This window comes from Furipterus horrens, unplaced genomic scaffold, assembly GCF_987537825.1.
Source record: "Furipterus horrens unplaced genomic scaffold, mFurHor1.1.pri manual_scaffold_5, whole genome shotgun sequence".
NCBI classification, from domain to species: Eukaryota; Metazoa; Chordata; class Mammalia; order Chiroptera; family Furipteridae; genus Furipterus; species Furipterus horrens.
Window position 1 is genome coordinate 160,319,805 of NW_028327175.1, and position 72,089 is coordinate 160,391,893.

General features: G+C 40.1%; 2 protein-coding genes and 1 pseudogene across 2 annotated transcripts in view; all 3 read right to left on the minus strand.

Annotated features, from left to right (window-relative positions):
• Positions 1–484: 484 nt before the first annotated feature.
• On the minus strand, positions 485–43,069 carry PPA1 (inorganic pyrophosphatase 1). Its single transcript, XM_090279458.1, has 11 exons — positions 42,891–43,069; positions 40,356–40,414; positions 28,385–28,438; positions 27,418–27,537; positions 25,458–25,544; positions 24,542–24,668; positions 5,990–6,117; positions 5,650–5,735; positions 2,844–2,913; positions 1,786–1,828; positions 485–828 (listed from the first exon to the last, which is right to left on the minus strand). The coding sequence occupies exons 1-11, from the start codon at positions 42,952–42,954 to the stop codon at positions 797–799; spliced, it is 870 nt and encodes a 289-aa protein (XP_090135584.1). The 5' UTR covers positions 42,955–43,069; the 3' UTR covers positions 485–796.
• On the minus strand, positions 13,873–15,159 carry LOC150010225 (insulin-like growth factor 2 mRNA-binding protein 3 pseudogene; annotated as a pseudogene).
• Positions 43,070–61,503: 18,434 nt separating the features above from the next.
• Positions 61,504–72,089, minus strand: part of NPFFR1 (neuropeptide FF receptor 1) — a 17,821-nt gene continuing 7,235 nt past the window's right edge. Inside the window, 7 exon segments of the mRNA XM_090279459.1 lie at positions 61,504–61,670; positions 61,673–62,032; positions 62,035–62,117; positions 62,119–62,188; positions 62,191–62,253; positions 62,256–62,308; positions 67,502–67,509. Of these exon segments, the coding sequence (XP_090135585.1) occupies positions 61,504–61,670; positions 61,673–62,032; positions 62,035–62,117; positions 62,119–62,188; positions 62,191–62,253; positions 62,256–62,308; positions 67,502–67,509 (804 nt within the window).

The window sequence follows — 72,089 nt, forward strand, 5'->3', positions numbered from 1 at the left end:
TTCACTTTTACAAATGAAGGGAACTGAAGTTGGATGGTTGGTAATTGACCTAAGATTACAGAGCTAATAAGTAGATGGGCTAAGATTAAAAATTCAAGTCTGTATAGGTCCACACTCCAAGCTATTCTGGCTGATAACTCAGAAAATAATGTAAATGACTTAAGTGTTCAACTAGTTGCTTAGAGAAGTAAAAAAAGTAACTATACAATTTCAAGAGGTGAGCAAGTTTGTGTTTTCTGCTGATATGATAAAAATTAAAAAGCTTTTGCTTTACAGTGGGATACTAAGAATTAGGTAAGAGCCCAGTATCAAGACTATTGTAAAAATAAGAAATTTCACTCTCAGATTCCTAAATATAAAGTCAGACTTATTCTATTAATTATAAAATTAAATCGTAAGATCATTGATAGAAAACAAACACCAACAGCACCCACACCAGCTTGGTAATGTCTAGTTTCAGATTAAAATAAAAATACAAGCCAAGTTTCAGCAAAATAATTTTATTTCCTAACACATAGTAAACATATACGTACATTCAATACCTTGCACATTTATCACAAATGACTTCCAAATTCCAATAACTGCTTTGATATTTAAGCATGTACTAAAAGTTAGTCAAAATATGAAAAATGCTTTTATATGAATAACACACTAAATATATTGGATTGGTCACAGAAGAATTTGCTTTGCTAGATTAGTTCAATAACTTTAAAGCTTTGAAAAGCCACTACTTTTGCATCTAATACTTCCAGATGAATAGGATGCAGCAATATCCTCTTGTATTCAAGAAATTTCCTTAGTTTTTCTGGTGATGGAACCACTTATCCACTATATTCAGAGAGAAGAAAACCAAATTAGAATCCTCGTTAAGAATCCAAATACACCCAACATACAGTATTCCCTCACGTATCGCGGGTATTACGTTCTAGACCCCCCCGCAATAGGTGAAAATCTGCGAAGTAGGAACCTTACATTTATTTTAGTATTTATATATATTTTAAGGCTTTATAGACCCTTCCCACACACTTATAAACCGTTCCCAGTCCCTTATTAACCTTTCCCACTCCTTTATTAACTTTTTCCACACTTTTATAAACACTACTTATGTTCTTAAACATATTCTACACTCTTAAACCTACATAACTTTAACAACATACGTATACAGTACCACGAAATCCCGCGATATAGCAAAAAATCTGTGATAAATAATTAAATATATTTTTTAAAAATCCCACGATACAGTGAGGCCACGATAAGTGAACCACGATATAGAGAGGGACTATTGTATAACAAAGAATAAAATACTTGCTTTAATGTGTCCTATTATGGATGACCTTAAAACAAACTTCCATACATGCAAAGTTTCACTATGGCAAAAACAGGTAATTTATCACAATGTTTTGTTTTGTGCTTCCTTACTCTTGGAACTAATCATATAAACCTGTGATTCTCACCAAAAGAAACTTACACAGCAAATTCTAAATCTATACGGCCAGATGGGTACCCAGAGCCCAACCTTCTCCAATGTCCGTGAAGCATCTACCCAGAACCTAGAGAACAGCGGAGCGTGGTCTGGGAATGGGCTGACTGGGGTTGGCGCCAAAGGTGATGTGTACAGCTATCTTTCTTCCCACATACAGAATGGAAACCCTCAAATGTTTCTTTCCCTCTTCCTTCTATCTCTGTATCGATATAGTATGAATATGGTACGTATTATCTATAGATATAATATTCTCACACACACAAAAAATGTTTAATGTAATCTTAGAAGACTATTGAACTTACCATCTGTTGGTATTGTGCAGGCAGAGTCACACGGTGGTGGTGACTAAAATAAATTATTAAAATATATTAGTCTAATCCTATTTTTTAAAAAGCTAAGAAAGTATACTGACACAAACATTAAAATGAATCTGAACAGAAGATGACTATCCTAATTTTTAGGTTCTAAAAATAATAATTCACAGGGCCTTGGCCAGATGGCACAGTTGGTTGGAACATGGTCCCGTTGTAGGATCAATTCCTGGTCAGGGCACATGCCTAAGTTGCAGGTTCAATCCCTGGTCAGGGCACATATAGGAGGCAAGAGATCAATGTTTCTCTCTCTCTCAAATCAATAAACATATCCCTGGGTGAGGATTTTTTTAAATAATAAAAATAATAATATATAGGAACAATGCAAGGTTTGCTCTGCTGTTAAGAAATGCTAACAAATTCAAGCTGCTTTTAACAACAATGAGAATAAAAATAAATGTACTTTGAGATAAAGGAAAAAACATTTACACACATATAATGATTTCATATATACTATATATATATATAAAATGTAGGCAGAGTGTTCTCACTGAAAAGTTATGAATGCTACCAATAGCTTTTCTCTTCTAATTTCTCTTATTCATTTCAACTTGGTCGGGATTCATATATAAAGATAAATCTACATGTATTGGCTTCAACATTAAATGATTATTGTTTTTTCTATTCAACTACAAAGCAGTAAAAAGTCAGACCTTGTTTTCTTTTGTTTTTCTTATTTAATATTAAAAATGAGAATAAATTAAGATGGTCTAGTTCAGTATTCTAGTTAATCCAAATCAGAGAAAAATAGTACAAAAAATTATTTATTTGATAGATAATTTACTACCTGATATGAAAGTCTTTTCTAGGATTATGAACCATTCCTGCAACAGTCTGCTTACATGTGTTCATGGTTTGTAATTTTAAGACCTCACATAGTAATGCGTATACAGGAGGTACTCAAATATTTGTTGAAAGAAGTACTTTCAACTTAGCACCACATTTTTTAGCCACCAGGTATGTTGTTTTTCAAGGAAAATTTTACGTACAGAATCCACAAAAGATTTGGCAGCATCAGGATCACACTTGAAGGGGCTCTCAGACACTGTGGTATTCACGCTATTTAGTAAAACAAAAGTAGTCATGAGTTGCAGTAACAAAAACTTCTCTCTTAAGAGTTAAAAAAACAAGTTGAAGATGGTAGACAAGATGAGATTTTTACCTTGTTTCAACTGAGATTCAAGTAAGAACCTCACATTTACTCAAAGTGCAGGATACAAAACCAATATACATAAGTCTGTTGCATTTCTATACATTAAATAACAAACTATCAGAAAGAGAAATTAAGAAAATAATCCCATTTACAACTATATCAAAAAGAATAAAATACCTTGGAATAACTTTAACCAAGAAAGTAAAAGATCTATAGAGTGAAAACTATAAAACATTAATAAAAATTTGAAAAAACTGTAATATTTTCCAAAATATATATTATTTATATAGATTATAAAATAATATAATAATGTCCACTAAAATAAATGGAAATATACTCCATGCTTATGAATTAGAAGAATTAATGTTGTTAAAATGTCCATACTGCCCAAAGCAATATAGACTGAATGCAATCTCTATCAAAATTCCAATGGCATTTTTCACAAAAATAGAACAAATAATCCTAAAATTTGTATGGAACCACAAAAGGCCCCAAATACCCAAAGAAATCTTGAGATAGAAGGACAAAGCTGGAGGCATCACATTCTCTGATTTCAAACTCTATTACAAAGCTATAATAATTAGAACAGTATGGCAATGTCATTAAAACAGACATAAATCAATGGAACCGAATAGAGAGCCCAGAAATAAAACCCACACATATATGGTCAATTAATTTATGACAGAGGGGCCAAGAATATACAATGGGGAAGGGACAGTGTCTTCACTATCTTGTACCATACACAAAAATTAACTCAAAATAGATTCAAGACTTAAATGTAAGACCTGAAACCATAAAACTCCTAGAAGAAAACACAGATGTTAAGCTCCTTGACATTATTAATCTTAGTGATAAGTTTCTGGATCTTACACCCAAAGCAAAGGCAACAAAAGCAAAAATAAACAAATGGGACCACATCAAACTATGAAGCTTCTGCACAGCAAAGGAAATAATCAAAAATTAAAGTCAACCTACGGAATGGGAGAAAATATCTGCAAATCATACTAATATGTGGTTAATATCCAAAATATATAAAGAATTCATACCAATTGAATAGGAAAAAAATCCCAACAACCAATCTGACTCATCAGGGAAATGCAAATCAAAACCACAGTGAGATATCTCACACCTGTTAAAATTACTATTATCAAAAAGACAAGCAATACAAAATGTTGGCAAGGATGTAGAGAAAAGGGAACCCCCGTGCACTGTTGGTGGGAAATGCACACAGCCACTATGGAAAATAGTATGGAGATTCCCCCAAAAACTGAAAATAGAAGTACCATATAATCCAGAATTCCACTTCTGGGTATTTACCCAATGAAAATAAAAACACTAATTCAAAAACATATATGCACCCCCCTGTTCACTGTAGCATTATTTATAATAGCCAAGACATAAAACAACCTAAGTGTCCACTGTTGAATGAAGGGCTAAAGAAAATATACATATACACAATGCAATATTATTCAACTATAAAAAAAAGAATGAAATCTTGCCATTTGCAACAACATGAATGGAACTTGAGGGCATTATGTTAAGTTAAATAAGTCAGACAGGAAAAGATAAATACTATGTGATCTCACTTACACAGCTGACCCTTGAACAACACGAGGCTTAGGGGCACTGACTCCCCCATATAGTCAAAAATCTGCTCCCCCAAAACCTAATAGCCTACTGTTGACCAGAAGCCTTACTAATAACAAAGTTTATTAACAGATATTTTGTATGTTATATGCATTATATACTATATTCTTATAATGAAGTAAGCTAGAGAAAAGAATGTTATTAAATCATAGGAGAAAATAACATTTACAGTACTGTATGTATTTACTAAAAAAAATCCACATGTAAGTGGACCTACGCAGTTCAAACCCATATTGTTCAAGGGTCAATCGTACATATATACTCATTTTGTAATCAGTAATCTTGCTGAATTCTAGGGTTTTCTGGGTATACAAACATATAATCTGCCACAATATGCTCCCCTTTCTCCAACATTCCTAAATCAAAACACATCATCTCTTCATTGACTACTATTGCCAGAAAAATATTAGCTAAGTGATGATAGTGGCCATTCTCTTATAAATCTTTGAATACCCAAGAAGTATACTGTCTGAACATGGGTTGGGGGCCAGACAGACCTGGATACGAGTCCTAACTCTGAAACACTTACTGTGGATGACTTTGGTTAAGTTTAATATGCCTACATCTCTGTTACATGGTTGGTAAACATTTAATGCTCAATAAATAGCAGCTATTATTAGAGGCAGTACATTTTGTGTGCACGGTAGACACTGGTTTAGCTGTGATGCACTTTACAGATTTACATCAGAGAATACTAACCCTGGCACCCAACCTTATTTTACCCATTACATTCTGCCACCCTGATGCTAGACTTTCACAAATACCCTCACAAAACTCTGATCTCACTGTCCTCCTGAAAGTTTTAGTTTTTCCTTGTTCAGAGCATCTTATGGGCACTTTTCAAGTGTATATATACCTTCCCACTTGAGCACTGAATGACAAACTGATGTTCTCTTTTCTAAGTCAAAGGAACAGTACAGTGTGTTATAGTTATTAAAACCTTAGGAGCAAGCTGGTCTGCTTTGTGTGTTAAACATGCAAAGAGTCAATCTTACCAACTGATTCCTTTTCCATCGGTTTTCTTTGTCACTAGTGCTCTCCAAAAGTCATGAGTGCTTTTAATAATATCAATTGCAAAGTCCTATAATTTGAAAAGATATGCATTACAAGTAGAAAAGTATTCTTAGGATAATTTTCCCAAAGCCTGATAACTTTGTCTCTTTTGAATCATTTCCATGGGTCAAAAATGGAAAACATTAAAATGAATAAATCAACATCAAGACTGTCATGTCTTTAGAAAGTTTTTAAATGATCATGTAGTCTTTAAATGTCAACAGGTTGAATTATAAATCTCAATACAAGTAGATCTAAAGCTACAGTTCTGAAAGATATTACCTTATTTTTAAATTCTGCATTGAAAGAAAACTGGTTCTCTGGTTTTCCATCAGGAACCTTGTACCTTCTAAACCAGTCCACAGTAGCCTCTAGGTAGCCAGGTTTCAGCCGCTTGACATCATTAATATCTTAGATGAGAATAAGCAGATAGCAAGATGCATATGTAATTATTTATATGACAAAAATATCAAGTATATACTTACTTTGAAAGAGCTATGGGATGATTATGAAAAAAAGTTTAAGATACTTTTAGAGATAACCACCTTGTTGAGAAGGGGACACATATACACATTAAAAGGAAATCATCTAGTGTCTTAGAATAGCTCCAACATTAAGTAGTGAGAGAACAATCAGTACAATATAACTTCTCTTAGATAAGAAGAGGGAGAAATGATTGGGGCTGTGTAATGAAAGAACAGTTTAGCAAGTGTGGATAATTTCTATGAAGAGAGATATTTAAAAAAGACAGATTGAGGCTATTTTCACAAAATTACACCAAAATTACATACTAAAAGAAAAGAAAAATGGATTACACTGGTAGCCATTGATGCATTACATGTTAAATGTGACTAGACTATTCTAACTACAGTATTGGTATTCTATATCACAATGCTTTAGTTGTGGCCAACAGCAAACTCCTCAGTTTAAAAAATTTTTTAAAGTTTCTGGGTCGACTTCCGGCCAAGATGGAGGCTTAGACGACACGCTAGGTCTCCCTCTACAACTAGAGAGGAATACAACTACTTCAAAACAAAGGATAACTAGAAATTCCAGAAAATAAAACTACACGGAAGCCCAACATATGAAGTTATAAACCAGCGGTGCCATTTGGGCAGGTAAGAGTTAAAGAGGGCAGCGCTGTTTGCGATCGCACCTGGGACAGCTGCGAAAAATCCCGGCTGCAGTCAAGCCCCTGGCGGTGCGCGACCCCAGCGCTGGGGAAAGCAGCCACCGCATCGCCTTGAACAGTGAGGCCCAGGGGGGCGGGAGGACGGATCCCGGTCTCCTAGCTGAATAACTGTGTGAATCCATCTTGGACCCCCGCCCCCAAAGAAAGCACCACAGGGCTGCGAAATAGGTCGCAGACAGGCGCCGGTCGCTGAATTGTGACGCGTACACAGGCACTGCCCCCTACGGCCGGCCCAAGAAAACAAAACACATCTGTCAAAATGAGGCCGACAACTATAGAAATCCCGGTGGCGCAGCTCACCAGGCAACAGATAGAGAACCTGACAGATGAACAGATAAGAAACCTGTCAGAGGCTCAGTTCTGGGCCATTGTTATCAGGTGGCTTACAGAATTCACAAAAGAGCAGGAAAAAGATAAGAAAGAAGCGAAAAACATTCATAACGAAAGGAACAAAACCACATACGAGACAGATGGTGAGGAAAAAAAATCCAGAGTTCATTTCAACAAACTGGAATATGGAGAAGGAACAAGCAGTCAACCAATGCAGAGAGAGGAAATGGGAAGCAACAATGAGAGGATCAGAAACCTCTGGGACAGCTATAAAAGGCCCAACATAAGAATCATTGGTTTGCCAGAGAATGAGGAAGATGAACTAGAACTTGAAAAATTGAGTGAAAATATAATAAAGGAGAACTTCCCAGACTTGGGGAAGGGAATAGACTTGCAGGTCCAGGAAGCAAGGAGAGTTCCCAAGAGACTGGACCCAGGGAGAACCACTCCAAGACACATTATAATCAAAATGTCAAAAATTAAAGATAAAGAGAGAATCTTAAAAGCAGCAAGAGAGAAGAAAAGAATTATGTACAAAGGGGTCCCAATTAGACTATCAGCTGACTTCTCAAGGGAGACCCTACAGGCAAGAAGGGACTGGCAAGAAATATTCAAAGTAATGAAAATCCAAAACCTACAACCACGAATACTCTATCCAGCGAAATTGTCATTCAGAATAGAAGGACAGAGAAAGTGTTTCCAGGACAAAATAAAACTGAAAGAGTTCATTAGATCCAAACCACTGTTATATGAGATGTTAAAGGGACTGGTTTAAAAAACAGAAGCTAGGGAGATGAAACAAAGGCAAACTAAACAGGCAACGAGAGTGGAAAAGGAACTGTGGGTACGGGAAGCATATTGGGGGGAGGTCAACAGGGAGGGGGAGTGGGGAGAGGGAGGGAGATGATATAGGAATTGGGGATCATGGTAGGAGGGAATGGAATAGACGGAGAGAGGTTGGGAGGAACTGTATGCACAACTAATGGACATAATCTAAAAGTGGGGGACAACTGGAGGGAGGGGGGCCACCGGGTGGAGGGGAGCAGAGGGAAGGGAAATTGGCACAAATGTAATATTTTAATCAATAAAACACATTAAATCTGAAAAATAAATAAATAAATAAATAAATAAATAAATAAATAAAAGTTTCTGTACAGCCACCCACAATGGCCAGCATCAGTCAACTTCAAATGACCAAGCTGCCACCCAATGCAAGCAAATAGAAGATACAAGTGCTAAAAAAATTAATTAGGAAAAGTATTTTGGGGGGGAGGCATGTGTTTAACAACAGAAGCTTACTGATATTTGTATAAAATAATTTAGTTTAAGTCCAATTTATAACATAAATAGGCAAAGAATATAATGTAGTTTGTTTCACAGTACCACTGAAAGTATGGAAAGTTTACAAAGTGAACTGGGAATTGTTCAAACAGTGATAAATTTCTTTATTTAAAAAATTTTAATTTATTGATTTGAGACAGAGAGTGGAAGGGAGAGAGTGAGTGAGAATGGCATTGATTTGTTGTTCCACTTATTTATGCATTCATTGGCTGCTTCTTATATGTGCCCTGACTGGATATCGAACCCACAAACTTAGCATATCGGGATGACACTCTAACAAACTGAGCTACCTGGACAAGAACTTATAATTCACAGAAATTTCAAGGAACTTATAATTCACATAAAATGTGTCATCTAATACAGAGCTAACTTAAAAATCCAGAAATCAAAAATTCCAACAAATTTTCCAACCAATTCTATTCTTCAGGCACAGAGTGAGTATCCAATGACTTAATTTAATAATGGCACTAATGGAATTAGCGTGAGATCCCACAAGTTAAAGGGATCAGCCCCAAAAGACTTAGCCCATTTCTGGCAGTTCCCAGGCCACCCCTGCCTCTGAAAAACCACTATACCTCAGGGTATACCTCAGGGTTTCCTACAACTCTCTCCCTCAGATTTCACAATTTGCTAGAATGACTCACAGAGCTGAAGAAAACACTTTAGTTATGTTAACTAGTTTATTATAAAGAATACAACTCAGGATCAGCCAAACTGAAGAGAGGCATAGGCGTGGAGCTTCCATGGCCTCGCGCGGGGTGGTGGTGGTGGTTGGTGTGTGTGTGTGTGTGTGTGTGTTGGGGGGTGGTGGTGGTTGGGTGTGTATGTGTGTGTGTGTGTGTGTGTGTGTGTGTGTGTGTGTGTTGGGGTGGTGGTGGTTGGGGTGTGTGTGTGTGTGTGTGTGTGTGTGTTGGGGGGTGGTGGTGGTTGGGGGTGTGTGTGTGTGTGTGTGTGTGTTGGGGGGGTTTCCCATCCTACCAGCACTTTAATCCTACCAACTCAGAAGGGCTCCAGTTTTTAAAGAGCTCAATATATAGCCTCTCCCCCCAAAGTAGGTGGGTGGGATAGAAAATTCCCACACTCTAATCACGTGGTCTTTCTGCTGACCAGTCCCAGTCAGAGGCTAGCGAGGGGCCCCACCCTAAGTCACCTTATTATCATAAACTCAGGTTTGAAGAAAGGGGCTCATTCTGAACAACCAAAGACACTAATCACTCAGGAAATTCTAAGGGTTTTAGGAATTCTTTGCTAGAACTGGAGACAAAGATCAAATATATTTTTGTATGATACCATAGCAAGAAAAAATGTAAGAGCTGATTAACTCTCTGACTGTGAACCAGACATTGAAAGCTGTGCTGGATCCAAATTAAGGAAACCTGATTACCACACCCAGAAAAAAAGGCAGGGAGAAAGGAACTCCTTTTGTAATGGCCATACAGTGTTCCATTGCCTGGACAGATCGTAATTATTTCCATCTAACTGTTGATGGCTATTTAAACTCTTTACAGGTTTTTGCTACGATAAAAAATGCCCAATGAATATCCTTGTACATATATATTTGTATATATTTATAAGGAATTACATGGACTAGATACTTAGAAGTACAGTTGGTGGGTCAAAGTGATATTGATCATACCACTTTTCTATAAATGTTCTAAAAAAATCAATCTTATTTGGGATATTTGAAAAATATTTCTTGTATAGAACTTGTGCAGAAAGTGGAAGTGGCAGTTCATCTCTTCATATGGTGCTTTTTACTTTACAAAGCCTGTTCACCTATCGTCGCTCATTTGATTACCCTCACAAAATCATGGATTTACAGAAATTATGAATTTAATCAAAGTTAATATATGGCTAATAAGTCAAAGAATCCACATCTTAGCACCTGATCCAATACTCTTTCCAACAAGAAGACAAATCTTTCTTATTTATCTTAACAAGACAAATCTTAACAAGATAAAAAATCCATTCTTGGCACTACATGGTAATGACAGAGTAACAGTGCTATGAGATTTGACACGTCTGCGATTAAGAAAATCCAATGCCTAGGAAAAGAAAGGCCCACTGCCAGAATATTTGAAATCAGGCACAAATTGTACATGTGGCTGTAGGCTAGTTGCTGTAATCTCATTAAGCATCTATAATCTTCAACACTCATCTCTTGTAATGCATGTAAAGATGTTGACTCTTGCATTAAAAATTTCAAATTTTAATTTGGTTACCAGAATTAAGTGCCTTAATCATACCTAAGAATCCAACAGATGAGTTGGACCATACCAGATAAATGACAACGTTGTCCTCTGCAGTTCTGAGGCACAGAAATCATATGATTTCCTGGAGGAGCACTTATATCTTTTACATAAACACAATATTAATTAATGAGTCTGATAAGTTGTTAAGGGTGAATGTGGCCTCAAAGCTCATCAAGGCCCCAGTATACCAGCTGCTTTGCACTGGTTGAGGCTTTGCAGCCTACAAAACATCCTGTTTTCTACCATGGGTATGAAATACAGGACTCACTGGCAAGGGAATATGAAGACTTCTGTCACCAGTCTAAGTTGTTCCATCTTTGGAGAGTTACAGGAGAGAGTACTTTCAAAGACATTAGCACTAAGCATGCTCAGCTTAATGTCTCATGGCAGAACCCCAACAAGACAAAACTTCACAGTCTGGAAACAGTCTCATAGATACAGAAAACAAACAGAGGGCTGCCACATGGGAGGGGGGTTGGAAGGATGGATGAAAAAGATGAAGGTATTAAGAAATACAAATTGGTAGTTACAAAATAGTCATGTGGATGTAAAGTACAGCACAGGGAATATAGTCAATGATATTGTAATAGCTATGTGTGATGTCAGGGGCTACTAGAATTATTGGGGGGATCAACTTTGTAAATTAAATAATTGACAACTATGCTGTACCTGAAACTAATATAAAATAATATTGAATGTCAACTGTAACTGAAAAAATTAAATAAAAACAACAAAACTTCACAACCTTCTGGACAGTGACTTAAAGTGTTCTTCCCAATGACTGATGTGTAGCCATCAGATCTGTAACATCTATGGAATTGTTTTAGAAATTACACCCAAACATACTTGGCTCACACAGCTTTAGGCCTTCTCAATAGCACCTCACATCCTATTACCCATTCTCTAGTTGCCTTTTTTCCCTAATAAACTTAATTTTAGAAGTTTTATTTTTATTTTTTGCATCTAATGATGTCAAACTTTATTCTGCATCAAGGTATTTGGAAAATGAAGCTGTATTCAGGACACATTACAGAAGTGGAACGATCCATATGCAGTGAGTACAAACTCAGTTATGAATTGTTTCCTAGCTATTACCAGATACTCCATTGTTTTCAATCCTTAATTGGAAACAAAATAGGATTTGCCGCACTAAAAGGCTAGAGATGAAATACGGCAGAATTTAAACCAGCAGATATAAATGTAGCACCTATCTGCATTTTTTTAAAACCACCAAATATGAAAAAATCAAATACTGAGGAAGAACACTGGCCTTAAGTACATCTCACCCGAAATCCAACCAAAAAGCCAGTCCATGATTTTTTTAAAGCAATTCATTGTGTCAAAAAAATATATATATATGAATGCTAGATAATTCATTAACAAAAAGAGTACTTTTAGGCTAAAACTACAAAATAAACTGATTGTCTAAAAGCATTTAGGAAAACATTTCATCTTATTTTTAAAATGTCAGAAACGCTAATCTTCAGAAAAACTTAGTCTACAAATATTCATTTTGAAATACAAATGAGCCAAATGATTTTTTTAAAGGATTATTATATATGCCCTTCAGATCAGTGTAATATGACCGTGATCACTTTATGAACATAAGCAGCACAGAAACAATTCCTGGCACTGGAAAGCACCCACACTCACATAACTGTGCATACTGGGCTTTACCATCAAATGACAGAATGGGCGATGAGTTCAGTATCAATGGTTAAATGTTTTATCACAGTCATTCAAATTATATTCCAAAAATTACTTTCTTGTATTTTTGATTTTCAAATAACTAGTTGCAGTAGATACAGAAATACCACTGCATTTTATGTAATATTTTAGATGGCCTTTCATTTTTCTTGATTTATCATTGTTTAAAAATCTTCATAATAGCTTAGTGAAGCTCATGACAGTGTTTGGCACATGGAGCTATAGCCTTTTACTGCCTATAAACATTGTCACACCGTCTGCTTGCCCCACTGGGGCTTTCACAAAAACAGTTCTTTGGGGGTCTACTCAACGCATAGATGAACTGGTCTGAGGTGGATTGCTAAGCTTAAGTGTCTATACAACAAGCTGACAGACACTTGCCAGTTTCAAGTCCACAGGGCTGCACCTCTTCATTGACACACTTTCTTTAGGTAGTGATAGTCAAAGACACAAAGCATTTATGTATTTCATCACGTAATCAAACAAAAAAACTTGAAGTCTCCTGAAGCCATTTAAACTAGCCATTCCAAAACCTCTTGCAAGCACTTTGCTGTTAGTACCATCAAAAAAGTTCCCTACCATAAACAAAAAAATAAATGGTATTGCTGTTCTTGAAATATAGGCACTGTTTCATACCACTGAACATTTATTTGGTTTTCCAACTAATAAGTATATCAAAAGCCTCAAAAAACCTGAAATCACTTTTCCAGCTTTACTGTTACCAGCCAGAAGTAAAATTTTTGTTTTCTGCCTGTTAGTTAATTAAAATATAAGTTTTTTTTAAAGGTTGGACTTTTGTCTTTATAAAGTATATGAAATTTTCAAAAAACTAAAAATTCACTTTCACTGCATTACTGAATACCTGAGGCAGTTGAGTAAAAATGCACATTTAATACCCCTGCCAACACCATTTGGCACTTCCCTTAGGTTCTCCTTAGAATTAGATAAAAATAAAACTGAGAACAATTTTTCTATGCTAATAACTTTAACATTTACATTCTTGCAATAATTCTATTTTTGTCCAATTTTAACTATTGGACATAGGAGCAATCAATTTTTATTTATTTGATGAATTTAGTGAATGCGTCATTAAGCCAGTTTCTAGTATTATGGGAGGGGTATTAAAAAAATTAGTAAATCTGTTACACTGAGAATACAACAAAAGGGAAGTGCAGAGCTCCTCTCTTCCCCTCCCCATCTTTTCAAAGCTGGGTGCTATATATTTCAGAGCATAAACTCTGATAGAGACAGAGGTTCGAAAGTTGCCTGGTCCTCAGAAACAAATGGCTAGGTAAAAACCTGTGCATGTGACTCTGCACATGGGTTCAGCACCTGTCTACTGGTTAAGCAATCTGTCTTTGGCTTGGCATCTGCCTCTGCTGGGCTGTTTCCTGAGCCTTCACCTCTGTCTTGACTGAGGTGGTCAATGCGCAGAGCTTTATGCTGTTGGTGCTGCTTTACCTGAGTCCAAATTTTTCTCTGGACAACCTGGCAAGCCTAGAAATGACCAGTTATTTTGACCACTATTCTCATCAGGCATCTGGTCACGAGCAACAACTTCTGCGCTTGACAGATTCTGGAACTCATTCACTGTTCTGCCTCTTTTTTCAATAACTCTGCCAGCAGCAAAGGATGGCACTCTGCTATGAGCTTCGAGTTACACCTCTTCTTTAGGGCTAACAAAGCCTGCTTCTTTAATGTTTCCATAAATTCTTCCCCGAGCCTTGAACTGGAGGCCCAGTGATAATCGCCAGCCTCACTTTAGCACCTGGTGCTTCAGCTGGAGCAATCTTAATAGAAGCTCCTGCAAAGTGAACTATTGGCCTTGCGGCCCCTGCTTGCTGATAACAGCACACTGACAAATAAGGCTGGGAGGTAAGCAGATGAATGTCTCTTTCTGACTGCCCAAACTTTGGGTAGGGAGGAGTCACAGCTGAACGGGGCCCCAAGGTGGGAGCTGGCATTCCTGAACCATGTGGGAACAGACCCAAGGCATTCAGATTTAGTCCAGGAATTAAACATGCCTGAAAATTCATAGAAGCAATATCATGTTCATAACACTTCCTGATTTTCTTCATTATCTCTTCCTCAGCTTTGGCATGTTTCAACATTGTCTTTAGCTGCAATGGTGCAGATTATACGGCGTAAAATCCTGCAGTGGATATCACGATTTTAGTGTGTGTCTTGTTCAATTTTTTAAGATTTCTTCTTTATCAATAAGATGGCCTAGAGAATTATTTTGGGCTAAAATCTTCAAGGGAATCTTTTCTGTGAATTTCTTTTCTTGAGCTTCCTTACATATAAGCTCCAGAATAGACTTATAAGCCACAGAGGTGCCTTCAAGGGTACAAAAGACAGTAATTCAGCAGCACCTGCATTTTCTTTACAACGAACATCAATTTTAGACTGTTTGGTGATGTTCTGAACGGTGGCACTTTCCTTTCCTATAATGGAGCCTATGAATTGGGGGTAACCAGTAGATGTAAAGTCACAGTTTTTGCTTGGACACTGATCTGGGAGGCTCCTGCCTCAATGTGCCCCTCTGTCCAAACCCGTGGTGGCCTCTGGGCTGCTACAAGGATTTTGCTGGGCAGAGTGCTATTTAAATACCATTCAGATCTGTAGGCCATTTTCAATGTGAAGTTTTCCAATTGGAATCCATTCAATGTCTAAATCTCGTCTCGCTTGGTCCCTACGGGAATAGGTTCCACTTAACAACTACAATTTCCAAGTCAGTGTTCACTTGCTCACAGCTTTGCACTGCTCCATACTGTCCAGTTATCCAGCACCTTGAAGTGAAGCCAAGTCTTCCTGTGTTGTCTTTTATATTTGGAACAGAAAGTACACCACTATCACCAATATTCAGTGCGATCCACTCTTCATTCTAGATACAGGGGACCTCGCACTCTGTGAAGAACTGCTATAATTTTACTCAAAAGAGGTGCAGCTGAATGCAGAAAAGCAACATTCCTTTTGCATTCCTTGAGACCTTGGTAATGAGGAGCTAAGCCTGGTCTGAACCTAACTCAATAATGACCCTTTTGAAAGGGTCCCTGCCCATCTCCACGCCCATCAGAGCTGGGCCAGCCTTCCATGCATCAAATTGCTCCCTCGGCCTGCTCCCATTTGGTCACTGCAAGCCCCAGCACAGTTTTAGATTTACTGAAAAATTACGAAGATACCAGAAAGTTCCTACATACCCTGTACCTAGTTTCCCTTATTAATAGTATCTTATATAAAGATATTTGTCACAATTAATGAATCAACAATGATATATTATTATTGACTCAAGTTTATTTTTTATTCCAGAATCCCGCATTCCATTCTGTCATCATGTCTCCTTAGGCTCCTCTTGGATACGAGTTCTCAAGCTTGTTTTTGAAGACCTTGACTGTTTTGAGGGGTGCTGGGATTTATCTATTGGGATTTGTCTTATTTTTTTCTCAAGATTAGACTAGGGTTAGGGGTTTTTTTGGGAAGGAAGGCCACAGAGCTAAAATGCCACTCAAAACATGTCATTTTAAGTGTTCTTAAGATGACTCATCACTACTGATGTTGACCTCGATAACTGGCTGAGTAGTGTTTGTTAGGTTTCAGCTTGAAGTTATTCTTTCCAGCTCCCCTTCCACACTGGACCACTGAAGGAAGTCACTGTGCACAGCCCATACTTCAGGAATGGAGAGTATGCTCCACCTACTCCAGGACAGAAGTATTTACATAAATTATCTGAAATTCTTCTGCATGGGAGAGTTGTCTATTCTTCCCCATTTGTTTATTTATGCAATCATGTATTTATGTCTGTATGAACTCATGAATATTTATTTTATACTTTGGATTATAATTCAATACTACTTCCTTTTATTGCTCAAATTGTTTCAGCTTGGCTACAGGAAGCACGCTCAACTGCGTGTTCCTTTGTCATCATATATTTTATAAAGCACTTCTTTACTTTCTAGCACTGCAAGAGAGCCCTGACTCATTTTATATATTCCCTGACCCAGCCCTATAACCAGCTATTTCTTCAAGGCACCTTGGTTCATTTTATTGAAAAATGATATAGAAACCAAGATCTGGGTGCTAGGTGAGCCCATTGCTTCTGAAAGGGTCTTTTAGGCTCTCTCAGCTAACAGAACAAAGAAACAGATGTATGTATCCTAATCTAGTACATACACATATCTAAAAATATTTCTGTATGTGTATTCACATGTATCTCTATTAAGTCAAACAGTTCTTACTGATGTCTCCAACTCCAATCCACTACCACATGTACCATTCTAGCTCCCTCCTTTGCTTATCTACATCCTCCCACTCCCACAGGGAGAAACCTTGCTCCCACCATCTATCATCCATTTACTTAATTCTTCAATCTTAGTCGATATATACAGTGGTTTCAGAACTGTTAACCTGTACTCCACTGAGAAATAACTTTACCAACTAGGGTACAGTGCTTAAGGACAGTTCCTTTTGCCTTTACTCTTACCATCTCTGCTTATTTCCAAAATTACCTGGTCAGAACCTTTTCTCCTACCCTTCAGTGAGGTTATTTCACACATTTGTCAGTGTGCATTTCACCCAGGAAATAACTTCATAAATTATCTTTTTAATTTGCATATATTCAGGCTCACTCAATGTTCTGTGTATAAGTTATCTATTCCTATTGCAAATTATCACAAACTTAGTGGTCCCCCAAAAAACCCCACAAAATATTTTTATCTTATAGTTCTGTGGGTCACAAATTCCACATGATCTCATCAGCCTAAAAGCAAGGTGTCTGCAGGCCTGTGTCCTGTGCTTTCTAAAGGCTCTAAGGGACAAAGTGTTTCCTTGTCTTTTCCCATTTTATAGGCTACCCACATTTGGCATGTCTGCCCCACTTCCCCAATCCAACATCTTTAAAGCCAGCAATGTTGCCTTTCTCTGACCCTTCTTCTGCTATCACGTCTCCCTCTGTCCACAGCTGGAAAGGTTCTCATGTGATTAGACTGGGCCCATCTGGATAATCCAGGATACCCTCCCCATCTCAAGGTCCTAACCTTAATATTAAAGTCCATCTACCATGTAAAGAGAATATTCACAGGTTCTGGGGATTATGGGTTAGACCTCTTTGAAAGGGGAGACAGTATTTTGACACTATAAAATTCTATGGGTTTTGATAAATGCAGAGTATCATGTATCCACCATTACAGTGTCATACAGAATAATTTCACTACTTGTGGGCAGAATACTGCCTACTCCGGGCAAGATGTCCACATCCTAATTTCCAGAAGCTGTGAATATGTTATGTGACATGGCAAGGAAAATGAAGATTGCAGATGGGATTATGGTTACTAATCATCTGATTTTGAAATTAGGAGATTATCCTGGGTTATTTGGGTAAACCCAATGTAATCATGAAGGTCCTTATAAAGTGGAAGAGGAAGGCAGAAAAGCAAGGTCAGAGATGTGACAAGGACTCACCCTGCCATTGCTGGCTGTGGAGACTGACAGGTGACATGAAATAAGGGATGTGGGCAGCCTTTAGAAGCTACAAAAGGATTTTCCTTTAGAGCCTCTAGAAGGGATGCAATCCTGCTGACACATTCATTTGAACCCTGTGAGACCCTATTAAGACTTGAAAGAGAAAACTAATTCAATAACTAGAGAAAATAAGATTAGGTCAGTAACTAGAGGCAAGGTTAATATAAAAATAATCGAGATAAATTAGACTAAGAGTTACAGGGTGTAAACATATTTTTTCAAAAGGACTTTAGATAATCAACTTACACCACTAACCCACACATTTAGTCAACTGATTTTTAACAGTGGTAGCAAGACAATTCAATAGGACAAAGAACAGTCTTTTGAACAAATAGGGCTGGGACAATTGCATAGCTAGCTACATGCACAAGAATGACTCTGAACTACTACTTCACACCATATACAAAAATTAACTGAAAATAGATCAAATACCTAAATATAAGGGCTAAATTGATAAAACTGTTAGAAGGAAACATAAGTATAAATAGTTGTGACCTTAGACTTGGCAACGGTTTCTTAGATAGGACACCAAAAAGCAACAAAATTTTTTAGATAAATTAGACTTCATCAAAATGAAAAACCTGAGTACTTCAAAGAACACCATTAAGAAAATGAAAGGACAAATCATATATCTAATAAAGGTCTAGTATCCAGAATGTATAAAGATCTCTTATAATTCAATAATAAAAAGATATACCCTCTAAGAATGATTATAATAAAAAAGATTAATAATAAGTGTTGGCAAGGAAATAGAAAAATTGAAACCCTTATGCACTGTGGCAGGACTATAAAATGGTACAGTTGGCTATGAAAAAAAGTTTGGCAGTTCCTCAAAAGCTTAAACATAAGAGTTAACATATGACTCAGCAACTCCACTCCTAGGTATATACACTCATGAGGATTAAAACCATATGTCCATCCAAAAACTTGTACAGGATTGTTCATAACAGCAGCATTATTCCCATTATTCCTAATAGCCAAAAACAATCCAAATGTCCATCAAGAGATGAATGGATAAACAAAATGTGGTATATATCCATACAACAGAGCAGTCTTTAGTGATAAAAAAGAATGAGTACTAATATATGCTACAACATGGTGAACCAGGGAACATTACGAAACCAGATGTAAAAGGCCATATATTTTATGATTCCACATATGTGAAATATTCAGAATAGGAAAATTTATAGAGACAGAAAGCCGATTAGTGTTTGTCACAGTCCAGGAGAAGGAAAAAATAGGGAGTTATTTCTTAAAGGCACAAACTTCCCTTCTAGAATGATGAAAATGTTCTGGAACTAGATAGTGGTGATGGTTACACAACAATATGAATGTACTAAATGCCACCAAATTGTATACTTCAAAAAAGTTAAAATGAATTTTGTGTTAGTCTTACTGCGGAAAGAGGGGACTGAAGTACTGAAAATGTAACAATATAGACGAACCTGAAAACATTATGCTAAGTGAAAGAAGCCAGACATATCATCATATGAACCCATTTATGTGAAATGTTCAGAACAGGCAAATCCAAAGAGACAGACAATAGATTAGTGGATGCCAGGGACTGAAGGAAGTGGAAATAGGGCATGGCTGCTAATGGATTTGGGGTTTCCTGTTGGAGTGGTGAAAATGTTTTGGAATTAATAGTGGTGATGGTTGTACACCCTAGTAAATTTATTAAAAACTATAGGATTGAATGCCTTAAAATGGTGACTTTTGGATTCAAGTAAAGATGGCAGAGTAGTTAAAGGCAGTATTTGCATCTTCCCATGACCACATCATAATAACAACTATAGATTGCATTGTAGCTCATGCTGAGTGGCCCCAGGCAGGGCACAGTCTGTGGCTGACCTTGGTCTGTACCTCCCAAGAGGCCTCAGAGCCAGCATACCCCTATGGCCAGCTTCAGACCTCACCAGAGCACCACCCAACTACCTACACAAGCAACACGCTCAAGGGGTGGACTCAGCAGGCACCAGAGCCCCTCTGAAGCAAGTTCTGCTCTGTGGGGTCAGCCCTTGCATAGCAGCTCCTTCACTGTAGTTGCAGCCTGTCCTTGTAGCCTATTACCCTGAGGGGAGCAGTGTTCAATTTATCCCATTGATGCAACAACAGCAATCAAGGCTCAAATATAGCAGGAAGGTACTACAGCCCACATGGGAGCTCAGCTGGAACACCTGGCTCAGGTGATTTGAAGGCTGTGCCACTGGGCCCTACAGGAACCCTACTATATAAGCCCACCCTACCAAGACTAGAAGACAGAAAATCTATCTAATACACAGAAACAAACACAGAGCGGCAGACAAAATAGGGAGACAAAGAAACATGTCCCATGCTCAGAGAACTTCAACAACAAGAAAAAAAAAAAATGACATAGAAACCATAAAAAAGAACCAGTCAGAAATGAAGAATATCTGAAAATAAAGAAAACACTAGAAGGAGACTTCCAGCCAGGACGGAGCCCTAGATAGGCACACTGTATCTCCCTCCACAACTAAGAAGGAATACAACTACCTCAAAACTAGAGACAACCAGAATTTCCAGAAAATCAAGTTGCATGGAAGTCCAACAAACAAAGATATAAAAAAGAAATACTCATCCAGACAGCTAGGAGGGGCAGAGCTCGGGGGGAGAGGATGCAGTGTGGTGGTAGCAGCTGTAGCGGCAGCAGCAGGCCAGTAGAAACTGCAGTCAAACATTTAAAAAAGTCGAGAGGGACACCTAGGGAGCACTCCCAGCACCAGACCAGACTGCACAGCTCAGACGGTTCCAGCACTGGGGACAATAAAGCCTCATTGTTTCTGACTGTGCAAACCAGTGGGGATTGGGGCGGAGGCAGAAACTGCTGGTCTCTCAGTAGAGTCCACTTGTTAAAAAGGCCCCCATGGTTCTAGAACATCTGCAGATCCACCCACTCTGGGAACAATGGCCTGGGCAACAGATAGAGTGACACCAGTCCCATACAGAAGTGGGCGAAGTGCCTGGAAAAGGGGCAAGTGACAAGCAAGAGGCATTGCTCCCTCTCAGACCTCTCCCCCCCAACAGCGCCACAACGTGGTGAAACAGGTTGCCCTGTACTGATGAATACCTAAGGCTCTACACCTTATAACGTAACAGGTACAATAGCTCTACCTAACACACAGAAGCAAACAAACAAGGGAGCCTGGCAAGATGAGGAAACAGAGAAGTATGGCCCACAAGAGGGAATGGATCCAGGTTCCAGTGGGAGAACTAAGCAAGGAGGAGATAGCCAACCTAACAGATGAAGAGTTCAAAACACTGGTGATAAAGATGCTCATAGACTTGACAGATATGCTTAAGTATGGCAAATGCATACGGGAAGAAGTGAAGACTATGATAAATGAAAGGAAGGAAAATCCACACAAAACCAATGGTGAAGGGAAGCAAATTGGGGTTCAAATCAATGTTTTGGAATATAAAGAAGAAAAAAACAGTCAACCAGTACAAAATGAGGAAACAAGAATTGAAAAAAATGAGGAGAAGCTTAGGAACCTCTGGGACAACTTTTAACATGCCAACATCCAAATCATAGGGGTGCCATAAGAAGAGGAAGAACAAGAAATCAAAAGCTTACGTGAAAAAATAATGAAGGAAAACTTCCCACACTTGGCGAAAGAAACAGACATACAAGTCCAGGAGGTACAGAGAGTCCCAAACAAGCTAGACCCAAAGAGGACCACACCAACACACATCATCATTAAAATGCCAAAGATGAAAGATAAAGAGAGAATCTTAAAAGCAGCAAGAGAAAAACAGAGAGTTACCTACAAAGAGGTGCCTATAAGACTCTCAGCTGATTTCTCAAAAGAAACTTTGAAGGCAAGAAGGGACTGGCAAGAAGTATTGAAAGTGATAAAAAGCAGGGACCTACAGCCTAGATTACTCTATCCAGCAAAGCTATCCTTTAGAATGGAAGGGCAGATAAAATGCTTCCCAGACAAGGTAAAAGCTAAAGGAGTTCATCATCACCAAGCCATTATTATATGAAATGTTAAAGGGACTTATTTAAGAAAAAGAGGATCAACACTATGAACATTAAAATGACAACAAACTCACAGCCATCAACAACTGAATCTAAAAAACAAAAACAAAAACAAATGAAGCAAACAACCAGAACAGGAACAGAATTATAGGTATGGAGATCATTTGGAGGGTTATCAGCTGCGAGGGAAAAGTGGGGAGAAATGGGGAAATGGTGCAGGGTTTAAGAAGCATAATTGGTTGGTACAAAATAAGACAGGGGGATGTTAAGAATAGTAGAGTGTTGTAACAATATAATCAATAAAATATACTTAAAAAAAATAGAATAGTATAGGAAAGGGTGAAGCCAAAGAACTTATATGCAAGGCCCATGGACATGAACTAAGGGGGGTGGTATTGCTGGAGGGAAGGGCGGGTTTGGAAAGAGGGAAGCAAAGGAAAAAGAAATTGGGACAATTATAACAATATAATAAATAAAATATACTTTAAAAAAAATAGAATGCACTAGAAAGAATCAACAGATTACCTGAAGCAGAGGATCAATCAGTGATTTGGAAGACAAGGTGGTAGGAAATACCCAAATCAGAGCAACAAAAAGGAAAAATAATTTTTTTTTAAATGAGGAGATTTTAAGGGACCACTGGGACAACAACAAATGTAACAACATCTGCTTCTATAGAGACCAGAAGGAGGAGAGAGAGCAAGGGACTGAGACCTTATCTGAAGAAATAATGACTGGAAACCTCCCTAACCTGCTGAAGGATAAGCACACACAAGTCCAGGAAGCACAGAAAGTCCTAAAGAAGATGAAACTAAAGAGGCCCATGCCAAGACACATCATAATTAAAATGCCAAAGGTTAAAGACAAAGAGAAAAATCTTAAAAGGAGCAAGACAAAAGCAGTTAATGACCTACAAGGCAGCTCCCTAAGGCTGTCAGCTGATTTCTCTGCAGAAGTTTTGCAGACCAGAAGGGATTGCCAAGAAATATTCAAAGGATGAAAAGCAAGGACCTACAGTTAGGATTACTCTACCCAGTAAAGCTATCATTTAGAATGGAAGGGCAGATAAAGAACTTCCCAGACAAGAAAAAGCTAGAAGAGTTTATCACCAACAAACCAGTAGTACAAGAAATGGTAAAGGGCCTTCTTGAAGAAGAATGAGAAATATGAATAAGATGGCAATAACTACATATCCATCAACAATTACTTTAAATACAAATGGATTAAATGTTCCAAACAAAAGACACAGGGTGACTGATTGGATAAGAAAACATCACCCTTACATGCTCTGTCTACAAGAGACTCACTTCATATCGAAAGACACACAAAGACTGAAAGTAAAGGGATGGAAAAAGATATTTCATGCAAATGGAAACAAACAAAAAAGCTGGGGTAGGAATACTCAACACCAGACAAAATAGACTTTAAAACAAAGGGTATCTAAGAGACCCAGTAATTCCATTTCAGGATATTCATCCAAAGAAACTCAAAACACAAATTCAAAAAGATATATGCCTCTATATGTTCACTGCAGGATTATTTACAATAGCCAAAATATGGAAGCAACTTAAGTGTCCATCAAGATAAATGGATAAGGAAAAAGTGGTGCATATGTACAATGGAATATGACTCAACCAAAACAAGAGAATAAAACCTTACCACCTGCAAAACCATGAATGGACCTAGAGGGTATAGTCTGAGGGAAATAAATCGAGAAAGAAAAATGCCATATGATTTCATGTATATGTGGAATCTAGAAAACAAAATAAACAAACAAGCAGAATAAAAACAGACTCATAGATACAGAGAACATTTTAATGGTTGTCAGACTGGGGGGAGGTCAGCGGGATGGGTGAAAAAAGTGAAGGGATTAAGAAGTTCAAATTGGTAGTTACAGAATAGCCATAGGGATGTAAAGTACAGCGTAAGGAATACAGTCAATAATATTGTAATAACTATGGTATCAGATGGGTACTAGTTTTATCAGAATGACCACTTCATAAGTTATATAAATGTCCAATCACTGGGTTAGATAGCTGAAACTAATATAATACTGTATGTCAACTATAGGTGAAATATAAAAAAATTACTAAAAATAAGAAGGAAGTCCTTAGGGTCTCTACTGTGCTGTCCAATAAACTCTCCTGTGATGATATAAATGTTAAAAAGAAAAAAAAGGATGACTATTTATGGTATGTGGATTACATTTCAATTAAAACAAAATTTAAAAAATAAATAAATTAGAGTAACTGAGTGTGAGTATGTGGAGAAGGAAAGGAGAAGACAGTAAACACAAACAAGCAGATTTTTTTCTTTCCTGAAATGAAGGAGAAAGTTTACTTAGTTAATTATAAAGTTCAGTATTAGAAATAATGCTTTGTCAAATGTTTTGCTCCTTCATTCTTGAACAGTTTGAAGGCACGCGTTTACAATAGGTTAAGTGGAGCATCAGATGTAGGCATAAAGAGTTCTGACTCCTTAAATTTTCTTACCATTATAATTGGCTGCATCAGGATCATCCACATTGATGGCAACCACTTTCCAGTCAGTTTCCCCTTCATCAATCATAGCCAATATGCCCAGAACCTTCACCTTGATTATTTCACCTCTTGCACATACCTGAGAGTCAATAACCACAGTCAGGACAATACTTACAGAATGAAACGTTGGAAGAAAAGCTTTGCTTGGTGGGTAGTAGGAAACAAGGAAGATGCTAAGTTTCTGCAAACTTACCTTAAGATTGTTCCTTTAAGCAGTTTTTAAAAAGATAAACAAGTAAATGCCTACCAGTCTTATCAAAGCTGAAAATGTATCTTTATTACTTATAGGTCCTAAGAGAATCAGTAACATGATTCAGGGTAATTAATAGTTTTTAAACTGTCATTGACTGTGCCAAAGAATAAACCTCCATAATTTGTTTCAAATACATATTTTAATGTGCTTTTATTTTCTAGAAGCCACTGAGTTAGGCATCATACAATATGACTGAACTTGATGACTTAAGAAACTGAATAACAACTTTCTTTTCAGTTGTTTACCATTTCCCCAAGCCTGAGAAAGATTACAAACACATATAACTACAGTCAGAATCTTAAAGCAACCCTACTTTATAGAGGGATCTCTTGTATTGAAATGAAATTTGCCTCCTAATACCCTTCGCCTAGTGACCAGTCATCTGCCTTCTAAAGCAATGCAGAACACGTCCCACATATATGCATAGTCATATATGCACATTTTTCTAGGCTAATTTTAAATAAATCATACAAATATACAAATGATTTAAATAAAATGGAAGCTTCTAATCACCCAAAGTAACATTATTATTCATAGTATTTTTTAAAGTATGAAGGTTATATATTTCATTAATGTCATCTTGGCACTAACGAAAAACATTTCGGATTCCATTACCTTGCTTCCAATTTCACAGACATCAATTGGGTCATTGTCACCACAACAGCCAGTGTGCTTGTCATCGTGCCCTGGGTCTTCCCAAGTCTAGGGGGAAAAAAGGCTTAGAGCATACTGTTCCTATACATGCTACTGACAGAATGGATTATGCTGACATTAAAAGATAACATCACATGAATCTTTCTGAAAAACAGTAATCTTCAGCTATTTTTATCTCATTTAAAAAATTATTCACATCTAAGAATCTTAACTATACACAATGATTTTAATTAAATGCTAGGGTTCCTATTATGCATAGAATGCTGAACTAAATTTAAGCTTTAAAACAGGTAATGATCCTATTTAAAACAAACAAAAAATCATCCACCTAATAACTGAGATAAATGCAAACACAGAAGGAGGCCCAAATATTTACTTTAAATATATATTAACACATTGCGTATGGGTGGCGAGAATTCTCATCATTTCTAAAAGGCATTTAAATACCCCGGTACGCAACGTGTTAAAAGAAAACTGCTTTGAGGAACTCTTGGTACTTACTATCTTCTACTTAACTAGATTGTCTTTAAAATAAATTTCCAAAGCAGAGGTAGATAGGCAGTAATACTAAAACAGAAACTATGTGTTCTGATGGTAAAAGTGGCACTGCTGATCAGGAGCCAAAATTAAAAATATTAATAGGATTTTTTAAGCTTCATCTTGCTGGCTTTCTTTTCTGCTAAATTGCAAGACAGAGTCCTTGCCGGGCATCTCATAAAAGAACACATGGCCTATGTCTGCCAAGAAGTCAAGATTAAAACATAGCTGTTGTTTTGGTTCTTTTCTCCCCAATCCAGAACATACGTTTGCCTACTCAGCTGGAGTAAAGGCAAATATATAAAAATGAAGGGCAATAAAAGAGGACCAGGTCCAACAAAGCCTAATCCAGCCTACAGAAGAATAAGAATTTCAGCAATATTTTCCCAGAGGGATGCTATTTCAAGGCTAAATACTAAATCAACTGAAGTACAGGTGTCTGCCTATAACTAAGGAAGACAACTTTATAATTACCTAACAAGCTAGATGAGTTTGACCTATGATTGGTAACTTATAGATTGTTTCACAGTAGCTTCCATTTAATAAACTTAATGGTTAATAAAAAACAAACCATTTATCAACAGGAAAAAAATTGTACATTTTGTGTAAAAATCCTGAGTGTCACAGCATTATCCTAGGCAAACCAAAATTAAATCTGTCATTCACTCATAAAAGACATGACTCTAGTGATTCTTTATTCAAATGTTACATAAAGACCTGGCATAGTGCTGGGGATAAACTTGTAAACAATGCAGATATCCCCCCTCCTCAAAGGGTTGACTGTTTAAAAAATCAGAATCTTATTCTTACTTTACCACAGAGAGCTTGGCTTAAAGAAGGGAAATCAGGACTCTAAAGATAAAGGTCAACAGTGGTGTGAACTAAGTGCCTTTGTTCTCATAATAGCCATATGAGCTAAGTACTATTAATATCTCAGGGTAGATATTCATGTCTCAGGGAGGAAGAGGCCAATTGGTAACTTAGCAAGAGGCAGCCTTGGGCTTTGAACCCTAGTCTGTCTGGTGCCAAAAAGCAATGCTTTTATAATCACTAGCCTACAGTGTCTCTCTTAATAGATTTGCCACTCATTCTGTAAAAAAAGAATTTGTATAGTTTATAACTAATCCATATAGAAAGATAAATATTTAAAAAAAGAACAAACCTTCAAATGTGAATTTCAACATTGTAAATATTTACCTTTCAATTTATTTTGAAAATAAGTTTTTCAAGGAATTATTAAAATGAGTTAATTACCCATTAAGTTTTTAAGATCTATTATAGCAAAAACTTTCTGAAAGTGTTTAAATCTTTTTTTACTAATAGCAGTAGGTTAGTTTTTTTGTAAGCTAAAAAGTACATTTCTAACAATTGCACAGAGACATACCTGAGGGATGGCACCATAGTTCCAGATATATCCCTTATAAGGGAACAAATTTGCAACATAGCGGAGTTTTCCTTTTTTCACATCTTGTTTAATTGGGTTTAAAGGGTCCTTTGTAGCAATCTGAAATTGAAAAAATTTCTAATCATTGCATATTTAGATGTGAAATATTATTCAAATAAAGCACTTGTGAAAATTAATTATGGAATGCACACCCCTAGTTTCACCGTAATGATGTATTTTACCCGTAATACTTTTGTAATTTGAAATAAAAGTTTCTCCATAGTCAGCCTTTAAGTGGAAAACATTTGAGATACATGGGAACTATCAAGAAGGGAAAAAGAACTTGTATTAATTCCAGAAAGCAAAAACTAAACTTACCTGGAATAAATTCTAACATATGAGAAATAAAAATTTTTATTAAAAGGGCAAAATTAGTATTACCAAATTCAGCTTTCCTTTACAGCATTTAAAATTACTGAAATATTTGAGTGCCTACCACATGCAAAGTGTGGTTACAGTGAAAAAGCTTAATTGATATAAAACATATAATAAATATCCATAACAAAAAGCCAGATATCTTACTTAGGTGTCATCAGAAGGAAATTAACAAAATGCAATAGAAATTCTAATAATATCATTTGTGACTGGGGTGACCTGACTCTGAAGTCAATGACAGACTTAAAAAGAACAAGACAGAGGAGAAAAAAATTATTCCAGGCCTTGGGAACTCCAGAAGCAAAGGTGTAGGGAAGGTAAGTCTGTAGCATATTTGTAAACTGTAAAATAGTTGAGTTTAGTTGGAGCACAGAGGAAAGATTAGAAGGCATTAGAAGAAATGACTGGAAAACAGATTGGGGCTAGAAAGAGGAAAACCTTGGGCTTTAGCTGTTTAACCCTTGAGCAAATCAGTGTGGCTAAATGGAAACTAATATCTTACATCTGACTGTCAATCTACGGAGAAACATACCTCCATTTTTGCATTAGACCAGCGTGGTACTTCAACTACCATATGGAACACATCCTGAAAAACAGAAGGTCAGATGGTCATAGGAGCCAATTTGTTCTCTTCAATGAGATGCCATAGTTCCTCCAAAGTAAAACTGCTCATTGTATCAGGTCTTTGAAGTCATAATAAAATAGTTGGGTGGGTGGGATGGGGGTGTGTGGAAAGAATGTTTCTATAAAGAAAGGAAACAATTTCTAAACATAACAGAACTTGTATCTCTGAGGAAGTTCATCTTCAAAGCAATAATTTCCAATGCCTATTCATTTCCAGTGTGATTCCGCAATTACTCAAAATGTTTTTGGATTGCGTATTTCAGAGGTGGTTTATAAGACAAATTCCAAATCAATTTAATTTGTCATACTTTAGTTTTAGCCTCAAAGTTAATCAGCTTGATTACCCACATTGTTCTCCCAATTTGGCTGTTTTTAAAAATCAAGTACTCCTCAAAAAGACAAGAAGTTTGACAATGAAATAAAATATGTTCCAAAAATATTTTAACCAATGGCACTTCTAGTGTAATTAGTTAACAACCTTAAACTGACTACTTTTAAATGAATGATACATTTCTACCCTACCGGTATGGCTCAGTTGGTTGGGCATCATACCACAAAGTGAACGGTCATGGGTTTGATTCCCAGTCAGGGCATATGCCTGGATTGCAGGTTTGGTCCCTGGTCACAGTGCATGTGAGGGGCAACCAATCTATCTTTCTCACATTGATGTTTCTCTCCCTCTTTCTCCCTCCCTTCCCCTCTAAGAATAAATAAATAAAATCTTTTTAAAAAGTAAAATAAATAATATATATTTTAAATTCCCTGAGTGCTTGTTTAAAAATATGATGAAAGAAAATCACAGTTATTTCATTTTGTACATCTAAGTCAAATATCAACTTGACATAGGGTCTCTAATTAAAACTGAGCTTTAAGGAGTCAGAAAATTTTTTTTTTACCAAGGAATAAAACTTTACATGTAGGTTTTCAGTTTATAGCCTCTATAAGACACACATGAAGCCAAGTTTGCAATTACTCTATTATAAAATGTATATTTTAAAAAGCTGATTTAAAATAAAAATCACTTATACAACTTCTTAGAATTACATCTTTGCTACTTTGCATAAAAAATAGGGACTTATAGAATTGTACACCTGAAGCCTATATAATTTTATCATCCCAATAAATACAATTAAAACAAAAAGACAGGGACTGATGAACTACAGTAAGTCAAAGGTAATTACCTTGCTGCTATTTTTAACGAAGCAGAAAAGCTACACAGATTTATATTCAAGAGTGCAAAACTTCCATCACTCATTTAAGTTCTTGGGTAAACCAAGGGAGACTAAAACATTCATTAAGTTTATGTTCTAAGCCTCCTCCTGCCACCTACTTGCTAACAACATAAAAACCACAAAGGATGGAGATATTATTTAAATCCAAGACTGAATAAACTGCTCTATCCTTGTAAAGTAATAATGAATGGTTTTAGAAAAAGTAATTTTTCAGGGTAGTTTTCAAGAACTGCAGCTATCCAGTAGTACCACCGCTCTGATATTACAAACTGTAGGATCTGTAAATCTATGATACTAGAACGAAGTAGGGGCTTTTAAAGTTTTCAGCAGCAATATATTAACAGTTCACAAGATGGAGCTGTTATTATGTGAAAGATTAAACTGAGATGAGAAAACCAAGGAGACTGATGGTTAATTCTTTTTTAAATAAAATATTTTAAAATGAATACACTGCCAGGTCATACCAGCCTGAAAACAAATACATTGCCTAGAGAAAAAAAATAGCAAACAGAGCTGAAATTACTACAGCATTCCCTCACTTACTGCGGGTATTATGTTCTAGACACCCCTGCAATACGTGAAAATCTGCGAAGTGGGAACCTTACATTTATTTTAGTATTTATATATATTTTAAGGCTTTATAAACCCTTCCCAGTCTCTTATTAACCTTTCCCACTCTCTTATTAACCTTTTCCACACTTTTATAAACACTACTTATGTTCTTAAACATATTCTACACTCTTAAACCTATGTAACTTTAACAACATACATATGCAGCACTGCAAAATCCCGCAATATAGCGAAAAATCCGTGGTATATAACTAAATATAATATTTTTTTAAATCCCACGATACAGTGAGGCCACGATAAGGGAACCGCGATATAGAGAGGGACTACTGTAATTCATTCAGAAACTACCTCAAACACTTAAATGGAACTAAATGATAAATACATACAGATCTCAAAACCACATTACCTAATATTGCAAACCTGTATAACTAATGGAAACCAAAAAGAAAAAGAAAAAGAAGAAACAAACAAACAAAAAAACCACTAGCTGAGCCAAAAATAGCAAGGAGTATCCTGCAAGAAGTCACATATCTAATTGATTCACTTGTTTCCACAAATATTTACTGAGCACCACAATTATGTGCCCCACTTTTCTAGGCACTGAAGACTAGCAATGAACAGAATAAAAGCTTTTATCTCTTCAAGAGTTGGATTTCCAAACCAGGTCCTCCTAGCTTGTAGGCCTCATGCTATAGCTTGGGGTCCACAAACCTACTGGAGATGAGGAACTAGTCTGTAAAATGGATGTTTAGCACATTTTCTATTGTATGTAGATGCTATAGTGATTACCGTATTTTTTTAAAAAGCAAAGCAAGAATGTGCAGTAGTTTTTAGTGATTATGTTCTCCATTAATTATCACAAAGAAATGTTTTCAAATATTTTGATATAAAAAGAGGGTTTCTCATACATTAGCAGGAACTATTACGAAAGAATCGTTTATCTCTCCTAGACAACACGACTATAATTCAGGGGGCTGCCACTGAGGGTAAGTAAAACAATTTTCAGAGCAACAAATGTGAGAAATTCAACCAATTACTCCATTGCTAGAAAAACTTTTCTGGTAAAACATGCATTCTCACTGGAACACTTGTGCACTATTGGTAGGAAAGTAAAGTGGTACAGCCTCTGTGGAAAACAGTATGGCAGTATTTCAAAAAATTAAAAATAGAATTACCATATCATGCATTATGGACACAGCTGATAAGTCTTGAAGCTAATCCGCCATATTGACTCCTGTCCCCTTACCTCCATCTGGGAATGTACACAGAAACTCTGCGGTGAGCCACCCTTGACCTTATCTGTCTCTTAAACCAGCTCTGATGCCAAAGCCTCTGGATATTATTCATCCTTAAAGGGAAGGAAATTGACACGTTGCGTCATGAATGAACTTTAAGGGCATTACGCAAAATGAAATAAGCCAGACACAACACAAATACTGTATGATTCCACTTAAATGAGATACCTTAAGTGACAGGGGCTGGGCAGGGAGAAGTGGGGAGTTCTTTTTTAATGGATAGAGAGTTTCAGTTTCACCAGATGAAGAGTTCTAGAAATGAAGGGTGGTGATGGTTGCACAATAATGTGAACAAACTTAATATCACTGAACTGGATACTTAAGAGTGGTTAAAATGGAAAATTGTATGTTACATGTACTTTATAATTTAAAAGTTGGGGGAAATATGCATTATAATATTTCCAATGTTTATGTACTTAAAAATAGCAAGGCAAGATTTTAGAAAATTTAGTACCACCCAGAAATGCATGCCTTCTTTCTTTAATCCTAAATGGTTTCAACTATTACTTAGCTCAATCCTGTATTTATGGTTTTATTATCCCCATTGTTAAGACTTCTCAGCACTCCATTCTCTACTTCTATGCTTTGGGTTTCTAAATGCCTGCTCTGGCATCAAAGCTCTCAGATCCCTGTTTATAGTTACAGAGGAAGGAAGACAGTTTAGTATCCTTAGTGGGTTGATTTTGACAAGCCTGTAAAAGGAGGGGAAAAGGCAAACTACAGCTTTAGCTCTGACTCCCCAAAGTCAGAAATATATCAATCATTTCATCAATAAACTAAGAATGTTAATGTTAAAGATATCCACATTCTAAGGAGATTGAAAGCTTAACAAGTTTAAATGATATCATTCCATTAATCAAAAGGATTTCAAATAAATCAAATAAATTTTTTAGGGATAGAAGATATTTAACCTATATCTTTATTTTTTCAGCTTTACTGAAGTATAATTGACAAAATTGTAGGATACTTAAAGTGTACATTGTGATGACTTGACCTACATATATATATTGTGAAAGAACTTCTCACCACCACCCCCATCTTGTTAATTAACATATCCATCAGCTTACATATTTATCTTTTCTTTTTTGGGGGGGAGATATCATTTAAGTTCTTCTCTCTTAGCAAATTTCAATTATACAATGCAGTATTAATCAACTAGAGTCAGTCACCATATTTTACATTAAATCTTCAAATCTTATTCATCTTATAAATGAAAGTATGTACCTTATAACAACTTCCCCTTATTTCTCTCAACCCCTCCAGCCCCTGATAACCACCATTCTGTTACTATGACTTTAACTTTTATTTTTTAAAAGATTCCACATTCAAGTGATACCATGGCAGCATTTGTCTTTCTGGGTCTGGTTTATTCCACTTAGCATAATGCCTTTCAAAGCTCATCCATGTTCTCATACTTTTATATATATATAAAGGAGTATATATATGACATACCCCTGGCTGGTTTGGCTCAGTGGATTGAGCGTCGGCCTGCGAGCTAAGTGTCGCTGGTTCGATCTTCCAGTCAGGGCACATCAGAGAAGGAAAACTCTGACTCCAAAAAACCTCCGCTGCCTTGCGGCATACCTCTTCAGGGGAAAGGCTAAGGGAGTAAACCCCGACAGAAAATCCGGAGCCGGAGTCCCTAAGGCGGTTCGACGTTGTAGTCAACACCGGCAACTCCTGCGGCGCACCTGAAGCCAAGCTGTATTGACTCCGTCTTTCCCTTGGACCCTTCAGCTGCGAAGAGAGGGGGGGTCTGCTGCATGGGCAACAGCAGACCCTCCATATCACCCTGCCCAGGCTCTGTAGCTTCAGCTTCACTGGAGAGGACACTCCAGCGTCATCACAAGATGTCGATTCAACACGGGAGGAGACAGATACCGTGTCACTCCCGAGTTGGACTGCACAGCCATTCTCGGCGGTGCAGATAGACTCTTAAGAAGCTACACCATCGTCTCTTGAGACGGACGGCTGCCAACAAAATATATATGACATATAGGAGGTGGGACTCCCCCAAAATGGAATTATCTTCTAGAGGGTGGTCCCCTTGTAATACAGGCTTCCCCCACTTAGGTGAATGTTCTAGGAATCCATCTGTATCTGTGTACCTACCAGCAGACGTTGTTGTAAAGGCTGTGTTTGACCAAAAAAGGCATGACCACACCCCCATGCCCCACCCGCCCTATTCACCCAATATTGTTTCCCTGGATGAAAAAAATCCTCAAAGGGAAACGTTTTGCCAATGTGGAAGAGGTGAAACAAAAATCGGCAGAGGCACTAAAAGGCATTAAAATCGATGAGTTTAAAACTGTTTTGAGTGGTGGAAAAATCATCTTGATAGGTGTATTGCATCAAATGGAATGTAGAACTTCCTGTAAAGCTGGAGGCATAAACAGACACACTTCACCTCCTCATGCTACTACAAGAATTACAACTAACCTCAAAATAAAAAACACCCAGAACAGCCAGAAAATGAAATTGTATGGAAGTCCAACAACTAAGGATTTAAAGAAGCCACATTCATCCAGACAGGTAAGAGGGGCAGAGACGTGGAGTCACTGTGCAGAGACAGCAGCGGCAGAACAGGCTGTCCCACATTCATATGTGATGGATAAAAATCAGGAGGGATACCTTTGGAGGGAGACTGCTGGGGGGAAGTGGGGTACTGGGCCAAGGGGGGCAAAAGGAGAAAAATTGGGACAACTGTAATAGCATCATCAATAAAATATAATGTAAAAAAATATATAGTTTTTTATAAATAAATTCTGGCTTTGGGCCCACTCATATGTATGTATGTATGTATGTATGTATGTGTGTGTGTGTGTGTGTATATATATATATATATATATATTTTTTTTTTTTTTACATTACATTTTTCTTATCCATTTATCCATCAAAAGACACAGGTTGTTTCCACATCTTGGCTATTGTGACTAGTGCTGCAATGCACATGGAGTGCAGATACCTCTTTGATATACTGTTTTCATTTCCTTTGGATTATACCCAAAAGTGATTGCTGGATCATATGGTATATACCCAGCAAGAAACCTCTATCTTGATTAGGCTTATAGCTTCATTGGTTAAACAGGAATATTACAGTAGCATGGTGATCACAGGTCTCATCTCCAAACTGGTTATTTTCTTTGGATCAAATCAGTAATCTGATAAATCATTTACTAATGAATACACTATGGATATTTGGGATGAAGCTGTATCGACACTGTCTTTCCCTTGGACCCTTCAGCTGCGAAGAGAGGGGGGGTCTGCTGCATGGGCAACAGCAGACCCTCCATATTACCCTGCCCAGGCTCTGTAGCTTCAGCGTCATCACAAGATGTCGATTCAACACGGGAGGAGACAGATACCATGTCACTCCCGAGTCGGACTGCACAGCCATTCTCGGCGGTGCAGATAGACTCTTAAGAAGCTACACCATCGTCTCTCGAGACGGACGGCTGCCGACGACGGCCGACGATTATTAGTAATGTAGTTAAGTATGTATATATGCAGCATGCTCTTAATTTAATTACATCCCATCTCTGAATCTTTATTTTTTAATAATATTTTTATGTTTTTAGATTTTATTTACTTATGTTTAGAGAGAGGGGAAAGGAGAAAGAGAGGAGAGAAACATCAATGTGTGGTTGCCTCTCGTGCACCCCCAACTGGGGACCTGGCCTGCAACCCAGGCACGTGCCCTGACTGGGAATCGAACCGACGACACTTTGGTTCGCAGGCTGGTGCTCAATCCACTGAGCAATACCAGCTAGGGCCTATCTCTGAATCTTAGTAGTAAAGTTAAATGTATTTTGTTGAGAGACTTATGAATGCCTCATGACTTATCTGTTTTCAACACTGAATATGAAGCCTAGTGAACATGACATGTTGTACTACAAAACTGCATAAGTAGTTTAAATGAGCATTTTCAAGTTGACTCATCAGGTGTTTATCTAGATAACTTCAGAAATCAAGTAAATATCAGATTTAGGAAGAAATACAAAAATCACAGTTCTACCAACCTTTCTCTTATTTTTCTGTTTTGCAATAAAATTTAGAGAACAGTGGTGGTAGAGAGAATTTTCTTTGAAATTTATCTAGAGATTAGAAATAAAGCAAGAGGCTAATTTTAAAAATGGGGGGCATCTTGCCTTTAAAAAAAAAAAACCACTCCTAGAGTAGTTTTGGGTATAAAATCCATATCAGAATAGCTCCTATAGTTGATAAGGAAATGCTCTACTCCCATAAAGGTGCTTTGAAAAGATGTAGCAGCTTTCATCATTTCCAATAATATTTTACCTTATTAAGTGCTCACCAAGTGGCAATGGCTCTTAACCCTGAGTTTTAAGTTTTGGCTTCAAAGTTGGTTTTGTGATTAAAGGATATACTCTATGTTGCTAAAAGTAAATGGGTTCCTCCTTGTGCACTGTTGGTGGGACTGAAATTGGTAGAGTATGGAAAACAGTATGGAGGCTCCTTAACACACTAAAATAGAACTACCATATGACCTAGCAATCCCACTGATGGGTTCTAGCCCATGATCAGGATAATGGGGTTAACAAAAGAACCTAGCTCAGAGAATGACATAATGGTTAAATGAACTAATCCACATAAGGGCTTTAGAACAGTGCCTAAGGTACCAAAAGCATTCAATAAATATTAACATAATTTTTTTAAAATAATACTCTTTAATGAGACTTCATCAGTGTAGAATGTAACATCATTCTACATCATGTAAGACCAACAGTGCTCAGAGGTAAAGTAACTTGTTCAATATCACAAAACCGGTCCGTGATAACCAGGACTGAAATCAAGATTTCTTATTCCTAGTTCAGTGACCTTTACTCCAAAAAAAGAGCTCTCAAAGGCTTCAGAAATAGCCAGTCATTGTAGTCAACACAATCACCCTATTTTTGTTTTGTTACTGTGTATTGAGACTTTGCTATAAGCACATTATATGCATATTTAATAATCACAACTTAATTTTTTTACAAAGTTCATAAAGCACAGAGATTATGGTTAGAATAGCTGTTTCCAAATTTTAGTCATTTTTAAAGCTCATCTGAGGGGAAAAATATAGGAACTTCTTCTTAGTTATGACATGCCAACTAAGTTTAATTGTTAGCAGTTTTCATCTATGTTTCTAGTTCTAACTTTGGTTTGGAAAATGCAAAACCAAAAGATAAACAAAACAAAACAACCCAGAAAACCCAAACATGCTATATAAATAAGTTGGGAAAGACAAACAGTGTTTATATTATTAATTCTGTGATATTTTTAAAACTTCAATTTATGGAACTGTTTAGAAAAAGAAATAGAAAATTCAAAAGAAAGCAAGCCATGTGAGAAAATGAGTAATCTAAAAAGCATCCACTCAGTTGTAAGAGGAGGCTAAAAAATTTGGGTATAGTGAGATAGTATCTTTAAAAAGTTAAGAATGATACACACTACAAAAAAATTTTTATATTTCTCAAGCATCAACCTATTTGATTAGAAGCCTGACTTCTTTTAGAAGGAGAGTAAAGAAACATAGCTCCATTATTTATATATGCTCCCAACAGTAACCTGAAAAACAAAGAGAAGCCTATATTGTTAGAACTAGTATTTAACATCAAAGCTGAAGATGGAATAGAAAAATACCAAACTTCTAAAACTAAACATCAACTCATAGTGTTCGAACACTTTCATACTTAGGTAATATTTACCCAATATTTCACACTGTTTAGGATGTTTTTGGATTTTTTAAATGTCTGGTATATTAGAAATTTTATGTGTGAAGAGACTGAGCTACAGGTGCTTCTATATTTGATCCCCAAATAGACCCAGAGCAAAGGACACTCTTACAATCTTAAAAAAAAAAAAAAAAAAAAAAAAAAAAAACAGTGAGTCTTTGCCATTGCCCTCTTCTATCTAAGGGATTTGGAAACAACCCTAGCAGGTTATCTGAGTTATAAGGATTCCCAGAATTGGCTGGATTGATTACCTAATGGCAGATATACTGAATCGAATGCTCTCCACATTGAAAGGTCCTGACTTAAAGTAGGATAAACCTTTGGGCATTTTTCCTTAGTATGGCTGAGTTATGTTAAAGGTACCTTCCTTTATTATCATCTATCTAATGGATGACCCTATGAGAGATAAGGTATTTGGACACACACACACACACACACACACACACACACGTATATAAATTTAATTATATTAAAATGTTTTTTAAAATGCACACTGAATCAATCTGACCTTTTATTTAACTTTAATCCAAAATAAGTTCTGTGTACCACACCCTTACTTGTTTTGTACATACTGAGTTTCCTTAAAAATAAAACAAAAGAACTCTTCCCTGCTTCTCAGGCAGGAATCTGAAGTGCTGAACTTCATTGAGGTCTGGACCATTAGTGTAAAAGAACTGTTGCAAGTGCTTGTGCTTCTGAGCTAGCTTTGGTGATATAAAAGCAAAGTGTTCATTTGAGTAATTCCAGATTATAGACATAACCAATCCCATACGAGACTTCAAGGAGTCACAATAATTTGAGTAAAGATGTTTAACATGAGAACACTGTAGTCTCAGTTTCCTATTTTGAGGTAACTTGAAGCAGCAATAAGATTAGGTAGCGCAAGTCCTATGATCATTCTGGTCTTTGGCTAGAATATTGTCTAATAACTTACTGCTTGGTCTGAATGTTTGTGTCCCCCCAAAATTCGTATGTCAAAATCCTAATCCTCAAAGATGATGGTATATTAAGTGGGATCTTTGGGAAGTGGTTAAGACAGGAGGGTAGAACACTCATAAATGGGATTAGTGCCTATAAAAGACGCTTTGCAGAGCTCCCGAGGCTCTCCTGCTGTGTGAGGATATCCTGAGAAGTTTGCAACCAGAACCAGAAGAGGATCCTAACTGACCATGCTGACAGCCTGATCTCAGACTTCCAGCCTCCAGAACTGTGAACAGTAAATTTCTGCTGTTTAAATACCCAGCTTGTGGTATTTTGTTATAGCAGCCCAAATGTACTAAGACACAAACACACACACAAAAAACAGCTATACGACCTGTCAAGAAAATGTTTTCCTTCTTTAATACATCCGTTTTGCCAAGGTACCATCAATAAACTTAGGGTCATCATTTTATAACTCTTCATTACTCAAAATGGTCTGAGATGTTACTGTAAAGTACTTTACTATATATACTAATTATACAACAAACAAGCCAACCAAATGATGCCAATGAGTGGAAGCAAGGATCTTGCAGTTCATACCAACTCCCAGGAAGTCAGTTGTAACAAAGCAGAGTTTCTGAGTAAATACAACTTTGAGAATACCACAGGAGAACACAGTCCCTGCTGTAACTGTGGCACATAATTGGCCTGGGGCTGTTTGCTCCACTGCCTCCAGCTAGAGCCCAGCTTAGGTAGGCTCCCTGGAAGTGACACACAGGTTGGCTTTTCTACTAATGTCCACGTTGTCAATATAAACCTGCAGCAAACTTCCTGGCAGAAGTAAAATGAATTTAACCATTTTTCTCTAGTAGTCAAGCACAAAAAAGTAGGAAGACAGCACACACAAGGATAAAATTCCATCTTTACTAGTATTCTCAATGTGCGTTGGAATGTGATGTTCACATGTTTATGCACAGACATCTAGCTAAAAAAGATCAATAATCTATGTAGTTTTTACAACTAAAAAAGATTTGCACTCACTGTGAATCAAGCTTCTTAACTAAATGAAAAATAAAATGGTTTAAGGTAGAGAAAAGAATCAAACATTTGGCCTTGTGTCAGTTCCTAAATACAGTACAAACTTTTCCTTTATTGGGAAGGAGGCAAAGTAACTATTTAAATCTGTACAAGTAATGCAGGATCTTTATAAAAAGGTTAGGAAATATAAAAAGGCAAAAATGAAAGTAAAAACAGAAAGAGTCAGTAGCAATTAATTCTACCTCCCAAAGATCATGAATATTTTGGAATATGTAGTTATAGACATTTTTCCTAGGAAAGTAAAAGTTCTTACCATTTTGTGGCAAACCTATCAATTTGTGCAAAAGTTAGATTTCTTTGGCTCACTAGTATATACAGGAACAGACATTTCTTTTTAGAAGTCTGTGGACTTACCTTTATTAACAATATTTGTAGATCTTAACTCTACTAGTCCATTAAAAGTACTGAATTTTTCTGTATTCACTGAATAATCTAGTTTATTTTTACTGTTTAGTAAATATTTCATAAGTCCGCATTTTGAGTAGGCTATTTAATTTTAAAACCACTAATGATACTAAGATTTTAGTTCCAAATACACATACAGAAAAGACCAATGTAATTTTTTGGCTAACTGAGACAGCTTTAAAACATTTGCTTCTATTCCTCAATTTATAGCTACATCTTTAACTGAATAATCTGAATTTAATACTGACTTCTTGCCCTGGAGGGCTATTCAGTTGGTTGGAGCACCATCCCATACACCAAAAGAGGTGCAGGTTACATTACCAGTCAGGGCACATACCTAGGTTGTGGGTTCAATCCCCCGTGTGGTGCATAGGGGGGTAGCCAATCAGTGTTTCTCTTTCACATCAATGTTTTTTTCTCTCTCTGTCCCCTTTCCTCTCTCTCTAAAGTCAATGAATATATGCTCAGATGAGGACTTTTTTAAAAATAGAGACTGACTTCTTACCAATGTTCCTTTTAACTCACAGCACAATGAGGTATTTTAAGTATTTGTTAAGACAAGAAAAGCCATATGTGGAACTAACTGATCTCAGTAAGGAGACTGGGTTCAAAAGATAAGAATACCTTACCTTATCTGCGTAAATTGGAATATCATGAAATGGAGATATATATTGTCCTTTCTCGTTTTCTGCAAAATAAATGATAAAAAGTTATTACTTTTTGGTTAATTATATTTCCAGATATATGTAGTACACTTTTTGAAAAAAATGTAATTTTTAGAGGCAGTTTCGGGTTTACAGTAAAATTGAGAAGGTACAGAGATTTCCCATATACCCCCTGCTCCCAAACACACATAGCCTCCCCAATTATCAACACTACTCACCAAAATGGTAAGGTACAAAAAACTGGTTGTGTACTTCACCTTTCCTGACCCTCCTCTAAGACTGGATTACGTTTTCATCTTATGCACTGCGTAGGCATTTTAGAGGTACTATAAGGGCAGGGACTGCCTTATATATAATACCCTTTGAGGACACATCTTTATATTCCCAAAGCCTAGCAGTGCCTATGTACAAAAAGCGATCAGATTGTTAGCAAAACTAATGAAAGACTTGGGCTCAGAGAGAAGGGAGGATATCAGTTTGCTGAATTATAAACCATGTTGCATTAAATGTTGTTCCAGTAAAACAGAGCCAATCTTAGATTATGATTTTTCTTCAAGATAATCAAGTTGCAGCAACACTTTCACAGGTAATTACTATATTCTGAGACCTCACTACTATATCCAAAAAGTAATTCAAAAACTTCCTTTCTTTAGGAAACCTAAGGGTCAATCCACATTGCATCCCTTCAGGTTTAGAAATGAAAGTGAAATAGGAAAAAATGAAGTGACCACTCCCAATCCCATGAAGTTAACCATGACTCTGCGGTCTGACCCACTCTCAGTTTTAAAGAAATTGGCAAATGTAACATTATGAAGGTTTAAACAAAAATCTCCTATTAAGGAAGGAGTCTAAGAAACCTGTGATTTTTTTAAAAAACCTTAAAATTATATAATTGGATCTAATTATTGGTATTTCTTAAGTTCCAGAGAGTTCATCTGATAAAAAGTTACTTTAGCCAGTGCCAAAGTCAAGGGGTGGCTTTTGGTCTTCCATAATGGCTATCAAATATTCACTACCAATACATAATTTAAAAACTGTGTTTGCTATGCAAATATAACTTGAATATTACCCAAACCATCCCCAGCCCTTCAAACCAGAGCAACACCCCTAAATCCCTCGTATAGACTACTTCTGGTGCCAACACTAATTCTAGAAAAAAAGTTTGTTAAAAGTTCCCCCACTGCCCTGGATATTTCCAAAATTTAAAAAACAAAGGGAGGAGTCTCAGCCTTCCTGGATTTTACATGGTAATGTTCAACTAGATGTGTAAACCTGAAGTTCACCTACCTTTTCCTCCCACCCAGGGCTACTTCTTTGATAGGAGCTTTGTTCATTCTTTCAGTATTCCCAATTGTTCCCTCGAAACCCACTCATTCCTGCCCTTCACACACGGGAGAACTCACAGAATTCAATGCCACTGCCCACCACCTTCCAAATACTAAAACTGTTAAGTTAAAATAGAGCTCCTTTGGTGACACCTTTTTCAACGCCTCCATTATCTCCAATAATATTTTAAGAGGCTTTTTTTTGTTGTTGTTGTTCAATTACAGCTGTCCCAATTTTTCCCTCATTGCTCCCCACCTCACCCCCGCTCCCACAATCCCCACCCTGTTGTTCATGTTCACGCGCCCTTTAATCTACTCATATTTGGAAGGGAACAGTTGGTAGATTGTACTGTAAAGATAACCTGAAGGTAGCTTTCCTCCACCTACAAGGCAAAAGGGGGTGCACCAAGGAAAGCGGAGCCAGCGGCCTCCTCCGCTCTTAACGCGGACTTGAGGTAGGTACCCATTAGACGCCTAGTCCCTGCACAAGGGCAAAGCTCGGCACTTTCCCACTCTGCTTGTCAGGCTGACGTCACCTGTTTAATGTGAAGAGAACAGCTTTCTGTTTCATAGGCCAGTTCCCAGCATCAGTGCTTCAGGGAAAACAGGCGGCAGAGAGGCAGGAGCGCTACTAGAATGCCTCTCCACCCCTCCCCCTAGGAAGGGATGGGTCCTGTTCTCTACACACCGCTCCTGATCCTGGCCTCAGTTCCGCCGTCTGTAGAACACGGAGCTGCACTGAACCCGCTTGGTACCCAAATTCTGGGCTACAGCGAAGGAATTAAGGTCCTAGGGAGTCTTCTCCCCCCACCCCGCACCCCTCCTCCTTTACCTCCAAATTGAACAATCCTCTTAGGGGGATTAGTTTACCTCTAGGCACCTTTCTAGGGTGACTCAGAGGTTTCCTTTTTCCATCACACACTGCCGAACACCTGCAAAACTAGCCTGCCCCAGACTCGGGTTCCACCGAGCGTGCTGTCCTGCCCGCGGGTCTGATGTGTGAAATGGGACTACGAGTCATCCCAGGCCCCATACACCGACGGAAGGATCCCATCCCCCGCCCGGGACAAGGGGCTGAGCGTGGGCCCGCAGGCGCCCCGGCTGGACCCGAGGCGAGACCCGAGAATGAATGGACAGGCGGGCGGGAAGTGGCCGCAAGGCCGCCAACACTCACTGAAGAACACTCGGTACTCGAGGGTGTAGGGCGCAGCACGCTCCTCACTGCTGAAGCCGCTCATGATGCCGGAGACCAGCCGCCACCGCTGCCACAGAGCAAATAGCCCGCACGCGGCGCCGACTGACTAGGAGACCTCTGCGCCTGCGCACTGTTAGGACTGGATTGGAGAGCGACGCCGCTGGGAAGCTGCCTTTAAGGCGGATCGCACTCGGCACCACCCAGGCGCTGCCCACCTCGTGCGCAGGCGCACTCTCCCCCCCCACCCCACCCCACCCGTCCTGGTCTCCCAGCCCCGCCCCCTCTGGCTCCGCCTCCACAGACCAGCCCCTTTGCTCCCAGTCTGGGGCAAGTGGCTGGCCGTGGGTTTTGGCTCTATTATTTGGCCTGCGAACGTTCGGGCTGTGACATAGGAGAGTAAAAGCTCAAGTTCTATGCGTGAACAAGCTAGGAATTGGCGGCGGACCTCTCCGCAACTACGCACACGGGGAATTCACCTTTGACTCTCACACGCGCTTTTCTATAGAGTATTCCTTATCTCAAAAGTCGTTTATATCTCATCCGCTTTACTGGATAGGCCCTGCCTGCGGTTGGTCATAATGGTGTGTATCTGCATGTTTCTAATCCATTTAAGCAAAACTGAGGCATATTACTGACACCTGTACTGACTACCAGCTAAGTACCGGTTCCACCACTTTCTAAGTGTATGACATCAGGCAAATTGCTCTTAACTTCCCAGACTCAGTTTCTCATCTGGGAAATGGAGATTGTCATAGTAACTATTTCCTGAGTTGGGATGATTAACTGAGTTGATAACAGGAGTTGGAGGAAGAGTGTGGAGAGCAGGACCAATAAAATGGCATTGGTCTGATTAAGATAGCATAAAGGATATAAAACAAAATGGAGTCACTCATGTCAACAAAAATGGCTGTCAGTCTGCCATGACACTTTGGTTCAAGAAGGAAACTCTCTTAGATTGTTAAAGTGTAAGATATGAGTGTATGTTAATGTTCTACTTTGAGTGAGCCTGCATTCAATAAAAGCAGAATGAATAGCATAGTACTGTGTGTGACTCTGGTCTATTTCTTGGTGCCCGGTTGCTCAGCAGGCAGCTAGCTGAGCAGTTGCCTGGCTGACTTACAGGAAAGACTATATCACAAACCTATGCTCGTGACAAAGAGCCTGACTGGCTCCTTGTAAGCATTCAGAAAGTAAACTTGTTATTGCCACCCACCCCAGTGGAGGAGGACTCACTCTGCCCCCCTCCTTGCCCAACCCACCTCAGGCCCTCAGGGACTTGAGATGGAAGCATTGGAAAAGTCCAGGCTTGAGCTCAGAATCCCCTGAGGACACTGCTCTCAGGCAGAAGCTCTTTGGAGCTTATTTTCCTATTTCTGTTCCAATTTATCAGGCCAGACCCCAAAAGCTAAAGTCTGATTGAGATTGTGGGCAGATATTTGCATCACTTAAATACTCAATTGTATATATATTTTTAAGTATATTTCAAAATCCTAATTATAAATTAATAAATGATTAGTCACATTTCAAAGAATGTCTTGTTTTATTTAAAAATTTTTGATGGCCTGGGTTTCTCATAATGTGCCTTAAAGACACTGATTTAAATTCTTTTTGCAAAACAATGTCTATTATATAAAATGAGGTTTCCCTTTATTAAAGGAAAACCTAATAAGATAATTCTAATTAATTAGAAAGTGTCCCTCCCTTGTTTCCATCCAGACTCCCATTAATTTTCAGAAGGCTATGACTCACTGACCTTCTGAATACTATACCACACTGTTTTACCAGTAGTTAGAACACAGGATAGGGGAAAAAAAGGTAGAACAGCAGTTTAGTCAGTAATATAATGTATTGTTGAGAGTTAAAGGAATCTTTGCAGAGCAAATACTATTCAGAGAGTTTTTTGAGATGTTCTTTTCATTGAACTGCTCTTTGTTTTCTGCCTTTGAGCAGATGAAACTAGTATTCTTGGAAAAACACAGATTCTCATCTGTGACTGACTTATGAACAGACAGAAATGATGCAATAGTGTGCCACACGTACTTTCCCTTTTGCTGCCTGCCAGCTCAGCACAAGATAGTAAAGTTTGCTGACCTCTGGACTTGTACACTAACTTTTGTATCATTGAATGTGTTTGGAGAGGCAATTTGTACCAATTCCAATTAAATGCCAAGCCCTGGCTTTACTGGGGCACAAGTCAGTTCTTTGTAACTTTCCCTTGCAGACAAGGGTGGTGAGCCCCACAGGCCTCCTATGGAGTTTGAACTTTTTCCTAAGAGCAATGGAAAACCTAAGAAGAGTTTTAGTAGGAACATGACATGATCAGAATTGCTTTAAAAGGTGCCTCTGTTAGCAGCTTGGAGTCTGGATTGAGATTTAGCAGCACTAGGGGCAGTGAGAATAGCGAGAAGACTGCTGCAGTGGCCCACGTGAAGGATGATGGTGGTGCCCTGGACCTGGGTGGCAAAAAGAAGATTGATTACAGAGCTATATTCAAGATAGAATTAGTGGAATTGATCATTGGCTGCACAAAGTAAAAGATGAGGGAGATGGATTTGAGGATGATTTCTAGGTTTCTGGCTATAACTGGTTGATAGTTTGTCACTTACTGAGAGAGTTTGATTGGGATGGAGGGTGAAAACAATTATGACTCTTTTATCAATCTACTTCCTTGAATCATAAGTATTCATCTTTTCTCTTTTGGCATTAAAAAATGCCCTCACTCTCCCTATAAAAATTGATACCCAGACTTCCGGCCAAGATGGAGGCTTAGACAGACATGCTTGGTCTCCCTCTACAACTAGAAAGGAATACAACTACCTCAAAACAAAAGATAACCAGAAATTCCAGAAAATAAAACTACATGGAAGCCCAACATATGAAGTTATAAACCAGCGGTGCTCGTCAGACGGGTAGGAGGGGCGAAATCGGAACCAGAACAGAAAGGTCAGGCGGTGCTGTTTCTGGTAGCAGCAGGGATAGCGGCAGGGGGAGCAATCCCAGCCGCAGTTGAGTCTTGGCAGCTCCTGACTCCAACGCCGGGAAAGACAGCCCAGAGGCCCAGAGGGCGGGGGGATGGATCCCTGTCTGCCAGCGGAGAATAAAGGCAGAAATCCACCTTGGACCCCCGCCCCCACACAAAGCGCCACAGCACATTGAAAAAGGTCGCAGACTGCCACGGGTCGCCGGGTAGTGACGAGTACACAGGGCTCCGCCCCCTACAGCCTGCCCAGGAAGCAAAGCAAAACACAAATCTGTCAAAATGAAGCACACAACAATTGAAATTCCAGTGACACAGCTCACCAGGCAGCAGATGAGCAACCTGACAGACGAACAAATAGGAAACCTTTCAGAGGCTCAGTTCAGAGCTATAGTTATAAGGTGGCTTACAGAATTAACAAAAGATTTGGAACAAGACAGGGAAGGAATGAAAGCCACTCATACTGAAATGAACGAAAACACATACGAGACAAGTGGTGAGGAAATAAAACCCAGAGATCAAATCAACAAATTGGAACATAGGGAAGGAACAAACAGTCAACTAGTGCAGAAAGAGGAAACAAAAAGTAAGGAAAGTGAGGAGAGGATCAGAAACCTCTGGGACAGCTATAAGAGACCGAACATTCGGATTATAGGATTGCCAGAGGGCGAAGAAGAACTAGAAATTGAAAAATTATGTAAAAAAATAATGAAGCAGAACTTCCCGAACTTGGGGGAGGAAATAGAATTACAGGTCCAGGAAGCACAGAGAGTTCCAGAAAAACTGGACCCAGGGAGAACCACTCCAAGACACATTATAATCAAATTGTCAAAAATTAAGGATAAAGAGAGAATCTTAAAAGCAGCAAGAGAGAAGAAAAGGATCATGTACAAAGGGGTCCCAATTAGACTATCAGCTGATTTCTCAAGGGAGACCCTATAGGCAAGAAGGGACTGGCAAGAAATATTCAAAGTAATGAAAATCAAAAACCTACAGCCATGAATACTCTATCCAGTGAAACTGTCATTCAGAATACAAGGGCAGAGAAAGTGCTTCCAGGACAAAATAAAACTGAAGGAGTTCATTAGATCCAAACCACTGTTATATGAGATGTTAAAGGGCCTGGTTTAGAAGAAGGAGGATCAAAAAACTATGAACATTAAAATGAAAGCTGCATCACAAGAACCAACAACAGAAGCTAGGGAATCGAAACAAAGGCAAATTAAATAGGCAACGAGAGTGGAAAAAAACTATAGCTATGGGGAACATATTGGGGGGAGGTCATCAGGGAGGGGGAAGGGGAAGAGGGAGGGAGATGGTACAGGAATTAAGAAGCATAGTAGGAGGGAATGGAATAGACAGGAAGAAGTTGAGAAGAACTATATGCACAACCAATGGACATGGACTAAAAGGGGGGGACAACTGGAGGGAGGGGGCGGCCACCCCTCCGGGTGGAGGGGAGCAGAGGGAAGGGAAATGGGGACAACTGTAACAACAAAATCAATAAAACATATTTAAAAAGAAAACTGATACCCAAATGACTCAGTCAATCATGACATCAGGGTCAAAGTTTAATTTCTCATGATAGCGTCTGTATTATGTCAAGATATGGCTTCTCTTGATCCAGAGATTTATGAACGTAAAAAGAAACAAATGTTATCTACTGCACCTCATATCTATACCTAATATGAAATGGTTGAACAAGGACAGAATAAACACTGAAATAAACACTCTCATTCATAAAACACTCTCATTCATTACTGATTCTTAGAAATCCAAAATCCTGTTGGGTATAAGAAACATTTCTTGATTAAGTTCCAGTTCAGCTCCCTGGGAGTAGTCCCTTGTTATTGTTCTTCATAGCTCTTGGCTTTATTCTCTGAAAGATCCTTTCTTTTCCATTATCCTTCTTGGCCACATCTGGAAAATATACACTCCTTGGGGGCTGAGCAGCTTTTCCAGATTCCTTTCTGTCCACAGATATTTAGGAGCCCAAAAGTTGTTCTCTAGTAGTTGTGATCTTTTACCCCAAGCTGGTACATCTTGGAGAATATTTTACCTATCTGATTCTAGTCAGTTCCAACTGTCTATCACCACACCTATAATCCTTTCAAGACATGCCCCTCTCTAGGCATAATTATAACTTGAATTTATCAAGCCAGCATTGGAGAGCATGCCCTTAGCCTATTTTCCTTGAACCATTTTATTCAACAAAGAACTTACTGGGAGCCACTGCTCATGCCTTTGCTCTGGTGTCTGTCCCAAGGCTGTTTTAATATAGAATTTAATCAGCCTTGTTACTCAAAGCACTTCTCAATTTCTCTCCTTTCTTGGTTGAAGATAAACAATAATTGCATCTTTCCACCCTGTCGGTCCTGGAACCTGTGATTCTTTCTTTTCCCTTTCATCCCTGCTTACAAAACAGCGAATTCTTTTCTAAGCTCATCTGTTTCTTGTAGTATCCTGTCAAATGCAGCTAAAAGCAACCAAGGCACACTAGTAAAAATCTGTTTCCCAACCTCTGCCTAATATTACAAGCTAGTTGGTACATTATTTGCCTTCCAAGTGATCAAATAATGGAGAGAATCCTATTGAGATTATGGGGGTGGGAGAGACTAAAGTCCAAACTGAGATGCTCAGACTGTGGTTAGATAGGAGGCCTGGAACTCAGAAGAGAAACGAAGGTTGGCTGAAGTCATGGATTTGGACAATTTAAGTCATAGGAGAAGAAATATATATATATATATATATATATATATATATATTTTTTTTTTTTTTTAAAGCATAGGGCCTCAAACAGAACCCTGAGGGATCCCAATATTTCAGGGCAGGATGGCAGCAAAAACAACCACAAAAGGGTCTGAGAAGGAGTGCCACAGAGGTAGGAGATAAAACAGAGCATTGTGGTGCCTTGGAAGCCAGGAGAATAAGGGGTTTGAAGAAGAAAGGGTGGTCAACCCGTACACACAACTATTTTCTGGACATCTCTGCTTGGCTGGTATCTCATATTCACAAAGTCAAAAAATGAGCTCACCTTTCCCCCCCTTGAACCCTCTACCTCAGTTAACAGTACCATAACTACCCAGACAGCCAACCTGGAAGTTCTTCTAGGCTCCAACTGGTTAACTTCTGCAGCAGCCACTGGTGGTTACCCATCCAACACCTGTTTATACTCCCTTTCACCTTCCCAACAGAACTCTGTTGCTGTTCACACACATCTACCTACCCCTGAATGGCCATGTGCTTCAGGGAATTTGGTGCTGTCTCAGCCCTTGGGAAGGGTCAAATAAGTCTAAGTTAATCAATACTAGTTTGGTTGTGGGTATGTGACACAATTCTGGCCAAAGTTATGTAAAGGAAGATGTGATGGAAGCTTATAGGAAGGAGTCTCTTGCTTCTATTAGATATATATTGGCAGAGGCCATGTTCTTCCTCTTCTGTACATTGTCATGGCATCTGCCAACCCCAACTGTGCCACAGCCTGGAGGAGAGGTAGCCTGTAGGTAATACATAAACCTACAATGAAGATGCCAAGTGGAAAATGATGTGAGATTATCTCCCATGACTTTGTTGTTGCTGTGTTTAAAACCAGTTTGATTCAGAGTTTTCTGTTTTTTGCAGCTGAAAAGCATTCTAATGGACACAACTTCCCAACAATCTCCGTTTCCTCCCCCAGATTAATTTGATTGGAGATGGACTCTAGTTCCAGGGGCTGGTCTTGATTAGTCTAAATCAATCATTGAAATCTCAGCCCCTTTAACTGTTTCAGAACCCCACTGGAAAATCATGGAATTCAGAACATGGCATATCCCTAGCAACAAGGTTTGGTTCAGAAATGGATACCTGACCCAATTTGAACCAATGAGTTTGCTGACTCCTTCTGAGACGTTACTTTGTTCTCTTAGGAGAAAGTCCTGGGAAAATATATTCCCTTTCACTTTCTATCACTGTCTCAATGTAAACAACAAAGTTTGTGGCATGAAGAAAGCCAGCCTAAGAATGAAGTTCACATTGTACAGTAGATGGCGAAGCAGAGGAATAGAGACAACCTGGGTCTGTGATGACATTGTTGAGCCACTGGATCAACCAATCCTTTGCACTTACTATTCTATGAACCAATATATCCCTTTAGTTTAAACTGGCTTGAGTCAGATTTCTGTTAATGGCAACTAAAAGTATCCTAGGTGACAACCCATCCTCCCACAACATACCAGTTACCAGGTAATAGTGCATGGATCTCTCAAACATCTTTTGAACTCATCACCTCTTCTTCATCTCTGCAGCCTTAGCCAATCCTGGGATTTCTCAACTGGATTCCCACAAACAACTCACTCCTACCTCACTGGTCTCCAGTTCCATCTCCCTCCAAGTCATTCTCTACCTGCTGCTAGCGTGAGCTTTAACAGATGAAGATATGAGTGCATCACTTCCCTGCTTCAAAACCTCCTCTTTACCTGGTTGTCTCTAGCTCAGACTAAGACTTATTTCAAGTTTTTATGGGAACCCTTTTATGACACCCTCAGTCTATTCCATTGGTTATGTGGCCAACCATGATACTCCATCAAGAAAGTACTATTCCATGTGATGATTCTTTTCTATCTGCTCACTGCCCCCATGTTCTCAGACTCAAAAGACACTAAGTTTGTTGAGTGTACACGTGCCAGAATCAAGCTTTGTCTAACTTGTCACACTTAAAAGTGGGGAGCTAACTAACTAGGTAATTTGGTTTATTGTCAAGAACATTGAACTTCAATCCACAAAGCCTGAAATTTTGTTTTGATTTCACCACTTACAAGCTTTGAGGATGTCAAGGAAAAGCCTTGACTTCTCCACAACTCAGTTTTCCATCTATGAAACGGGAATATTGCAGTTATGTCAACGATAACACAGCTTACTGTTGACCTTTTTGCAGGGAGGATGGCTGTTTTGCCTGGAAACTTTTAATTCAGAATGAAGATGCAAAAGGGGGAAAATTACTAATGCAACAGAAAATTAAAAGTAAACACAAAGTTCTTTCACAATGAGTTTATTTTCCATAATTTATAGCATAGGTAACAGAATCATTTTCCATAGACATGAACTAGAGGAGAATAAAGGGGAGTGATTATGATCATTAGAGATGGCTTCAAAAGACTGCTGGATAGCACTCTGAATGAACAAAATACTCTATGCAAAATGCTTTTCCTTGGGGGCGGTTAAAACACATAAATATAGGTGTCTCAGTCACTGAAACAGCTTGGCTTTGGCTGTGCTAACCTCCCTACAGAGAGGGAGACAGACTGGGATGGGAAATGGTTACTCCTCAAACAGAGAGTGATTTAACACCACCACTGGCTATGTGACAGACTAATTTGCCCAAATCAGTAAGCTTGGGTTTTTCCACCCACATTAATTTGTTTGCTTGCACATGACAACAGCAGCATTTGTTGGTGACAAAATTCAAAAGCCTGGGTACTGCAGCTAGCAAGAGAACACAACTCAAGGCAGGACACCGCAACCAGTCCGGCAGCTTGCACCTCATCAATGACCACATGCAGAGGAATCGAAAGGATCTCTTTCAGTCCATGGCTGCCTTGAAGGCTTGGTGCAGTGTTGGACAAAACTAAATTTATACCTTCTGCTTAAACTCTGGTATTCTTTCCATCTTCAATCTTTGGAAGCCACTGAATGTGATGGAAATGTGGTCATGTGGCCAAAATAGCAGTCTGGAGCCTGTGGTCGACTGGTTATATTTTTAGGATTAAATGGGACCTCCATTGAGCCTCTTTCTTTAATTCAGACCCCCAGTTTCCCAAATACAGGAAGAAGAATCCATAGCAGCTTGAGGGGGAGGCTAACACCTGGCTTCCTTGTCAGATGAACTGAGATTTGAACCTAAGCTTCAGCACCTCCTAGTTATATGACCTTTAATAAGTTATTAACTTCTTTGAGTCTTGGTTTTATATCTATAATATAGAAATATTAATAAATACTTGCTCATTTCATTATTTCCTTCATTTAACAGACATTTTTTGAGTGCCTCCTATGTACCAGATAATTCCTAGATCTGAGTCCACTAAGGTGAGTGATATAGACATAGCCCTGCAAGGAGCTTATGATATGTTGTGAGAAACAAATAACAAAGCTCTGAGGACTGTGCCTGGCTTATAACAAGAACTCAACAAATGTATTGAATTGGCCAGAAACATCATTATTGAAAGTCAGTACTGTATTGGTATGCATTAATTCCCTTTTTATTGACCCTCCTCCTATCTTAGGGCCTTTGCACATGACATTCTCTTGGGGTTGTTCTTTCCTCAGCAATTCACATAGCACCCTCTTTCACTTCATTCATACCTTGTATGCAAATGTCACCTCCTCAGAGGGGCTATTCCTAACCATCTATTAAAATATCCTCCATGCTTATCATATTCTATCCAATTATCTTACTTTAAACCCATTCTTGATGGGTTTAAAAGTCATCTCTTAGTGATAAGTTCCTCTTAGATTTAGGGCAAATTTTTGTACTAAAGTACCTATAATATCATAATTTTAAAAGATAGACTTGGCAACACTTTTCAACAAAAGATATAGAAAGACCAACAAGCATATAAAAATATGCACAACATCACTAGTCATCAGAAAAATTTATAAAAGACTGATACTACTAACTGTAGACAAGAACAACTGGAACTATCATACACTTCCAATGGGAATGTAAAATGGTACAACAACTTTGGAAAACACTTTAGAAGTTTCTTACAGTTAAACTAGACACCACCATACAGTCAGTAAACCCACTCCTGAATGTTCATAGCAGCATTATTTATAATTCATAAATTTATAAAAACTAGTATCAACCCAAATGTCTGTCGACTAAGGAATGGACAAACAAAATGTAATATATGAGCAAGTATCTACACAATGCAATACTACTAAGCAAGAAAGCAGAAAAAAAATACTGATACATGCTATAACATGGATGAATCTCACAAATGCAAGCTAAGTGAAAGAAGACAGACTAAAGGCTACACACTGTATGGTTCTGTGTATATGACATTCCAAAATCATTTGGGTTATCTGAGACCAAGAGTGGAGGAAGAGAGTCGACTACAAATTTGGCATAGAGAATTTTTCAGGGGAGGGGAGCTGGAAATATCTTGAATATGAATGTGGTTGCACAATTGTATCCAATAACTAAGGCTTATCAAAACATATACTAAGATGGGAGAATTTTATTGTATGCAAAATGTGTCTTACTAAATCTGTTACATTGTGCTGGTTGGGGTGGCTCAGTTGGTTGGGCATCATCCTGCAAAGCGAAAGATCACTGGTTCAATTCCTGGTCAGGGCACATGCCTGGATTGCAAGTTTGGTTCCCAGCTGGGGCATGTACAAGAGGCAGCCAATCAATGTTTCTCTCACATCGATGTTTCTCTCCCTCTCCCTCTCCCTCCCTTCTCCTCTCTCTAAAAATAAATAAATAGTCTTTTTTAAAAAAAGGTGTTACAAACATTTTAAACATACAAATAGGTATGCATAAAGAATGACTATATGCTTATCTCTTGTAGTGGGACTTGGGTGATTTTATTTTCATTTCTTTTTTATTTAAATTTTGTAAAATTTCCACAATGATTATCTTGTGCTTTTGTAGAGAGAAGAAAACCAACAATAAACTGTCATAAACATAAATAATTGATTATTCAACAAGGAATCTATTGTTGATTCAACATTGTTTGCTTATAATGAAGCCCATTTGGTTCACCTCCTTCTCATCTATCTTTCCTCAGTGGCAGTTCTGAGGGGTGAGCTGAGGAAACAGATGCAAAAAGGTACAGAGCTTAATAGCAAATCTTTGTCCATCCAGCTCTCCATTTGGCTCTCACCTTGATTTTTGGATGAATACACAGTAGACTAATGATACGGGGGCTCTCATCCTACTTTGCCAACTCCGCCCTCTATTCCAACCAAAATCAACTCATGCATCCTCCAAGCCCCAAGAGAAAGTCCTCAGTATAGGGCTGGGCAGGTTGTGGTTTGTGGGGTCCAGGTTGGGCACCCGCCTCCAGCTCACGTTAGTCTGTTGAGTGGTGCGTGGTCTTGGTGAAGTCAAGAGGCCATTCATCAGTGGAGACTGATGATTAGCAAAACCTTTCAAATTGCACATGGCAGGACAGGACACAGAGTCCCTCCAAGAGCCCCTCGAGGGTGGGGAAAGTCAGTGTCAACAGGTCTCTGGCCCTCTTCCTCCATCATACATCCAATTCATCTCCAAACTTGCCACCCCTGAAAGGGCAATCACCTTAGGAGACCTGACTAGCCTGTAGGCAAAGGACAGCATGTCCGAGAAATCTGCATTCCTGCCCTTGCATGAGGCAGAGTCACCTCCAACACCCTAGGCTCGGTTGGAAACTGCTCTGTCCAGCAAAGGTTTCACTCCACACATTATTCACAATAGTGAAAAGGTGGAAACAACCCAAGTGTCCATTGACGAATGAGTTGTGTTAGCAGCAGAAAAAAATGGCACCAGACATTAGCCTTGGTTCAGCAACCTCAGTTCTTGAGTTCTGGCTAAGAGAAGAATTCAGAGCCAAGACTCAAATTATAAGAGAAAGTTTATTTAGAAAGTCAGAGAGGTAGAAGTAGTGAGCCATAGAGAAATGAGTTCAGGAAACAAATTATAGCAAAAGAAGGGCCCTTGGAGTAGGCGAGACAGAGAGAGACCGACACAGAGACAGACACACAGAGAGAAAGATGGGTCCTCCATTCTGGGGGCTTTTATCTGAGGTCTCAAGGGAGGATCGCAATAGAATGGGATTGTCACTGATTGGTTGGCACCAGGGGAGGACGTCATTAATCATTGCAGCTCATCCTGATGTCAGCCATGGCATCATCACTCTACTCTGTCTGGTTTTGCTGCTTTTCTGGGCCTGGAGCTGAAACACAGCTGAGGCCCAGACATCACATCCAGAAGTTAATACTCAAAGGAGTGGTTGTGCAGGGGTTTGCAGTTTTGCCCAATACTAGGCACCCAGGATTCTCCACCCTGATGACTCTCTGCACCTAGCTCATCATTCCTGCTCTGCTCATGCTTACCTAACTGCCTTCTACAAGTGGACAGACAAAATGTGGTATATACATACACAGTGGAATATATTCAGCCTTAAAAGGGAACAAAATACTGACACACACCACAACATGGATGGACATTGAAGATGTTATGCAAAGTAAAAGAGGCCAGTCACAAAAGGTGAATACTATGTCACTGCTTTTGTATGAGGTACCTAGAGTAGTCAAATTCATGGAGATGGAAAATAGAATGGTTGGGATGAATAGGAATTTGTTGAATGGTTATAGAGTTGCAGCTGGGATGTTAAAAAGAGTTCTATAAACAATAGTGGTGGTTATGCAACAATGTAAAGGCACTTGATGTCCCTGAACTGTACACTTCATAATCACTATGGGATGGAGGCCTAGACAGACACGCTGCATCTCCCTCCACAATTAAGAAAGAATACAACTACCTCAAAACTAGAGACAACCAGAAGTTCCAGAAAATCAAGCTGCATGGAATTCCAACAAACAAAGATATAAAGAAGAAATAGTCATCTAGACAGGTAGGAGGGGAAGAGCCAGGGCAGAGAGGACACAGTGTGGTGGCAGCAGCAGCAGCGGCAGCAGTGGAGGTAGCAACAGGCTGGCGGAAAGCACAGTGACACATTTTAAAAAGTCAGAAGGGACACCTGGGAAGTGCTCCCAGACCCAGACCAGATGGCGCAGCTACATTTCCAGTGTGGACGAAAATAAAACCTCATTGCTTCTGACTGCAAACCAGTGGGGGTTGGGGTGGAGGAAGAAACTGCCAGTCTCTCAGCAGAGTCCACTTGTATAAAGGGCCCCCGTGGTTCTAGAATGTCCACAGACCCACCCACTCTGGGAACAATGGCCAGGGCAACAGCTAGAGGCGCCAGTCCCATATGGAAGTGGGAGAAGTGCCTAGAAAAGGGGCGAGTGCCAAGCAAGAGGCATTGTTCCCTCTCAGACCCCTCCCCCATATACAGCACCACAATGTGGTGAAATGGGTCAACCCTACTGACAGATACCTAAGGCTCCGCAGCTTACAACATAACAGGTGCAACAGCTCTAGCTAAGACATCGAGGCAAACAAACACAGGAGCCTGTCAAGTTGAGGGGGAAGAGAAGTATGGCCCAAAAAGGGGAAGGCTCAAGGATCGACGTCCCAGTGGGAGAACTAAACAATGAGGAAATAGCCAACCTAACAGACATAGAGCTCAAAACAAAGATGATAAAGATGTTCACAAGCTTGATAAATATGCTTGAGTATGGCAAATGCATAAGGGAAGAAGTGAAGGCTATGCTAAATGAAATGAAGAAAAATCCACACAAAATCAGTGGTGAAGGGAAGGAAACTGGGGTTCAAATCAATGATTTGGAACATAACGAAGAAATAAACTGTCAACCAGTACAGAATGAGGAAACAAGAACCGAAAAAAATGAGGAGAGGCTTAGGAACCTCTGGGACAACTTTAAATGTGCCAACATCTGAGTCATAGGGGTGCCAGAGGAGAAGAGGAAGAACAAGAAATTGAAAGCTTATGTGAAAAACTAATGAAGGAAAATTTCCATAATTTGGCAAAGGAAATAGATATACAACTCCAGGAAGCACAGAGAGTCCCAAACAAGCTAGACCCAAAGATAACCGCACCAAGAAACAACATAATTAAAATGCCAAAGGTTAAAGATAAAGAGAGAATCTTAAAAGCAAGGGAAAAGCAACGTTACATACAAAGGGGTGCCTATAAGACTCTCAGCTGACTTCCGGCCAAGATGGAGGCCTAGACTGATGTGCTTTGTCTCCTTCCACAACTAAGAAGGACTACAACTACCACAAAACCAGAAATAACCAGAAAATCCAGAAAATAAAGCTACATGGAAGTTCAGCATACGAAGTTATAAACAAGTGGTGCTCGTCCGGACAGGTATGAGGGGCGAAGCTGGGGCGGAGAGGCCAAGTTGTGCCAGCAGCAGCAGCTGGAGCAACAAGCGGCGGGACTGCAATAAGCACAGACTCCCGTATTTAAGGGGAGGCGAGAAGCACCAGGGGAGCACCCCCGGCTGCAGTCCAGACCCGTCAGCTTGCGATTCCAACGCCGGGGAAGGCAGACCCCATTGCCTCGGACTGTGAGGCCCAGAGGGCGTGGGGATGGAGGAGGAGGCTCCCAGTCTCTCAGTGGAGAGTGAATGGCAGGAATCCATCTTGGACCCCCACCCCACACAAAGCACCACAGTGTGGTGAGAAGGGTCGCCAAGTTGTGATGAGTGCATGGGACTCCGCCCCTTATAGTGTAGGAGGTGTGACAGCATCGTCCAAGAAGGAAAGGTAAACAAACCTGTCAGGATGGCAGGGATAATGATAGAGGTACCAATCACACAGCTGACCAGAAAGTAAATACACGAATTAACGGACGAACAGATAGATAATCTTTCTGAGGCTCAGTTCAGAGCTATAGTTATAAGACAGCTTACAGAAATAACAGCGGGACTTAATCAAGACGGGGAAGGAATGAAGGCTAGTCCTGCTGAAATGAATGAAAACACATATGAAACAAGTGGTGAGGGAAGGAAAACCAGGGATCAAATCCACAAATTGGAACATAGGGAAGGAACAGTCAACCAGTGCAGAAAGAGGAAACGAAAAGTGAGGAAAATGAGGAGAAGCTCAGAAACCTCTGGGACAACTATAAGAGAGCGAATATCCAAATTATAGGGTGGCCAGAAGGTGAAGAAGAAGAACTAGAAATTGAAAAATTATGTGAAAAAGTAATGAAGCAGAACTTTCCTAACTTGGGGAAGGAAATAGACATACAGGTCCAGGAAGCACAGAGAGTTCCAAATAAACTGGACCCATGGAGAACCACACCAAGACACATTATAATCAAAATGTCAAAAATTAAAGATAGAGAAGAAGAGAATTATGTACAAAGGGGTCCCAATTAGACTTTCAGCTGAATTCTCAAAAGAAACTTTGCAGGCAAGAAGGGACTGGCAAGAAGTATTCGGTGTGATGAAAAGCAAAGACCTACAATCAAGATTACTCTATCCAGCAAAGCTATCATTTAGAATGGAAGGGCAGATAAAGTGCTTCCCAGACAAGGTAAAGCTAAAGGAGTTCATCATCACCAAACCATTATTATATGAAATGTTAAGGAGGCATATTTAAGAAAAAGAAGATCAAAACTAGGAACACTAAAATGACAACAAACTCACAACTCTCAACAACTGAACCTAAAAAATAAAAACAAAATCCAACTAAGCAAACCAGAATAGGAACAGAATTATAGGTATGGGGATCATTTGGAGGGTTACTAATTGGGAGGGGGAAGGGAGAGAAATGGGGCAATGGTGCAGGGATTAAGAAGCATAATTGGTTGGTACAAAATAGACAGGGGGAAGTTAAGGATAATATAGGAAAGGGTGAAGCCAAATAACTTATATGCACGACCCATGGATGTGAACTAAGGTGGGTGGAGCTGCTGGAGGGAAGGGAGGTACTGGCCGGAGGGGTGCAAAGGGAAAAAAATTGAGACTATTGTAACTACAGAATCAATAACATATACTTAAAAAAAGCAAAAAGTCACTATGACAGTAAATTTTATTTTGTGCATATTTTACAACATACGTAAAAGACCAAACACTCCACAGGTACCCACAAAGCCTCATCTTCTTAAAAAAGCATCAAATCATGCCTCTTACCATTTAGTTCGAATCTCTAAATGGACAGGCATAGCCTTTGATTGATTTTTAAAAAGAAATAAAACTAACAGCAAAATATATCAGTTATGACCTAGTGCAGTTTTCTTGGCAGGCACTATCTTTCAAAGCATGGCATCTTTGGGGGGAAATAACACAAAGCGGCCTTGGTGGAAAGGTTGGCTTGGGTGAGCGTCCTGGTCTCCTCTCTGTAGAGGCTGTGATTTTGTGGTTGGGGAGGCCACGCTAAAGGAGAAAGAAACACACTCCAGATGAGTGATGAGGCAGTGTGTCTGGACAGATTGCACCCACAGGGACAAGCATTTGGGTTTGAGATGGCCCTTTCTCTGGCCTATTTTTAGAGCCTGGAGTCAAAGTTATTCCCAGTAAGTAGCCAGGAGCTCTCTGGTCTAGTTGACACATACACTGATACAGCACCAAAAATGGAGCCCATACATGCACTGGCTAACAAGGGACAGGATGGCACACCCTCTCCTGAGACCTTCATCCATCACTCGCAGACACCTGGACACCTTAGTATCTTGGCACCCTTTTCAACACATGGGTTTAGAGATATTGTACATAGAGCAGCTCAGGCCAGATATTGAGTCAACACAATAGATTCATTTCTCAGGCCAGGAACCTGAGGGTGGGAATGCTGGTTCCACAACATTCTGGTTCACCGTTAGGCAGAAAAACACCCTGCTATCCCCAAGCCACCTTTCTTGAGAGGCAGGAGGCAGTGTAGGAAGAAACCACCAGGAAACAAATTTCATCCAAACCCTGCCTCTCTGTGCCTGTGTCCTTGGCCCCTTTAAGCCTCTGTCACTTTGTTTGTGAAATGGCAATAATGATATCTTCTTCTACCTTATTTGTATGAATCAAATGAGACCACAGGGCTCAGACCCAGAGGGCCTGCCCCTCTGAATTGGGGCCCAGCAGTGGGAACTTACAGGCCTGGCTGCCTCCTGCCACACAATGGCCCAATGGCACACCATGGCTTGGCTAGAGAGGGCCATGGCTGCTCCCATCTGTCCCTCACCATACCAGCCTGGGATATTTGAGTGGTATTAGGGGGGCAGACCCTGAATCTAAGGGCCAGGACAGGACATGCGAGACCTGGATGTGATAGCAGCTTGATGTGGTTTTGAAGAGGGTGCCATGGTGCTTCCCTCTCAAATACAAGGCAGTGGGTAACTGCTAGTGATATCTTTTATACTACCTCCCCTTCAGAGAGAGGAGTGGAAGGGAAGAGGAGCAGTTTCCCCCAAACCCTTCTGTGAATTCTCATAATACTGGTAACCTGGCCAGTGCTGGGAGTGGGAGCAGGAGCAGAGCGGATGGGCCACAGGGGCACTGCTGTGTTGCCCCGCTAACCAAGCTAGTGTGGTGTGTGATGACAGATTACCCTAACTCCAGGGTAAAGATGTAGCCAGAGGAAGTTGTTGCTCTGAGCGTGCACAAGGTTAGCAAGGGTGATTGGCAAAGGGAAAAGCCCTTCTACTCCTGGGCCCTGGGTGGTGATGGGACCCAAGGATGTAGCCGCAGATACCCTAGAGGTCAAGATTGTGGCAGGGGGAGGTACTGTGCCCAGAAAGACCTGTCAGACTAGCCTGACAAAAAGACGAGATTGGTTGGAGGGCCGGACTCTCCCGGAGTCCAGAAGTTGGGCTAGAAGATAGAAGTCAAAGGAAGGGAGGGACAGGATCTCTTGGACCCACCTCATGAACATACAGGCTGGAGCATTTACACAATCACGTGGCCCTGGAAGCCACATGACTAATGGTGGCTCCAACACACATGGACCCCAGGAGAGAGCCACCTGCTTAGCCATCTGGGGCTCCAAAGGCTCCGAAGGACAGATAAGGATGAAGTAGGAATTCTCAGCATTGTTTTGGGCTTTGGGCTTTTTGGGAACAGCTGGGTTTTGTCTGTGTTTTGCGGAAGAGATGAGCCTGGAGACTGAGAGGCCTCCATCCTCCCAAATTACACAACATTTTAACAAAGACCTCTTTCCTTCTTCACCAACCTCTGTCTCCAGAATTTGCCCGTGGGTGGTGGTGAGCAGCCCAGCCCCACTTTTGTTCGGTAACAATAATACTTTGGGAATAGTCTTCCCTATCTCTCTTCTGCAGTTGAGAGTCTGAGCCCTGGAGACCTGTGGCCAGCCCAGTCTCAGCTGAAAATCTCACAGAAGGATGGCCAACTCGTGTCTCTTGTGATTTTTATCATCTCCAGTTGTCTCCAGAAGAGCCCATTAAGGTGGAGCATAGTCAAATGTATAAATGCTAATTAGGCTGCTGGAAAGAAGTGCAAAGCACAGCTGGCCTGTATATTTGATGTTTGGTGTCCATGCCCCGGAATCTCTTGTGTGTTACTGAAGCCACTCCCCTTGATTCCTTCCAAGGAGAACATGGTATGCCCCTCCTGTCAGCTGTGTGTGGGTGTGTCTTGTTGATATCCAGGGCCATCCACTTCCCCCAAAGTACTACAACAGGACTTCCCTCCTGAGCAGATGCAGAATGTTGAATGTACCCTGAAGAGTCTGCCCCTGTGGCCTCTCTCCTCTGCTCCCACTCCTGGCACTGGCCAGGTTACCAGTATTATTATGAGAATTTAACAAGATGAAGGTCCTGGCATCTACTGAATAGAAGGGTTTGGGGGAAACTTCACTCCTCTTCCCTTCCACTCCTCTCTCTGAAGGGGAGGTAGTATAAAAGATATCACTAGCAGTTGCCCACTGCCTTGTATTTGAGAGGGAGGCACCATGGCACCCTCTTCAAAACCACATTAAGCTGCTATCACATCCAGGTTTCACATGTCCTGTCCTGTCCCTTAGATTCAGGATCTGCCCCCTAATACCATTCAAATATCCCAGATTGGGATGGTGAGGGGCAGATAGGAGCAGCCGGGGCCCTTTCCAGCCAAGCCATGGTGTGCCATCGGGCCATTGTGTGACAGGAGGCTGCCAGGCCTGGGCCCCAATTCAGATGGCAGGCCAGAGTCACTGGGCTGCACCTCCACCAAGACCCATGTGAGCAGTAGACTTTCTTGTGACTCCCCTACTACAATGGCCAGAGCTAGGCATGGAAGGCAGCCTGGAAGACATGGCAGAAGTTCTTTTTGAAGTAGCCATAGATGGTGGGGTTGGTGCTGTTGTTGAAGAGGAAGGACTAGACAGAGACCAGGGGCAGCTGCAGCTCACTGAGCTGCCAGTGGTGGGTAAGCAGCAGCAGTGCCCCAAGTGGCAGCCAGGACAGTGTGAATAAGAGTGCAATCATGACTAGCATGTGCACAACCTTGACCTTGTTTTGTACCAGCACCCCCACCTGCCCCTACCTGCCCTCCTTGCCCACTTGGCTTGGGCCCAAGGTCTCAGAAAGCTTGCGGGCAACATGACCACGAAGAGCATCAGCAGTGCCAGGTAGATGTGCAAAAAGAGCACAGTGGGGTAGACCTGATGCATGACCTCCTCAGGAGGCCTCCCAGCACAAGCAGAGCAGGGAGGAGCAGCTGTGGGCATCCACCATAAGGTGGTGCTCCTCGTGCATGACAGCGTGACAGCTGAGGTGCACATGATGAGTAGGGCCAGGGCCCAGATGACTGCGGTGGTGCCAGCACCTTTTGCAGGGTCAGATTTTCACAGAAAGGGTGAGCGATGAAGCAGAATCTATGGAAAGGGAGAAAAGAGAAGCAGAGGCTCTAGAAGGGTCCCAGTCATTTCCAGGTAAGAGCTAATCCTGGCTAAGGGCTGGCAGATGCGGGAACTTTACATTCATTGTTACACCTTGATGGCAGAGAACAGCTCTGATGTTAATTAGGTTAGTTTGCAAGCTAATTGGTTTCTCATCTGCGAGAATTCAGCTCCTGGCCTCAGTAGCAAGGAACAAAGGGAAAAAAATGATTTGCAAGAGAGTGGGGAGGATACTGAAGGGAGTGTGGGAAACATAACTCCTTGTTTGTGCACTTTGGGGGGTAAACTGATTATGTGGTACACAGAAGAGAGCAATCAGTCTGTGCATTCTGTTCTTGAGTAGTCCAGTTAAGTAGGCATATCAAAGAACACAATTTTTTTTTTTTAGCTATTTATGAATTTTCCAGAAAACTTTGGGAACCTACTCAACAGGCTGTCCCTATTGTAGGAAACAGGGTCATAGTGACTCCCAAACCAGTAGCAAAGTCATTGGTAACAAAGGGCAAATGTAATTAAAGGGTCTTAAGGGCAAATGTAATTAAAGGATCTCTGAGAAGGGAGTGGACAGCATTAGCATATTCAGGAATCACAATAGGGGCATTTAGATGAATGCGTTAGATTGTACCTCCTGAGTATCCGGTCATGGAGAAACGGGGAAGAAGGAGAGGGGAGGGGAAACTAGTTGCGTTAGGGCGGGGAAGCTAATGGCTCTCACTTTGGGGTGGCAATTTCAGGGTGGGGAAGCTAGGACTATAAAACCAGTTTCCTTTGTCTATTTTGGCGCGCATTCTCCTGGCTGTGAGGGTGCACCTGGCTCTGCAGACTCGTGAATAAAGGCCTCGCTTTACTGCTCAAGTCCTGTGTCCCGGTTTTTTATTGTGAGCGTTTCTCGCACTATATCATCTTGGTCAGTGTCCTTCCAACAGTGCCTTCAATATTAGGACAAGTCTGTACCATTTCCTCAACTGAATGTCTTGAGCAATTATTGTTATACCTTTAATTTACAATTGAGGAAACTAGGACTCAGAGTGTTAAGCAACTGGCTCAAGGTCACATAGCAGCAAGTAGCCAGGATAAGCCTTGAACCCAGAATTGTTCTGCTCCACTAAGCCATATAAACTAGCAGCTATAACCCTCACTTGCCATTAAAACCAACTGAAGCATTTTAAGAAATACCTGTGCTCAGTTCTCCTGGCCAAAGATCTCAATCTATTTAGTCTGGGAAGGTCACGTGGCAATTTAGGGGCAGTACTGTTACAGAAACAGGGGAGTCCAAAAACAAACCCCAGAGTTTTCGGCAGGGACATAGGCAGCAGGAAGCAGCTTTCAGGATGCCCTTGCATGCCTGGAGCTAGTGGCTGGATACATTGTTGCAAAGATCCGCTTTACTTCCAAGACTCAGGAAGATGGGAGGGATCTTGGACTGTGGGCTGGTAGGAAGAGGCAGACAGAGCCCTACGGAGGGTTCTGTGAATGGTCAGAACTGTTTGCAACACCCACTGCGTGAGAGGACGCAGGGGGAGAGAGGAGGCAGGGGAGAAGAGAGAAGGAGCTGTGGACATTTTGGGCTGGCTCTGGCTCTAGGAGGCTCTCTCTCTCAGGCTCTCTCTGGCCCTCACGCCCTCACTCTCTGGCTCTCGTGGGCTCCCTCCATCTGGCTTGGAGCAGGGGTCTCCAGGCAGCTTTAAGAAGAGGCTCTTGCCAGGCTGCTTGGAGAAGGAGAGGAGATCCATGCGGTTTGCAGGAAGAAGGCAGTTTGCAAGGAGCCTGAGAATCAAGGCAGTCCTGCATTGAGAGCTGGAGGGCACCACAGCACAGAAAGGACCTCCCCAATCAGAACTGAGTGATTGGCAGCTACTGGTAAAGCTGAACTGTGCCTAGGAAGTAGGGAAATGGTGTTTCTGACTTTCCTAAGACTGGCCATGTCTGGGAGAGGGAGGCAGGACTTTGTGTAAATAAACAATTCTTTTTCTTTTCACCAAACTCTGGTATTCAGAGTTATGATTCTGGTGGCGGGCAATCGGACCCCTAACTAAACAGCCCGTGGGTTCTGTTTCAATCGGAGCCCTAACTAAACAGCCCAGGGGTTCTGTTACAGTACCTACACTAGAACACAGGCCTAGAGGTGACTCCCAGCCAAGTGCTCTTTCTACTTCACCAAATTGTGTCCTGCTCTTCTGCCTGGCCACCATTTCCCATGCTTTACAGCACCCTCTACTTCTCCCATGGCCTGTCTCACACCTTGTTTTCTCAGTCTGTATGACTTTGCCTTATTGGTTTCATAGTATCGCACACTTAATAAATTGGTAGAGAACAAATAATTCTGAAAGCATAAAGTACCGACTACAGTAAAATATCAGTGGATGGAGAAGAATCCTGGGGCAGACCAGAAAGACTTCCTGGAGGAGATTAGAAATTGAAGAATATTGCAAATACCACTGGAAGAGGTTGCACATTCAAATATCAAACAATGAAAACAAAATGAAGATCAATGAAGGAGAGGGACTTCCCCCAGTTACTCAGCTAGTTAGTGGCCTTGCAGAGACAGGAACCCAGTTCCATCACCCCAGCTGCCTACATCACTAGGTCACAAAAGACTATGTTTGAGCCCTGACTGGTGGCTCAATTGGTTGCAACATTGCCCCATACACCCAAAGGTTGAAGGTTTAATTCCCGATCAGGGCACATATCTAGGATGTAGGTTCGATCCCCATTTGGGGCATGTACAGGAGGCAACCTATTGAGGTTTCTCTCTCTCTCTCTCTCTCCACCCCCCCCCTTCCTCTTTCTCTAAAATCAATGGAAATATCCTCCGGTAAGGATTTAAAAGAAAAAGACTGCATTTGATAAAAGCAGTGTAACACAGGAGCTCCAAGCCAGAAAGCTGCACTTGTGTTTGTGATATTCCATAAAAACCACCTGGAGGACCAGCAGATGTGGACGTGCTGTATATTACTCACATTACTGGGGAGTGTACTGATGGAGGTGGATCAGGCAAAAGAGACGTCACCCTGCATCCGGTCTTGGTGCTACTTAAAGGGTTAGGGAGGGGGAAGCAGCAGTGGAGGGAGCAGCGATGGTGTGTGAAAGCTCTACGTGTTTACGATAAACAAAGGGGCCTTGAGAGGGCTGGGACATGCAGACACAGACTGTTTTCCTTGTTCCTTATGGCTGCTGGCCAGTCAACCATCTGTTCTCAGAGGTCATGGAGGGGCCATGTCCTGAGTAACCCCACAAGCAGTGGTGCAACAAGATGTGATACGGACATCAGATTCTAGAAAGGGCAGAGCGGACTCAGTATCATGGCAGAGTGAGGAGACCCCTTGGTTTCTCCCCTTAAAGTTATAACTCACATAACTATAATTCAACAAAGGCTTCCTTGTTCAGCACACAAACATGTCTGAGAGATCCATGCATTGAGACATCTGAAGGTGGTCATATCAGAACAAGCAGGAGAGGCAAGATAGGAGAAAGGACAGTGATGGGGGCCACAGATGCAGCCCAGCATCCACCATGGCCCCAGCTGATGTCGTAGGCAGGAAGGAGCTGTGGGGCAGCCCACTCTTGGCATCCAGAGGGCCAGAAGCAACATTTCTACCTGAGTAGCCAGCACCAATTGAGGCTAAACTCAGGCGGAGACATGGCACAGCATGGTGGCAGCAGCAGACTAGCAGCAACCATTATTAGTAGGAAGGCAAAGCTTCAGACTCCCAGACCCACCTCCCGCTACCCACCTCTCCCCCACCCACTGTGGTAGAGCCTGGTAAGGCAGCAGTCCACAACCTTTTTGGCACCAGAGAACAGTTTTGTGGAAGACAATTTTCCCACAAAAATTGTGGACAATTGTGGTTTTGGGATGATTCAAGCACATTTATTGTGCACTTTATTTCTATTATTATTACATTGTAATATATAATGAAATAATTGTACACCTCACCATAATGCAGAATCAGTGGGAGCCATGAGCTTGTTTTCCAGCAACCAGACAGTCCCATCTGGGGGTGATGGGAGACAGTGACACCCGAAGTGTGTTGGTTGTGTCCAGTCTACTCTGTAATCTCGTTTTGGTTGTTGTCACTGCAGAAAACCCTGCTTCACAAAGATAGGATGTTGGAAATGGAAGCAGGCTTTTCAGTGCTTTCATGGCAATCTCAGGATATTCTGCCTTGACTTTAATCCAGAATGTATGCAGATTTGAAGTTGTCTCAAACATAATTTTAAGGCCACCATCACTTGTGATCTCAAGCAGTTGATCCTCTTCCAGCATAAAGAAAGTTGATTTACTTGGCTCATTCACAAATGTGTCGCAAATCCATTCCTTGCCAGTTCGGAGGCCTTTTGTGGTTGGGAAGTAATGCTCACACTCTTTTGAAAACTGAGATAAGTGATCATGCATCAGCTGGGAGAAAGAAGGCCCTGGCTCAGTCTCTTTCAAAATCTCTGCTAATGTTTGAAACATGTCAAAAATCCCAATGTTCAGTCATTGCCCCCATAATTCCAGTTTGGCTTTGAATGCAACCACTTTATCTGCTGACTTGAACACAGCTGTTACTCTCCCCTGAAGTGACAGATTGAATTCGTTGAACAGGTTGAATATGACACACAAGTAAGCAAGTTTTGCAACCCATTCAGTGTCACTGAAATGTGCTGCCAGTGTTGACTGTTTTTCTAAAAGAAACCTCTGGAGTGGCTCTCGTAACTCAAAAACTCTGGCAAGGTATCTACCCTTAGAAAGCCATCTCACTTCTGTAAAAGAAGACGTAGGTGCACCTCACAGCTGCATGCAGAGATGTGAGTTAAGAGCATGTACTTTGATGCAGTTGATAATTTTAACCACATCCTGCAAAATGTTGTTAAGTTCAGGTAACATTTCTTGGCTATCCAGCATTTCTCTACAGATGACACAGTGTGTAGACTCACATTCAGAAGCAACCTCTTTGACCCACATAGTAAAACCAGAAAGCCATCCAGTCATGGAAGCTACTCTGTCTGTGCATATACTGACACAAAATGACCGGTTCAACTTTCCTAATATGTAAAGACTTGAATAGTTCTGCAGTTGTGGTGTTGGTTGGCAACAAGAATACACATAACATATCCTCATGCACATCCTCCTGAAAAGTATATCGCACAAAAACAAACATTATTACCTTGTCAGCGTTGGTAGACTTGTCAACCTGGATTGCACACCACAGTGACTAATTTATTCTCTCTGACAATTGTGCCTCAATATCCTCTGCTGTTTCATCAATTTCTCTGGTCATGGTGCGAGCTGAAAGAGGAACACGTGCCATCTTTGAACTGCATCCTCTCCTAAAAGTTAATGACAGATGTCCTTAGCAGCAGGCAGATCAAATCTTCAGCAATAGTAAAGGGCTTCTTAGCTTTAGCAATGTGGTTAGCCACTAAGAATGATGCTCTCTGTGCAGACAACATTTGATGAAGTGGTGGCCTTCAATAATTGTTTCTGTTCTTCATGTTTGCTTTTTTTTTTTTTAACTCTGAAAGTTTGTCTTTTAACAAAGGATGCTTCATCTTCATGGGGCAAAGCAGTTTTGAAGGTTTCATGGCTTAGTTGGATAGCTGGTCACCACATATTATACAAAGTGGGCTTGGAGAATGTGAATCACCTGTTGCAATGACTCCATAATTTAAGTGGGACTACTGGTATTTTCTTTTAAATGCAGCTTTCTTTTTGTTGGCAGTCTTAGAGTCTTCTGCTGTCTCGTTATAGGGTCTCTTCCCCTTTTCAAAGAAGCTCTCCATTTTACCCATTTTGGCGAGGGGTGGCTTTTGGGCTTACCAACACTGTGACTGAGGTAAGTGCACAGTGTGGGAAAGAGGTGTGGACAGAAGTGGTAAAGAAAATAATGGGCAGGCCACGCATGGACTAAAATAAGTGTCAGATTCTGACTTAAAGCCTGCCACCAGATGCAGCTGTACAATTGAAGTACATCAACTCACTTGTCACTATAACGCCTGCCACCAGACGCAGCTTAATTATCACTTGCCACTCACTGGTAGGATTTTGATATGAGTCTGCAAGCAATTGACTTATTATGGTCTCAGTGCAGTCAAACCTCTCTGCTAATGATAATCTGTATTTTCAGCTGCTCCCCAGTGCTAGCAGCACTGCCTCAGCTCCACCTCAGATAATCAGGCATTAGATTCTCATAAAGAGCAAGCAACCTAGATCCCTCACATGCGCAGTTCACAACAGGGTGCGTGCTTCTATGAGAACCTAATGCCACTGCTGATCTGATAGGAAGTGGAGCTCAGGCAGTAATGCAAGTGATGGGGAGCAGCTGTAAATACAGATGAAGCTTTGCTTACTGAGTCGTTGCTCACCTCCTGCTGTGCAGCCTGGTTCCTAAAGGGCCATGAACTATGGTATCAGTCCATAGCCCAGGGGCTGAGGACCCGTGTGGTAGAGGAAGCAGAGATACCTTGAATAGCACAGTGTGGCTGGCAGCTTCTGGTTACAGGAGGCAGAACCAGGAACTCGGTCCCAGAGCCCCATCACTCTCCACACCCCACCATGGGTGTAGTACCCTGAAACTGAGGCCACCCAGACACAAAAGGGATGCACACCTCCTTGAAGAATAAGGGGCATTTTCCATTACTGAGGCTACACCACCCCACCAAGATCCTGGAAGTGCCAGTAGTGCAGGAAAGAGAAAACAAAAACTTGCATTAAAGCATGCACTGGAAAACAAAAGAAAGACCTCTGCTTACAAACCTGCTGAATTGTTAAGAGCAAAATAGTTCACTACCACAAATGCCCAGGCAGAAAAACAGTCCATCAAGCGTTATGAATAACCAAAGTAACAAGATAGCTTTGAAAGGAAATGCAAAATTTCCAGAAACTAAACTTGAAGACATGAAAGACTGTCATTTAACTGGCACAGAATTCAAGGTGGCAGTTATGAGAAAACTCAATGACACAGAAAACTCAGGCAGTTCAATGAGCTCAAAAATAAAATCAGCAAACAAAAGGAGGACTTTATCAAAGAGATTCAAACTATAAAAAAGAGCTAAGCAGAAATTCTGGAGATGAAGAACTCAACAAATGAGATAAAGAATGAATTAGAAAGCATTGGAAACAAAGCAGACCAGATGAAGAGAGAATTAGTGAGCTCAAAGACAAAAATCCAGAAGTGACTCAAGTGGAAGAAGAGCAAGGATTGAGAGTTTAAAAACAAACAATGAAGAAACTCTGTGAGAACAATTTGACTCCATTAGAAAGAGAAACGTAAGAACAATGTGCATACCAGAAGGAGAAAAGAAGGAAAAGGGAACAGAGAGCCAATTCAAACAAATAATCAATGAGAACTCCCCAAACCTGTGGAAAGAGCTGGATCCCTAAAATCAAGAAGCTAACAGAACTAATTATCTCAACATAAAAAGACCTTCTCCAAGACACATTATAGTAAAATATCAAGTTACTGGCAAAGAAAGAATTTTCAATGCAGCCAGGAAGGAAAAGACTGTAATCTACAAAGGAAACTCCATAAATTATAATATTTTTTTCAGGAGAAATTTTATAAGCAAGAGAGGGTGGAATGAAATAGTCAAAATATTGAAAGTGAAAAACCACCAGCCAAAAATAATATATGCAGCAAACTTACCCATTAGATATGAAGGAGAAATAAAAGCCTTTCCAGACCACCCCCCCAAAAATGAGGGAATTTATCACCATTGAGATGTGCATTACAAGAAATGTTGCAAGGAGCTCTTCTACCTGAAACAAAAAGATAAAGGTATACAAAATTTTGAGTAAGATGACAGACAGACAGAAGCAGGAAATTGCAGCTCTATTTTAGAATAGGGTATTAAAAACTTATAACATAAAGGTTAAAGGGGAAAAGGCATTTTTAAAAAACACTATAACTTCTGCAATTTGGAAATGAACACACAGCATAAAAGGGTAATTTGTGACAACAAAAACATAACTTGCACAGGTGAATGAAGATGCAATTAGAAGAAGAAGGACTATTGTATGTATGAAATTTTTTTTACATAAACCTAATGGTAATCACAGAAAACAAATATATAGTACTGAGATATTTAACATAAAAGAAGAGGAAACAAAGAAAAATTATAGAAAAATACCAAACTAAAATAGCAAACAGAAAGATGAGGAAACGATAGACCTACAGAGCAACAAAAAAAACAAAGATAAAATGGCTGAAGTAAGTCCTCATACATCAATAATCACCCTAAATGTAATAGGGCTGAACTCACCAATCAAAAGGCACAGAGTAGCAAGATGGATTAAAAACTAAGATACAACTCTAATAGCATAATCAATAAAATATAATTAAAAATAAGAATGAGCGCTGGCTGGTGTGGCTCAGTGGATTGAGTGTTGGCCTGTGAACCAAAGGGTCGCTGGTTCAATTCCAAGTCAAGGCACATGACTGGTTTGTGGGCCTGGTCCCCAGCTGGGGGCATGTGAGAGGCAACCACACATTGATATTTCTTGCCCTCTCTTTCCTTCTCCCTTCCCTTATCTCTAAATAAATAAATAAAATATTTTTAAAATTAATGAAACTAGACTGCTCTCTGACACCATATATGAAAAGTAACTCAAAATGGATGAAAGACTTTAGTATAAGACATGAAACAATAAAATATATAGACGAAGATCCAATCAAGATGGCATCATGGGCAGACATGGCTCGCCTCTTCGCACAACCACATCAAAATTACAACTAAAATATGGAACAACCACCAGCCAGAACCATCAGAAATCGAGTTGAAGTCTGACAACTATGGAATTAAAGAACCCACATCCATTGAGATAGGCAGGAGGGGCATAAATGCAGAACCGGCTGGTCTCTCACCTACGTGTGGTGGATAAAAAATTCAGGAGGAATATCTCAGTAGCAAGGAGTCCAACTTCAACCAGGCCCCCCAGCCCAGGGTTTCAGTGCCAGGAAGAAAAGTCCCCACACTTTTGGCTGCAAAACCAGCGAGGATTGAGTCAGTGGAAGAAACTGCTGGAGCCCCAAGCAGTTCATCTAAAAGAACCCACAGACAGACTCACCTGTTTAGACTCACTCCCTCTGAGCTCCAGCACCAAGGTAGCAGCTTGAAAGGCACCAGTGGTACACAGGGAGGAACTGAAGTGTCTGGCATCAAGGCAAGCACAGGCCATTGTCTTCTTTCTAAAACCTCCTTCCACAGAAGCCAGCAAAGTGGCACCAAGTCTGAGACTCCATCAACTTGGTAAACACTATTTCACTGGTCTTGGAGATCCCCAGAGACTCTGCTCCCCTCAACCTAGAGGTCCACCCAAGCTGCTTTTCCATATGAATGGCTGGTCTTGGCTCCTCCTTCACGACTTCCTAAATCCTATTAAACAAGCCACAGCTGGCCTCAGTGAGCTCCAGGTCCAGCACTACTAGCAGCTAGCTTGGCTTCGCCTGGGAATCCCAAACCTAGAGAACAAGTAGCAGCCGTCTCAGATTGCTTTATAGCTCAGGGAGGGTGCCCTGGGAAAAACACAGGTGGGGGCTGACATGGAATCCCAGGGCCAGCACACCCAGTGGACAGCTACAGACCACATCGGAGCAACACCACCCTGCCCCTGCACAGCTGATCCTCAATGAAGGGCAGAGGTTGGTGGTCAGTGGTCACAGCCAGTCCTTGCAGCTGACTGGCCTGGGTAAATCTCTCCCATTGATCTGCTAACAGCAACAAGGCTCAGCTACAAGGGGAGGGTGTACTCAGCCCACATGAAGAACATACCTTG

Bases quoted from the DNA above. Each gene is read 5' to 3' on its own strand.
- PPA1 (XM_090279458.1), bottom strand. From the start codon at position 42,954: ATGAGCGGCTTCAGCAGTGAGGAGCGTGCTGCGCCCTACACCCTCGAG. The intron at 40,415-42,890 runs GTGAGTGTTGGC...TTTATTTTGCAG, and splicing joins CGAGTACCGAGTGTTCTTCA to AAAACGAGAAAGGACAATAT. The intron at 25,545-27,417 runs GTATGTCTCTGT...TTTTCCCCCTAG, and splicing joins ACTATGGTGCCATCCCTCAG to ACTTGGGAAGACCCAGGGCA.